The 72,089-nt window shown below is 39.1% G+C and overlaps 1 long non-coding RNA gene across 1 annotated transcript, besides 6 other annotated features; it reads right to left on the minus strand.

Annotated features, from left to right (window-relative positions):
• Positions 4,132 to 5,125: an enhancer, noted in NCBI's record as "NANOG-H3K27ac hESC enhancer chr13:80763580-80764573 (GRCh37/hg19 assembly coordinates)". NCBI's record gives its function as "activates a minimal SCP1, AML or CMV promoter by ChIP-STARR-seq in naive H9 embryonic stem cells {active_cell/tissue: H9 hESC(naive)}" and the evidence as "EXISTENCE:reporter gene assay evidence [ECO:0000049][PMID:30033119]".
• Positions 6,686 to 7,186: an enhancer, noted in NCBI's record as "H3K4me1 hESC enhancer chr13:80766134-80766634 (GRCh37/hg19 assembly coordinates)". NCBI's record gives its function as "activates a minimal SCP1, AML or CMV promoter by ChIP-STARR-seq in naive H9 embryonic stem cells {active_cell/tissue: H9 hESC(naive)}" and the evidence as "EXISTENCE:reporter gene assay evidence [ECO:0000049][PMID:30033119]".
• Positions 6,686 to 8,076: a biological region, named in NCBI's record as "MED14-independent group 3 enhancer GRCh37_chr13:80766325-80767524".
• Positions 6,877 to 8,076: an enhancer, noted in NCBI's record as "MED14-independent group 3 enhancer chr13:80766325-80767524 (GRCh37/hg19 assembly coordinates)". NCBI's record gives its function as "activates an origin of replication core promoter dependent on BRD2, BRD4, P300/CBP and CDK7 cofactors, and independent of MED14, by STARR-seq in HCT116 cells {active_cell/tissue: HCT116}" and the evidence as "EXISTENCE:reporter gene assay evidence [ECO:0000049][PMID:35650434]".
• Positions 7,187 to 7,687: an enhancer, noted in NCBI's record as "H3K4me1 hESC enhancer chr13:80766635-80767135 (GRCh37/hg19 assembly coordinates)". NCBI's record gives its function as "activates a minimal SCP1, AML or CMV promoter by ChIP-STARR-seq in naive H9 embryonic stem cells {active_cell/tissue: H9 hESC(naive)}" and the evidence as "EXISTENCE:reporter gene assay evidence [ECO:0000049][PMID:30033119]".
• LOC101927238 (uncharacterized) lies at positions 14,665 to 33,468 on the minus strand. The gene is made up of 5 exons (XR_245450.4): positions 33,142 to 33,468; positions 32,492 to 32,590; positions 25,949 to 26,045; positions 18,245 to 18,359; positions 14,665 to 15,002 (listed from the first exon to the last, which is right to left on the minus strand). It is a non-coding gene; the product is annotated as an uncharacterized LOC101927238 (long non-coding RNA).
• Positions 32,949 to 33,449: an enhancer, noted in NCBI's record as "NANOG-H3K27ac hESC enhancer chr13:80792397-80792897 (GRCh37/hg19 assembly coordinates)". NCBI's record gives its function as "activates a minimal SCP1, AML or CMV promoter by ChIP-STARR-seq in primed H9 embryonic stem cells {active_cell/tissue: H9 hESC(primed)}" and the evidence as "EXISTENCE:reporter gene assay evidence [ECO:0000049][PMID:30033119]".

Below are 72,089 nucleotides of genomic sequence, written 5' to 3' on the forward strand. Positions count from 1 at the left end.
GACCTCTCCCCTCCTCGCCAGGCCGAGCCAGGTCCCAATTCTTCCTCAGCCTCTGCTCCCCCACCCTATAATCCTTTTATCACCTCCCCTCCTCACATCCAGTCCAGCTTACAGTTTCATTCCACGACTAGCCTTCCCCCACCTGTCCAGCAATTTCCTCCTAAAAAGGTGGCTGGAGCTAAAGGCATAGTCAAGGTTAATGCTCCTTTTTCTTTATCTGACCTCTCCCAAAATCAGCTGGCGTTTAGGCTCTTTCTCATCAAATATAAAAACCCAGCCCAGTTCATGGCTCTTTTGGCAGCAACCCTGAGACGCTTTACAGCCCTAGACCCTGAAAGGTCAGAAGGCCATCTTATTCTCAATATGCATTTTATTTTATTACCCAATCTGCTCCTGACATGAAATAAAGCTCCAAAAATTAAATTCTGGCCCTCAAACCCCACAACGGGACTTAATTAACCTCACCGTCAAGGTGTACAATAATAGAGTAGAGGCAGCCAAGTAGCAATGTATTTCTGAGTTGCAATTCCTTGCCTCCACTGTGAGACACACCCCAGCCACATCTCCAGAACACAAGAACTCCAAACACCTGAACCGCAGCTGCCAGAGCCTCCTCCCCCAGGAGCTTGCTACAAGTGCCAGAAATCTGGCCACTGGGCCAAGGAATGCCCACAGCCCGGGATTCCTCCTAAGCCATGTCCCATCTGTGTGGGACCCCACTGAAAATCGGACTGTTCAACTCACCCGGCAGCCACTTCCAGAGCCCCTGGAACTCTGGCCCAAGGCTCTCTGACTGACTCCTTCCCAGATCTTCTCGGCTTAGCAGCTGAAGACTGACACTGCCCGATTGCCTCAGAAGCCTACAGGACCATCACAGATGCTCTAGATAACTCTCACAGTGGAGGGTAAGTCCTTCCCCTTCTTAGTCAATACGGAGGCTACCCACTCCACATTACCTTCTTTTCAAGGGCCTGTTTCTCTTGCCTCCATAACTGTTGTGGGTATTGACAGCCAGGCTTCTAAACCTCTTAAAACTCCCCAACTCTTGTGCCAATTTAGAAAACATTCTTTTATGCACTCTTTTTTAATTATCCCCACCTGCCTACTTCCCTTATTAGGCCAAGACATTTTAACTAAATTATCTGCTTCCCTGACTATTCCTGGACTACAGCTGCATCTCATTGCCACCCTTCTCCCCAACCCAAAGCCTCCTTTGTGTCTTCCTCTCGTATCCCCCCACCTTAACCCACAAGTATGGGACATCTCTACTCCTTCCCTGGCAACTGATCACATGCCCATTACCATCCCATTAAAAACTAATCACCCTTACCCCACTCAACACCAATATCCCATCCCAGCATACGATTTAAAAGGATTAAAGCCTGTTATCACTCGCCTGCTACAGCATGGGCTTCTAAAACCTATAAACTCCCCTTACAATCTCCCCATTTCACCTGTCCTGAAACCAGACAAGGCTTACAGGTTAGTTGAAGATCTGTGCCTTATCAACCAAATTGTTTTGCCTATCCACCCCTTGGTGCCAAACCCATATACTCTCCTATCCTCAATACCTCCCTCCACAATCCATTATTCTGTTCTAGATCTCAAACATGCTTTCTTTACTATTCCTTTGCACCCTTCATCCTCATCCCATTTGCACCCTCGCTTTCACTTGGACTGACCCTGACACCCATCAGGCTCAGCAAATTACCTGGGCTGTACTGCCGCAAGTTTTCACAGACAGCCCCCATTACTTCAGTCAAGCCCAAATTTCTTCCTCATCCGTTACCTATCTCAGCATAATTCTCATAAAAACACATGTGCTCTCCCTGCTGATTGTGTCCAGCTAATCTCTCAAACCCCAGTCCCTTCTACAAAACAACAACTCCTTTCCTTCCTAGGCATGGTTATTGCCGTCAGAATTCTTACACAAGAGCCAGGACCGCACCCTGTAGCCTTTCTGCCCAAACAACTTGACCTTACTGTTTTAGCCTAGCCCTCATGTCTACTTGCAGTGGCTGCCACTGCTTTAATACTTTTAGAGGCCCTCAAAATCACAAACTGTGCTCAACTCACTCTCTACAGTTCTCATAACTTCCAAAATCTATTTTCTTCCTCACACCTGACGCATATACTTTCTGCTCCCCAGCTCCTTCAGCTGTACTCACTGTTTGTTGAGTCTCCCACAATTACCATTGTTCCTGGCATGAACTTCAATCTAGCCTCCCACGTTATTCCGGATACCACACCTGACCCTCATGACTGCATCTCTCTGATCTACCTGACGTTCACCCCATTTCCCCACATTTCCTTCTTCCCTGTTTCTCACCCTGATCACACTTGGTTTATTGATGGCAGTTCCACCAGGCCTAATCGCCACTCACCAGCAAAGGCAGGCTATGCAATAGTATCTTCCACATCTGCTATTGAGGCTACCGCCCTGCCCCCCTCCACTACCTCTCAGCAAGCCGAACTAGTTGCCTTAACTCAGGCCCTCACTCTTGCAAAGGGACTACGCGTCAATATTTATACTGACTCTAAATATGCCTTTCATATTCTGCACCACCATGCTGTTATATAGGCTGAAAGAGGTTTCCTCACTATGCAAGGGTCCTCCATCGTTAATGCCTCTTTAATAAAAACTCTGCTCAAGGCCACTTTACTTCCAAAGGAAGCTGGAGTTATTCACTGCAAATGCCATCAAAAGGCATCAGATCCCATTGCTCTAGGCAACGCTTATGCTGATAAGGTGGCTAGACAAGCAGCTAGCTTTCCACCTTCTGTCCTTCATGGCCAGTTTGTCTCTTCACATCAGTCACTCCCACCTACTCCCCCGCTGAAACTTCCAACTATCAATCTCTTCCCACGAAAGGCAAATGGTTCTTAGACCAAGGAAAATATCTCCTTCCAGCCTCACAGGCCCATTCTATTCTGTCGTCATTTCATAACCTCTTCCATGTAGGTTACAAGCCGCTAGCCTGTCTCTTAGAACCTCTCATTTCCTTTCCATCCTGGAAATCTATCCTCAATGAAATCACTTCTCAGTGTTCCATTTGCTATTCTACTACCACTCAGGGATTGTTCAGGCCTCCTCCCTTTCCTACACATCAAGCTAGAGGATTTGCTCCTGCCCAAGACTGGCAAATTGACTTTACTCACATGGCCCGAGTCAGAAAACTAAAAGACCTCCTAGTCTAGGTAGGCACTTTCACTGGATAGGTAGAGGCCTTTCCTACAGGGTCTGAGAAGGCCACCGCTGTCATTTCTTCCCTTCTGTCAGACATAATTCCTCGGTTTGGCCTTCCCAACTCTGTACAGTCCGATAGTAGACCGGCCTTTATTAGTCAAATCAGCCAAGCGTTTTTTCAGGCTCTTAGTATCCAGTGAAACCTTTATATCCCTTATGGTCCTCCATCTTCAGGAAAAGTAGAACAGACTAATAGTCTTTTAAAAATACACCTCACCAAGCTCAGCCACCAACTTAAAAGGGACTAGACAATACTTTTACCACTTTCCCTTCTCAGAATTCAGGCCTGTCCTTGGAATGCTACAGGGTACAGCCCATTTGAGCTCCTGTATAGATGCTCCTTTTTATTAGGCCCCAGTCTCATTCCAGACACCAGACCAACTTGGACTGTGCTCCAAAAAACTTGTCATCCCTACTGTCTTCTGTCTAGTCATACTCCTATTCACCGTTCTTAACTACTCATACATGCCCTGCTTTTGTTTACACTGCCGGTTTACACTGTTTCTCCAAGCCATCACAGCTGATATTGGTGCTATCCCCAAACTGCCACTCTTAACTCTTAAAGGAAATAAATAATCTTTGCTGGCAGGACTATGCTGAATCTCCTTAGGCACTCTCTAATCAGATGTCCTAGGCCCTCCCAATTCTTAGACCTTTAATACCTGTTTTTCTCCTTCTCTTATTCCGTTTAGTTTTTCAATTCATACAAAACTGTATCCAGGCCATCACCAATAATTCTAAATGACGAATGTTTCTTCTAACAGTCCCACAATATCACCCCTTACCACAAAATCTTCCTTCAGCTTAATCTCTCCCACTCTAGGTTCCCACGCCGCCCCTAATCCCGCTTGAAGCAGCCCTGAGAAACATCGCCCATTCTCTCTCTCCATACCACCCCCAAAAATTTTCGCCGCCCCAACACTTCAACACTATTTTGTTTTATTTTTCTTATTAATATAAGAAGGCAGGAATGTCAGGTCTCTGAGCCCAAGCTAAGCCATCTCATCCCTGGGGACTTGCACATATACGCCCAGATGGCCTGAAGTAACTGAAGAATCACAAAAGAAGTGAAAATGCCCTGCCCCGCCTTAACTGATGACATTCCACCACAAAAGAAGTGAAAATGGCCGGTCTTTGCCTTAAGTGATGACACTACCTTGTAAAAGTCCTTTTCCTGGCTCATCCTGGCTCAAAAACTCCCCTACTGAGCACCTTGCAACCCCCACTCCTGCCCACCAGAGTACAACCCCCCTTTGACTGTAATTTTCCTTTACCTACCCAAATCCTATAAAACGGCCCCACCCCTATCTCCCTTCACTGACTCTCTTTTCAGACTCAGCCCACCTGCACCCAGGTGATTAAAAGCTTTATTGCTCGCACAAAGCCTGTTTGGTGGTCTCTTAATACGGGCGCGCGTGAAACCCAGGAGGCAGAGGTTGCAGCGAATTTATATTGCACCACTGCACTCCAGCCTGTGCAACAAGAGTGAAACTCCTTTGCCAAAAAAAAAAAAAAAAATTGCTGATGTGGCCTTTTCTAAGGCAATGCCACTGTGGGTAGAGAAGAAGCATTTTTCCAGGTAAAGTAGGATTTTATGTCCAATTAGATAAGGAGGAGTAAAGAATAATTGGGAGATTCAGGGAGCTTCAGGGCTCCACGCAAATTTGATACACTTGAAGTGATGATACAGATGTTAGGTCATATCATCCTTGGCCTACTGCTCTGTGCGTTTCCTGAGACCAGGTTTCCATCTTAGTGAAAGTCTTAAACCTTGTACAGTCATGCATCACTTAATGACAAGAATATAGTCTGAGAAAGGCATCCTTAGGTGATTCTGTCATTGTGCAAACATCAGAGTGTACTTACACAAAACTAGATGGGATAGCCTGCTACACACCTAGGCTACAAAACTGTATAGCACATGACTGTACTGAATACTGTGGGCAATTGTAATACAATGGTGTTGGTGTATCTAAACATATCTAAACGTCGAAAGGTTTAAATACAATATTATGATCTTACGTGACCACTGTCACATATGCAGTCCATTGCTGACTGAAATGCTATGTGGTGCCATCACTGTACATGATTATGTCAACTCACTGCTGATCCACCTTGTTCTTGTACCACTGCCTACCCTCTGCACAGGACAAGGCACCTCTATCTTTGGAGAGGGAAATGTCATTAAGAATAATAGGGAGTAAGAGAGAAGGATTTGAGAGGCAAGGTGTAGTGAGGAGAAGGGAGACAGATGCTCTTTGTTTTAGCTATGCCCTGTCTCTAAAGTCAAGCACCAGTTCAAATGGAGACGGGGCTGACTTACCAGTGACTCTATGGACAATGTGATTGTATGTCTCTGAGTCTCACCTCCAATCTGAGCCTAACCTTTGTGCTGATTAGCAATTGATATATTGGAGTCTCGGACTTTGAAAGACCAAAGTGTATGTTCAAATAGCAAGTGCAAATTCAGTTTTGGCCATTTCATATAATTTATGTTACTATAATGACATAAATCTAAACGGAATATTCACAGAACCATTTATTTGTTTTGTTTTTTGCTTTTTTGTTTTTGTTTTTTTTTTTTTTTTGAGATGGAGTCTCACTCTGTAGCCCAGGCTAGAGTGCAGTGGTGCAATCTCGGCTCACTGCAACCTCCGCCTCCCGGGTTAAAAGGATTCTCCTGCCTCAGTCTCCTGAGTAGCTGGGATTACAGGCATGCACCACCACACCCAGCTAATTTTTGTATTTTTAGTAGATATGGGGTTTCACCATGTCGGCCAGACTGGTCTCAAGCTCCTGACCTCAAGTGATTCACTCGCCTTGGCCTCCCAAAGTGCTGGGATTACAGGGGTGAGCCACTGCACCTGGCCTGAACCATTTATTTGTTACATTGATATTTGAATAATAAAGTGACAACTCTTCTCTTTTATTTTCAGTCTCCCTCCCAAGCAGCTCTGAGGGTACATGGATAACACTTATAATCTTACAATCTGTGATTAAGTCAATAAATAGTCAGTGTTTTTAGCAGTCTATCTCATTTTTAAACAAAATGGTAATTTCTTACACATATTTATTTTGGATAGTGAAGTATATAACTCACAATTGATGGAGTAGAAAGTAGAGAAATTTCTCAATGTTATTATTTCTTTTGTATGCACAAAGTGACTATTTTATTTCCCTCCTGCTGAGGCATACTTCTTCCTTCCCCAAAGGAGAAATGATCATAATATATTACTTTCCCTCTTTGGACTTACTCTTAAGTATTATTTGATTCAGTTCCCATGCTAATCCTGTGATAGATGGAACAATGCTATTATTCCCATTTGAAATAAGAGAGAGTAAGAATTTTATCTAGAAGCAAGTGATTGGGGAAAAATTGGAACCAACACAAATATTTAAACTTAAGGTAGCAGTCCACAAATGATGATGATCCATTTATTGGAATACTACACAGCCATTAAAGAATAGTTCATAGAAACATATTTGTCACTAATGTGTATTTGATATTGAGAGACAGGACTAGCTGGATTTCCTAGGCCGACTAAGAATATCTAAGCCTAGCTGGGAAGGTGACCACATCCACCTTTAAACACAGGGCATGCAACTTAGCTCACACCCGACCAATCAGGTAGTAAAGAGAGCTCATTAAAATGCTAATTAGGCAAAAACAGGAGGTAAAGAAATAGCTAATCATCTATCGCCTGAGAGCACAGCTGGAGGGACAATGATCCGGATATAAACCTGGCAACGACTACCCTCTTTGGGTCCCCTCCCTTTGCATGGGAGCCTGTTTTCACTCTATTAAATCTTGCAACTGCACTCTCTTCTGGTCCGTGTTTGCTATGGCTAGAGCTGAGCCTTCGCTCGCCATCCACCACTGCTGGTTGCCATTGTCGCTGACCCACCGCTGACTTCCATCCCTCCGGATCTGGCAGGGTGTCTGCTGTGCTCCTGATCCAGCGAGACGCCCATTGCCACTCCGGATCTGGCTAAAGGCTTGCCATTGTTCCTGCACGGCTAAGTGCCAGGGTTCGTCCTAATCGAGCTGAACACTAGTCACTGGGTTCCACAGTTCTCTTCTGTGACCCATGACTTCTAATAGAGCTATAACACTCACCGCATGCCCCAAGATTCCATTCCTTGGAATCCCTGAGGCCAAGAACCCCAGGTCAGAGAACACGAGGCTTGCCACCATCTTAGAAGCAGACTGCCTCCATCTTGGGAGCTCTGGAAGCAAGGATCCCTGGTAACAATATGGAAAAATGTTTTCAATATATTGCTTAGTAAAAGCACAGATTATAAAATTATATGTCCAGAATGCCCTATCTTGAAAATATTCACTTATGTATAGGTATATATGCCTAGAAATAAATACCTGGAAAGGTGTATTGGGAAATGAGACAATAGAGCAAATAGATTAAGAACATGAGTTTGCCATAAAACAGATTAAACTATAATATCCAACTTCACTACATAATAATTTACTGCTTAATTTTAAATTAGTTACTTCTTCACCCTAAGCCTATGTTCTACCTTGTAAAATAGAGATAAAAGTATGATCCCCTTACAACAAGGTAATACAGTGAGGATCTAGTGAGATAATGCATGTAAAACCTTAAGACTAGTTTTCAGCACGTAGCAATCTTTTAATAAACTTTGCAATGTTAACATATATCCCTGGGTCACTGGTTATGAATGATTTTAACATTGCTTTCCTTCTATGCATTTTCTTATTCCTTAATATGGCTTTGAAACTTTTATCTTGTTTTGACATTGAAGAACACAATCAGAATGAGAACTGTGCATCTTGGCTCTGAGTGTAGTTTTATTTCCATATCATCCTGTATTGTTCAAGTGCAAATATGACTAGGGGCCTGGGCAGTGATTAAGAGCTTGGCTTGGGGAGACAGCTTGCCTGGGTTTTAATGATGACTCCACCATTCTATCTGTGCAACATTAGGCATGTTACCTTACTCCTATAAGCCTCAGTTTGCTCATCTTTAAAATGGAGATAATAGTAATCCTATTATACAATTATTAAGAGAATGGAATGAGATAAGACATGTATAGTGCTTAGTTGAGTGTTTGGCATATAGTAAATATTCAATCGAGGTTACTATTATAGTATTTATCTGCGTCTGTGGATGAACCATGGGAATCTGTGCACCTTCTGAAAGTCTAGGCAGAATTTAGTGTGCATATGATTACAGTTTTATATTTGCATATTCAGATGTCAAGGTGAATATTCAATGATTTTTCTTTTTCTTTTCTGTTTTTTTTTTTTTTCTTTTTGAGACAGAGTCTCACTTTGTCGCCTAGGCTGGAATGCAATGGCGTGATCTCGGCTCACTGAAACCTCTGCCTCCTGGGTACAAGCGATTCTTCTGCTTCAGCCTCCTGAGAAAATGGGACTACAGGCATGAGCCACCATGCCTGGCTAATTTTTGTATTTTTAGCAGAGACAGGGTTTCACCATATTGACCAAGCTGGTCTCAAACTCCTGACCTCGTGATCCGTCTGCCTCGGTCTCCCAAAGTGCTGGGATTACAGGCGTGAGCCACCACGCCCAGTCATTAATGATTTTTCAAAATGTTTTGTGCACCCAGAAAAAGCTAAAAGCCATCGTTCTTAACAGTGGTATCCACAGGGGAATGGACATAATTTTCTCTTCATTTTAGGATAGTCAAGTGTCACTACATTAGGTTGTGCTTAAAAACACAGAGTCCTGGCCGGGCGCAGTGGCTCATGCCTGTAATCCCAGCACTTTGGAAGGCCGAGGCCAGCAGATCACAAGGTCAGGAGATTGAGCCCATCCTGGCTAACACGGCGAAACCCCGTCTCTACTAAAAATACAAAAAAATTAGCTGGGCGTGGTGGTGGGTGCCTGTAGTCCCAGCTAATGAGGAGGCTGAGCCAGGAGAATGGTGTGAACCTGGGAGGTGGAATTTGCAGTAAGCCGAGACTGCACCCCTGCACTCCAGCCTGGGCAACAGAGCAAGACTCTGTCTCAAAAAAAAAAAAAAAAAAAAAAAAAAAAAAAAACACACAGAGTCCTGTGAAAATCTAATAAAAAGCAAAAATTAAATGTATTAATCTTTGCATCATCCCAGTTACTTGTAGGCCCTGGGCAGATGTGTCTGTGCAAACTTGCACGTCTCCTTCCAGGGATCCTCATTTCCTGGACCTTGTGGCCTCGTTCCCTTTAATCAGAGAGTTTCTTTTGGCAGAAATGGCTGAAGCATGCTGCACAGAGGTCTTAAGGGTTTCCAGAACCCCGGCCTGGGGAATTTTTACGTAATTTCAAATATTATATAATTCAGGGTTTAAATAGCTTACGTTTTGATTCCAAAAGATGTCTAAAGTCTGTTGAGTCTCAATTTGAATATTGTAACATTATTTTACCCACTGGTAGAAAAAACAAATTTTAGAAACTGGCTTATATAGCTTTTTGTCTATGAACTGGATGCTTCCTCATGTCCTGCTGCTAAGTTAGTCTTAGTTTTCATAAGGATGCACTTAAACGGAGGGTAAGCAGCATCCCGGATATTTAAGTAACCTAGACATAATTAAATGTATGTATTCATGAGCTTCTCTATTTTCACTTTTCTTAGGATAAAGCCCAAACCCCATAGCATTTATTAGAACACCTTTCTACCTTATCCCCCACCACTATGCCACATGCAGATCACCACTCCCCCAGCCACCTCCAAAGCTCCAACTCTGAGATTCTTCAATATGCTCTATGCTCCTTCTTGCTTCTGGGTTTCTATACATATTCCCTCTGCCACGAACACCTTTTATTCCTTTGTCTCACCCCACATTCAACACAAAGCAGTGACTCCTATTCATGCACAGGTCTCCACTTAGATATCACTTCCTCAGGAAAGTCTTCCTAACCCCAAGTATGACCTCTCTCCTTGTCTGGATCTACACTAACCTATAAATAATGATGGCAGGGTCTGTGTCTAGGCCACAGTTGCACATGCACCTATTATAGCACTTCATGTCATTTTAGGAATCCAAGGAATGAATAGTTATTGGATGAGTTATTTTTAGCTACTTATTTTCCATTGGTTCTTTGCTGGTTAACAACATTTCTGGTGGGAAAGAAAGAAAGAAAGAGAGACGGAGAGGGAGGGAAGAAGGAAGGAGAAAGAGAGAGAGAGAGAGAAAGAGAGAGGAAGGAAAGAAAGAAAGAGAAAGAAAGAAAAAGAAAGAAAGGGAGAGAAAAGAAAAAGATGGTGAGAAGGAAAAAAGGGAAGGAGGGAGGGAGGATGGGAGGGAGGGCAGAAGGAAGGAAAGAGGGGTAAAGAAAGACAAGTAAAGAAAAAGAAAAGAGGAAGGAAGGAAAGAAGGGAGAAAGGAGAAAGAGAGAGGGTGGGATGGAGAAAGGTCAGTTATGTACGAGATTGTTTGGTAAGCAGGACAATTCCTTTTTGAAATATTAGGCATGAATTCCATTAAATTGTACACAATTCTTTCAATGAAAGAATCAAGTACCATTAATTCATCTTTGCTTCTCATATATAGAATCACAATTCTATAACTAGCTATACTGGTTATATTGAATGTAACAGACTTCCAAGTAAAAATGATCAAATAAATAAATTTTATATTTTATTTATGTACCTCAGAACTATTGTATAAAGTCTTTGAAGAATAGATTGATATTTCTTCTCCATTGAGGACTATTTTTGAAGAGTCTGTACCATACATAAATGTGTTCATATATATAATTTTTTACAGCTGTCTCATATTTGAAAGTGAACCATTTCCTTTCAAAATTAGACATCTATTCAAGACAGAAAACTATTTTTAGTGGTAACAGATTTTGGAGTTATTCTAAAGCACTATTAATGCATTATTGATGCATGACTTGTGAGAAACTATACAAGATTGTTGAAAACGCCAAATATCCATTTCCAAGTATAGGCTTTCACAGAACACAGCCTTGCTTTTATTACTAATGACACTTACATTCATCACTGAGACTTTTAAGAAAGTGCCTTTTGAGGAGATCTATGGGGCTTGGGAGAGTATTTCTTTATTGGGAGTTTAAAAATGGAGGGCTTAGTAAGTCCATTAATATAGTTCTAGGACTAGGGACATATTTTAGGTAAAATTGTGAAAAATTGTAAATTGACTTTGGTGCTCTTGCACTTCTCTTCTGCAGATTTAGTGTCTCTCCCAAGCGCTCAGGGCTTCTGGATTCCACTCCAACCCTGCCCCTGGGACCACCTCCCCCAGCCGTGATCACATACTTCCCCTCTCCACAGCTAGTCCCTCAGAGTCAAAGCTGATGCCCAAAAAAGAGCTACCACTCCTTATCTCCCACCCCTGTAAAGACAGTAAAATTGTACCAGTGACACTAGTAGTGTCCAAGTGAGTCATACTCTCATCAGTTCCTGCCACCGCAGCAAGCACAAAGACTATGAGAATGAGACAGAAACTGGCCTCAGTTACAGGGATCTTTCCAGGTTCTGGCACCTCAAATTTGTTCTCTGAAGACCTTTTTCCTACTTCAGTCCTATATTTTTCTCTAGGTTCCTTACTGCTCCCTTGGACTTCAAGTCACCAGTGTTTGGGTCTATTTCTTTCTATCTGCTTCCCGTGACTCTGACGATACTAGATATTGTCATTTGCCCCTTCTGTGCATGTCTCTCTGTTCCTGTCCCATGGCCTTAATCAAACATCTGGACTTTATTTCTCAACCCTTGAATTACACCTTGGCTATCAATACTTCCATTTTTATCCTATTTTCCTTATTAGTAACAGAATTAAGATTGATTCCTTGCCCTATAAGCCACACTGATTACATTAGGCCAGCTAATTTGATGACCTAAGTTTTCTTTTTCTTTTTTTTTAAAGAGATGGGGTCTTGTTTTGTAACCCAGGCTGAAGTGCAGTGGGGCTCACTGCACTTCATGGCTCACTGCAGCCTCAAACTTCTGGGCTCAAGTGACCCTTCCACCTCAGCCTTCCAAGTAGTTGAGACTACAGGCACATGTTACAGCATCAGCTAATTTTTTTTTTTTTTTTTAATTTTTCAGGCTGGGTGTGGTGGCTCACGCCTGTAATCCCAGCACTTTGGGAGGCCAAGGCAGGTGGATCACTTGAGGGCAGGAGTTCGAGACCGGCCTGGACATCATGGTGAAACCCCATCTCTTCTAAAAATAGAAGAATTAGCTGGGCATAGTGGCACACGCCTGTGGTCCCAGCTACTAGGGAGGCTGAGGCAGGAGAATCGCTTGAACCCAGGAGATGGAGGTTGCAGTGAGTCGAGATTGCACCACTGCACTCCAGCCTGGGTGACACAGCGACACTCTGTCAAAAACAAAAACAAAAACAAAAAATTTATAAAGATGACATCTTGCCATCTTGCCCAGGCTGGTCTCAAAGTCCTGGGCTCAAGCACTCCTCCTGCCTTGGCTTCCCAAAGTGTTGGAATTACAGGCATGAGCCACGGTGCCCCACTAGCCTGACTTTAATATTTTCATGAGGCAATGCTTCAATGCTAACCTCCAATATAATTTCATGCATATTTTCAGGAAATACATGATGTTTTGCTATAAATAAGTCATTGGTGTTATCTGTTTCTACTTTGCATATAGGGATGAAGAGCCAGCCATTGTTAGAAAGGCAATGTGACTCAGAGGCAAGACAAAGATAAGATCCTTCGTCTCTGGTATTCAGAGCAGGTCCTCAATTTATGGAAATAGTGACATTGTTCCATTTTCCCCGCATCCCAGTGAAAGTATTCAAGTGACTGTTTACACACAACTGGTGATGTTCACAGTTGTAGCACTTTTGCCCTCAATGTGTTATATCTATAGGAATTCATAAGTTGAAAGTTAGTAAGTGGAGATGCTTTTGTATTGAAATCCGATTTCTATTAACCAAGCGAAGAGGAAACTGAAGGTCTATTTATTCTAGTTTTAGACACACTTCTAAAAAGTTTGGCTATCTATTGTGCTCACAACACTAAAAATTAACAAATAAGTAGAAATAGTGCCTTAGAGGGAAATAGTGCCTTGGGGGAAAGATCCAGAAAAAAAATGAATAGAAGTTTAGGGTCGTTTTGTATAAAGACAAAAAGTCTATTACGTCTCTCAAAAGACAATTACAACTTTCAAGTGTAATTCCAGGGCATGGAAGCATTGCAGGACAATTCAATAACTGGGAGTAAATTAGGTTCATACTCTGAGGAGACAGGCAAATTTTCAATATATTTGAGACTGTTTCCAGCCTTTCTTCTTCCAAGTCCCTCCTCCACTTTGAAACCAGAGTACTATTTCTAAGACACAAATGTCACCCTGTCATTTCCCTGACTAAAACCCTTCAATGATTCCTTCTCCTTTGTCTACAGGGTAAAAATCTAAACTTCTTGGCTTGATGTACAAAGCTCTTCCAAGCCAGACTGTAATTTATATTATTTGTTAGCTGAACTCCTACCACCTCTCCACATGGCTTAGCCTACTATGTATCATGTTTAAGACCTACAGAAAGCCCTAGAATAATAATCATACTTACATCCATTGACTGTTTGCTGTGTTCCAAGTATGAGGCTAAGAATTCTTTGAACACCATCTGATTTATAGAATATTTAAATGATAAATGTTTATTGATTGTTTTACAGATAAGGAAACTGCTGCTCAAGTTAAGGTCAAAGTTAACTGACACGTGTACGATTTTACAGCTAGTAAGCAGCTAAGTTCAACATTACAACCAGCCAGTCTGATTCCTAGTAGGTAGACCTCAGGCTTTTGCCTGAGAGCCCCACGGACACCTGCAATCATTCTCTTATTAAAGGATGGCTCCCACCTTGCCATGTGTACATCAGGATTTCAAAAAACAAAATTCAGTAGGAGAGATTAAGACGATTTCTGCATACTTCTCAGTACAATTTAAAATTCATAAAGGCATTAGATAAATGTGTAACAATGTGTGATGTCTTTTTGATGGGATAGACAGAAAACAGAGGTCTTGATTCACTTGGGGTAATTAAAGAGTCTGTGACACATCTTAAAAGTGAAGAGGTATATGAATTCCGGGGCCCTGGCCAAATTCCAAACCACATAATTATATCTTCTCCTTATACCTAAAATTTTTCTCAGAGTTTCAGCTGAAAAATAAATTCTTTACTTCCCCTAGTAAATGTTACCACTCAAGCAGAAGCTTGTAAGATATCCTTAGGCCCCTTTAAGCAGGCCCTTCCTACATTTCACTGAGGAGTCAAGTTTCCTGTGCAAAGTGGCCCAGAAGAAAAGACACTGTTTTACATAACTTTCCATATTTTGTTGGATAAATATGGTAAGCATAACCAATATATTTTAGGAAGGAGGTATAGGTTGACAGACAGATATAGACATTAGAAATATACTAAAATCAAAGTAACAGAATAATAAATATTGAACTTATTTGAATGATTGTTTGAATGCTTTATTTAAACTACAACTCACCTCTTGCAAAAATGGTGGTTCTGACTCCCAGGGATGTTTGTCGACATGATGAAATAAAAGCAATGTTTTAACTTTAACTTAACAAAATAAAGCTCAAGGGTCACTTCCATGTGTCTCTCTGAACTGGATTATGCTTTGGATTTCAACTATAATTGAAATTTGTCACAAGTGATACTGGAAGTGTTGTAACAAATAGTAATTGAAGTGGGTGTCTCTTTATTAAAACTGATGGCATACTTTTTATTACTGCAAACGTTCAGTAGAAATCCTTGCTAAATATTCATAGAGATGAAGTACTGAAACAGAAAAAAAGGAATCAGTGTTGATCAGACTTTCATTTCAAATGAACCACTAATCAAATTTATTATAATTACATACTTTATTGAATTAGTGAACTGCTTACATTTATTGAATAATCTCCTCATCACTATGCTGAGTATTTTACATTCATCATTCCAGGAAGAACACTGTGAGCTTCTCTGAACTACCAAAGTGAAGAAACTGCCTAGAGCACCCACCTATTTTGCTCTCGAGGAGAAGACTCAAGTTATTCCAACATTATTTTTTGAACTAACTGTTAAACATAGTGTATAAAGGAATGACTTCAAGTTTTAAATTAATTTTTGGATAAAACACAACGTTTCAGAGGAATTCTGCACTTGTAATGAGACTTAGTAGATAAAGAAGAGAAACAGATGGTCAAAATAACCACAAGCTGAATGAGTGGTCTGTGCACCTGAACCCCTGGCATATTGCGTTTTCTTAACTGTTATGTGTTGAGTGGATAGATGATCCAAGACAGGGTCTGCCTTCACAGTTTAGGTCACTATTTTTATTTCTCTCATTCTGGTCTAAAGCAGGCATATTTGGCTACAAACAACTGCTGAGATGAAGAAGAGAAGCCTGGAGCAAAATGAAATCTCTACAGAGGCTAGGGCTGGACATAGAGCTCTTGGTGAGTTTTGCCAAAAGAGAGCCAATCAGCTGGGCTTAGTGCTGCATGCCTGTAGTCCTAGCTGCTTGGGAGGCTGAGGTGAGAGGATCACTTGAAGCCAGAAATTCGAGGCCAGCCTGAGCCACAGAGCAAGATGCTGTCTCTAACAAAATAAAGTAAAACAAATAAATAAACATTTTTTATAAAAAGGTCTACTCAGCTCCAGCTCATTATAAACATATGGCAACGCCAGATCTGACTTTTTTTTTTTTTTTTTGTATTTTTTAGTAGAGATGGGGTTTCGCCAAGTTGACCAGGTTGGTCTTGAACTCCTGACCTCAGGTGATCCACCTGCCTCAGCCTCCCAAAGTGCTGGGATTATAGGCTTGAGCCACCACACCTGGCCACCAGATCTGACTTTTTAAAGAGAAGCCAGGATTTGTATTTTTTCTTAAAGTAACCAGGTTGGCAACGTTTTCTGATATTATAAATACACTTTAAGCCAACAGAATATGCCTACTACCCATTTTTGGTGCATAAATTGCACATTTGCAATCTCTCATTTATGTCTTCTGTTCTTCCCTCATTTATACATTTGTAAAGAAATTTTTCCTGATAATTACTACTTCCATTGGCTAAGACAGCTAGTGTTCATATTAAAATCAAGGTTATAACCAACTGTTTTTCTATATTCCTTTCTTGTTTTTTGGTTCAATTTTAACTTCTGTCTCCTCTCATTTCTCCTCCATCCATGGGGTTCATTTGGCAAGAAATTTTGCTATCATTCAGCCCCAAATGGGATCATACTTTAAATGTCTTCACCTGATTTGAGATCATCCTGAAACACCTACTTCCTGTCACCCTGGGTCACACTAAAGGTGATCAAAGGCAGGCACCAACCTGATACAACACCTTCCTCCCCAAGGTTAAGATATTCTCTATCATCCTATGAGTCATATCAGTAAAATAATGTTTAATTTTCACAAAAGCCACATCATGCTCTCATTTCACCCCCATCACTCAATTTCAAGGCAATTCATGTGGACTTAAAATGATTTCTATTTTACCTTTTGAACCTTCGTTCTCTTCCTTTGGAGGGAAAAATCTGTGACTAATTCTAATCAATTTTGTCCTAACTCATGTTTGCATTCAAAAGCAATGATTTTCTTCCTTTCGTAGATTCTTCACAATTGCCATCAGCTATGAACTCAAGGTCCTAAGCCTAATTTCTATTAGGTATCACTCTAAAATAATGACCACATCTCTGCCTGAGCGGTATCCCCTGCTAACCCCACAAAGCGTGTCTCTGCTTTTTAGTCCTGGCCCTGAAGACAAAAATGGCCTCTTCAGTGAGTCATGTGCCCCTACTGACCGCAGGTAAAGCAGTTACTGTCAGCATTGTTCATTCACTAGTCCCCTTAAACGTTGGCTGAGTTTATATCTTCTTTTCCCCAGCCCTTTATTTCTTTTCTGAGACAAGTCATATGATACACTTTTTGTCACTTATAAGCCAGGCTTCCTTTATTCCATTGTAAATCGGTTAGCTTTACTGTTGATTGCCTGAAAAATATTTGTGGATTTTGATTATCTAGTCCCTGATACCCAAAGATGTCTGTGATGATAATGTTGTTGCCTGCACAGGACTTTCAGTGTTAAAACTGGGTAGTCCCAGGCAGATGGGGAGAGTTGGTCACCTAACTGTCAGGGAGTTAATTGAGAGAACAGACTAGCAGAGAATGCTGGGAAAGCTTAATAAGGCCTCAGAAAAAAAACACCACCAAGTCAGTTTTATGGCCCAGCTTCCTGATCCTCTCTGTGTCTTTCTTTCATGGTGTTTTTCTTTTCTTTTCTTTTCTTTTCTTTCTTTTTCGAGTTGGAGCCTCACTTTGTCACCCAAGCTGGAGTGCAGTGGTGCAATCTTGACTCACTGCAACATCCACCTCCCAGGTTCAAGCGATTCTTCTGCCTGAGCCTCCCGAGTAACTAGGACTACAGGTGAACGCCACCATGCCTGGCTAATTTTTGTATTTTTAGTAGAGACAGAGTTTCACCATATTGGCAGGCTGGTCTCGAACTCCTGACCTCATGATCCACCCACCTCAGCCTCCCAGAGTACTGAGATTATAGGCGTGAGCCACCACGCCCTGCCTTTGGTGTTTTTCTTCTTCATATATCAACTCCATTCCCCTCTGCCCACCAACCAGTTTTCCTTGCTTAATCTTTGTTTCTGTTCCTGTGCAACTTCATGCTAAAAGCCTGTCTTTAGAGGGAGGATACAGTTTTGAATTCCAGGTGAGCCATGTACAAGCTATTCTTAGATCTGAATTAGCCATAGCCAAAGGTGGACAGAGAAGTAAGGTCGTGTGTGATCAAATACTGGAATTTTGGAGAGCACAGCCTGTTAGTTTGGACATATTCCTTAGATGAAGGTGTGAGTAGGACAAGCTTTTTCAATCTGTATCTGACATACCATTCTCACTACTACTCACCCTTTCCTCCATCAGTTCAAGTTTATTCTCAGATGCAAGTTCACGTACAAGTGTGAAATGCAAGTATAGAAATTCTCACTCTGTAGCCAAATGCCCTTGATAGACCTTAACTTACCACAACATAGCATATTCCTCCAGTAGACAAGTTCAAAGCATCTACAGCCTTCCTCGTGTCTCCTGGCATCTGGTTCCAAACTTCATAATCTTCTCTTAGAGGCTTTCAAACTGCCCTTTTAGGGAAGAAACGTAACATCAGAGTCTGTCCCAAGTTTCGTAATTCATTCATAAGACTTACTCCTTTACCAATAGAGTGATATCATCTGATTTGTTTGTACATCTTAAACTTCTGATTTTATCAAGCAGAAGGGTATCATTTCCAAAAACTTTGAAAAAAGAAAAGCAACATAGCTTTCAACAGCTAAGCTTAAAACCTTGCATTTCTCAAATTATCTATGTAAAATGTATGATTCATAACTTAAATACTTAAAGGTAAGTGGGTGGCGGTGGAGGGTGGGGGGGACACAACTAGAACACCACAGCAGAAACTTCTGACTTGGTAGCTCTTTCTGTATTTGAACTATGCAATTAAACCATACAACAATTTCTCTTTTTGCTGAAGTCTCTTTCTTACTTCTTTCTTTGAATAATGGGATTCCCTATCTTTTTCTGCCTCTCATCCTAGGGTTTTAATTGCTTTTATTATTACATGGATCGATATAGTAGAATCAAATTTTAGAAAATACTATTTTAATAGAAATTTATTTCCTTTACATATAAGAGACTGTCTGTAAAAAGAAAAGCATTCTCTGAGCTGGGCACAGTGGCTCATGCCTGTAATCCCCAGACTTTCAGAGGCGGAGGTGGGTGGATCACTTGAGCTCAGGTGTTCGAGACCAGCCTGGGCAACATGGCAAAACCCTGTCTCTACTAAAAATACAAGAAAAATTAGCTGGGCTTGGAGGCACATGCCTGTAATCCCAGCTACTACGGAGGCTGAGGCAGGAGAATCACTTGAACCTGGGAGGTGGAGGTTGCAGTGAGCTGAGATTGAGCCACTGCACTCCATCCTGGGTGACAGAATGATACTCTGTCTCCAGAAAAAAAAAAAAAGAGAGAGAGAAAAGTGTTCTCTGTAATTATATAATCGACATATTTTATCTTTTATAAATATAAAAATTAATAACACCTTTCTTCCAAAAGGAATCCTTTAAATACATTTAAGTTTCCATTTATCAAGAAAATCCACCCCTATAGAATAAGCTGGATCCTTGTGCATTTGTGTAAATTATAATTTACTGGATTTCTACTGCTTTTCTTAAATAGCCATTGAAACCTTAATAAACGTATGACTTATATTCTAGCCTCCACTTAGACCATATTAAACTAAAAGAGCTGATGTGACTCATTGATTCACAGAAGATACCTTCGGAAATATTTATTTTATAATCAGCTTGATACATTCAACCTTTGCATGTACTCATCATTAATCACTCAAAAGGGGATATAATTTTTTAAAAAACCTTTATTTATGATGAATATGAACATTCATCCATGTGTTTGTGATGCAGTTTTGTAAGCTCAAATTCACAATTTAAAATCAAAAATTTTAAATTGTCCTATTGAAATTTGGCTTCGCTTTATAATTAATATGTGTATGTTTCTTATTTTTTTTCTTCTTCACAGTTCTTACAGCTTTTCTGATACAGTCCCTCATGACTCTCAATTAGATTATTTCCCTCCTAAGTAGTAAAATTCTTTAGCATTCCTTGCTTCTACAATTCACATAGTATATTCTGCCATGTTGTTCTTAAAACTGTGTTTTTAATCTGTAATTCCTCTACCAATGGTCTCTAATTTTATGTCAAAAAATCATCTTGAAATAGCAAAATTATAAACATCTTGGATTAGAAAATACCTTAGCAATATGTAGTCCAGCCTCCCAAATCATTCATAGTATGTGATTTGTTCATCTATTCCACAAATTTTTATTGTATACCTACTGTATTTCAAACATGGGAACAGGCTCTAAAAATAATGACAGTGAAGATAAAAATAATACAGTTGCTCTCTTAAAATTCTAAGTGACAGACTGTTTTACATTCTAAGTGAGAGAGAAAAAAATAAACAAGAAAATAGACAAAAGAATCAAGTAGCATGTGTCATGAAGAAAATAAAATGGTGATGGTAACTGCATGGCTACTTTAGATTGGATGGCCAGGGAAGGTGTGTTAGTTTCCTAGGACTACCACAAAAAAATTATCACATACGTGGTAACCTAAAACAACATAAAAATATCCTTTCACAGTCCTGGAGGCCAGACATCCACAATCAAGATGTAAGCAGGCTTGTGCTCCCTCCAAATGCTCCGGGGGAGACCCCTTTCTTGTCTCTTCCAGTTTCTGGTTGCTTGATGCATTTCTCAATTTGTGGCTGCCTAACTTCAATCTCTGCCTCTATCTTCACATGGCCTTCTCCTCAATCCATGTCTCTTCTCTATGTGTCTCATAAAGACACTTGTTACAGGATTTAAAGCCCACCTGTGTAATCTAGGGTCATCTTAAGATTCTGAATTACATTAGCAAAGACTCCTTTTGAAAATAAGGTCACATTCACAGGTTCCAGGCATTAGGACATGGACGTATCTTTTTGAGGACCACCATTTCAACCCACTACAGAAGGATTCTCTGAAGAGGTGACATTTCAGTTGCAACCTAACTTTGAGGGTTTCAGTTGACATGTGAAAAAGACCACAGGAAGCCCTGGTGCGGTGGCTCATGACTGTAATCCCATCACTTTGGGAGGCCGAAGTGGGCGGATGACCTGAGGTCAGGAGTTCGAGACCAGCCTGGCCAACATGGAGAAACCCCGTCTCAACTAAAAACACAAAATTAGCCAGGTGTGGTGGCACATGCATGTAATTCCAGCTACTCGGGAGGCTGAGGCAGGAGAATCGCTTGAACCCGAGAGGCGGAGTTTCCGGTGAGCCGAGATAGCACCATTGTACTCCAGCCTGGGTGACGAGCGAAACTCTGTCTCAAAAAACAAACCAACAACAACAACAACAACAACAAAACAGGAAGAGAGACCAGCCAGTACAAAGGCCCCAGAGCAAAACAAGGCTGGACTCTTTGAGGAAGCAAAAGAAAATTAGCATGGCTGAAGATTCATTGTGAAAAAGAGTCTCGCAAAATGGGTACAGAGTGTGAGGCTGATTGTGGATGTTATGATAAATATTTAAAGGGGTCCCTTAACTTAGTGCCAAGCTTGGGAGTATGAATTGTATGTGTTAGTAAAAAGGAAGTGACTGAAGAGTTGTAAGCAGGACAATGGTAAGATGCAATTTATGTTTCGAAAATTTTATTCTGGTTCCTATGTAGAGAACAGTTTCTAAGGAAGCAGGTGGAAAAGAAAGAAGACACGTTAGGCCAGGCGTGATGGTTTAAGCCTGTAATCCCAGCATTTTGGGAGTCCAAGGCAGGCGGATCACGAGGTCAAGAGATCGAGACCATCCTGACCAACATGGTGAAACTCCGTCCCTACTAAAAAATACAAAAATTATCCGGGCGTGGTGGCAGGCCCCTGTAATCCTAGCTGCTCAGGAGGCTGAGGCAGGAGAATCGCTTGAACCCAGGAGGTGGAGGTTGCAGTGAGCCAAGATCACGCCACTGCACTCCATCCTGGTGACAGAGCAAGACTCCATCTCAAAAATAAATAAATAAATAAATAATAAGAAAGAAGACAAGTTAAAAAGCTGTTCAGCCGGGCACGGTGGCTCACACCTGTAATCCCAGCACTTTGGGAGGCCAAAGAGGGCCGATCATGAAGTTAGGTGTTCGAGACCAGCCTGGCCAACATGGTGAAACCCTGTCTCTACTAAAAATACAAAAATTAGTCAGGTGTGGTGGCAGGCCCTGTAATCCCAGCTACTCAGGAAGCTGAGGCAGGAGAATCGCTTGAACCCGGGAGGCAGAGGTTGCAGTGAGCCAAGATTGCGTCACTGCACTCCAGCCTGGGTGACAGAGCAAGACTCCGTCTCAAACAAACAAAACAAAACAAACAAACAAACAAAAAAGCTGTTCATGTAAATAGTTTAGGCAAGAGACACAAATGGCCACAGGTAGCTTTAGTTAGGGAGAATAGCGTACAGATCCAGAATATATGTTACAGACATAGTTGATAGGATTTGCTGGTTGATTTCAACTAGAAAGATGAGGAAAGCCAGGCGCAGAGGCTCACGCCTGTAATCCCAGCACTTTGGGAGGCTGAGGCGGGCGGATCACCTGAGGTCAGGAGTTCATGACCAGCCTGGCCAACATGGGGAAACTCCGTCTCTACTAAAAATACAAAAATTAGCTGGGCATGGTGGCGGGTGCCTGTAATCCCAACTACTTGGGAGGCTGAGGCAGGAGAATCACTTGAACCCAGGAGGTGGAGGTTGCAGTGAGCCGAGATTGCACCACTGCACTCCAGCCTGGGCAACAAGAGCAAGACTTCATCTCAAAAAGAAAAGAAAAAGAAAAAAAAAATGAGGAAAAGAGATGAATCATGGTTGACCTCCGGGTCTTTGGTAGAAAGTGTTACAATTTCCTGAGATGAGAAAGATGGTGAGAGAAATTTGAGGTGGAAAAATCAAGGGTTTGGTTTTGGCCATCTTCCATGTGGAGATGTCAAATAATTGGATATAGGAACCCAGCAATGGAGCAAAATGTCAGAACTGCAGACATAACTCTGGTAGTTCTCTTACTTCTACTTGGATACTATTGATGACAATTTAATCTTTAGGAAGTCAATTGTATTGTTAGACTTGTAATTTAGAGCCAGTTGATAAGTCATGAACACTCATTGCTCTCCTTAATGACTGCACACCCCCTGTGCCATGCTGTCCCCAAACAACAAGCACCACCAAAAGAGTATTATGCTAATTAGCCTAATTTATTCACTTTGTATATTAATCTTGTTTTCACTGAAATTACAAGGGTTCTGAAAGAAATCCCAAAAGAGGAAGTCTAAATAGTGGGAATTACAGTGTTATAGTCATAATGACTTATGCGGCTTCCCAAGATATCGAACTCCTCTGTAGAGAGCAGCAGTCATTTGAATATTTAGTAAGTTTTAGAGTATTTTTTTAAATATTCTTTTTTTTCTTTTTTTCTTTTTTTTTTTTGTGGCAGGGTCTCACTCTGTCACCCAGACTGGAGTGCAATGTTGTGATCTCAGCTCACTGCAACCTCTGCCTCCAAGGTTCAGGCGATTCTCCTGCCTCAGCCTCCTGAGTAGCTTGGATTACAGGAGTGTGCCACCTTGCCCAGCTAATTTGTTAATTTTTGGTAGAGATGGGGTTTCATCACGTTGGCCAGGCTGGTCTTGAACTCCTGACTTCAAGTGATTCTCCCGCTTCGGCCTCCCGAAGTGCTGGGATTACAGGCATGAGCCACTGTGTCCAGCATAAAATATATATATATATATTTTTTGGAGACAGAGTTTCACTCTTTTTGCCCCGGCTGGAGTGCAATGGTGTGATCTCGGCTCACCGCAACCTCCACCTCCTAGTTCAAGCGATTCTCCTCCTGCCTCAGCCTCCCGAGTAGCTGGGATTACAGGCATGTGCCACCACCCCAGCTAATTTTGTGTTTTTAGTAGACACGGGGGTTTCTCCATGTTGGTCAGGCTAGTCTTGAACTCTTGACCTCAGGTGATCCACCCACCTCGGCCTCCCAAAGTGCTGGGATTACAGGTGTGAGCCACTGCGCCCAGCCCAAAATATTCTTTACATTCGTATCTTACATAGATTTATATCTATGTATACTATGTATCTGTGGTAATTCTACATATGTAAACACACATATACATGTATACGTAAGGTATTATGTAAATGTGCATGTGACAGATAATAGATACAGGTGGAAGAGAAGAAACACATCACTGCTTTGAATGAGAACACCATAGTCAGCAATGTGAAAAGCCTATAGTCTTGCTGCAAGAGTGACAAATGGCCCTGAAGATTTTCTAATAACTAGAAAATCTAACAAACACAAAAAACTCACAGTGCAAATTATGTGTTCTGTTACACGCTCCCGTAACTGCTACTCATTTTTGCCCAGCTTAACCATCCAGAAAACAGTTAAAAGTTCTATTCTAGGCCAGGCGCAGTGGCTCATGCCTATAATCCCAGTATTTTGGGAGGCCAAGGCGGGTGGATCACCTGAGGTCAGTAGTTCGAGACTAGCATGACCAACATGGTGAAACCCCGTCCCTACTGAAAATTCAAAAAGTAGCCAGGCGTGGTGGAGGGCGCCTGTAATCCCAGCTACCCTGGAGGCTGAGGCAGGAGAATTGCTTGAACCTGGGAGGTAAAGAGTGCAGTAAGCTGAGATCGCACCATTGCACTGCAGCCTGGGCAACAAGAGCAAAACTCTGTCTCAAAACAAACAAACAAACAAAAAAGTGTAGCAATGTATTATAGCTCTTGGTGCTAGAGTGCTAAACCTCCCCTCCCCACCACTCCCCACCACCAACACACACACATTTTATTTTTCACTCTCCCCAGGTAAAAAGCAGTTAGCCTCAGGGCAAAGCCATGACTTGAAGTTGAGGATAAAATTAAGTTTAGTGATTAAGCAGTCTCAGTTACCTGATTTCATCTGAGACCCTTCATTTCCTTATTTCTCAGAAACCACGGTAAGTGTTGTTTCTAGGATGGACAAACTGATAACCTAAAACTGCACAGAAGACTCTGAAGTACTGAAGCAGAGAATACTCTGTTATAGAAACAAATAACCCTGTGTAATTTTGCTGTCCTAGAATGATGACTGGGGTGGGGGGAGCGGCAATTGCAACCTTCAGACCTACTTTGTCTCTCTGAGACACCCTGTGATATTTGGACTTGTAACCAAAACACCTGGGTTTGAATCTGACTCTACTACTTAGTCATGTGTGACTTTATAAATCTGTTTACATCTCTGAATCTTAATTTCTTTTCATCTGTAGAATTTTAACAATGCCACCTCATAGGAGGTTGGCAAAAGTGATTTAAAGTTTATTTGTATTGAATTTTTCTTAATTACCTTCAATATTAAAACCAACTTTTTTAAGTCCTTAGAGGATTTGAATACACTGACATCAGTTTTAGGAATATTGGTTAAAAATAACTCTGGGAAGTTTCAGTTGTGTTGGCATCACCCAGTCCTTGCTCTGAGCTCATGCAACATAAAGTCAGTACACCCCAGAGCCACCTCAGCTGCTCCAACTCTTGCTGATGTTTTTTTTTTTTAAAAGTTGAAAATTATATACATTTTCCTTTCAGCTAGCATTTTTAGTGAAATAATTCCAGTTTATATTTAAGCTTTTTGATTTTACATGCAAAATATATCATTACAACCATTAAAAAATATTTCATGTAAAAAAATAAATAAATAAAATGACTGAGAGGAATTATCTAGGAAAAGGTGTTAGATCACAAAGGAAGATTAAAAGCCCTCCATGGGGAAGGAAGACATGAGAACTGTTTGGGACCTTCAGAAGATAAAAAATGCGAACCTTGAGAAGAGAAAGAAAAAATAAAGAGTTTTAGTGTTAGTGTTAACTACCCTTATGTGAGGGTAGTAGCCCTAGAGTGAAGTGGGCCACTAGAAAAACAATATATTAGAAGTATGTAAATGAAAAGTAAAGTAGCACAAAAAAATAGTAATATCAAAGGTGAGTTTGGAAAATGAGAAGATGTGGACTTCTCTAAATTGATCAATGTTTTTGACATCATCAATTTATTTGCATAAGTTGAGATGTGTACTTTACACCTACTTCAAGTATTTCTGATACTTACCACAAGAATTTTTCTCCACTAGATAGACTAGTTATGAGTTTTTCACTGGCTAATTGTGTGTTCTATAAGATAAGAACACTGTGGGCCAAAGGTACTGCTGAAAAAAGAAACGGAAAAAATGGTGCAAATTAAAGATTATCATGGAGATGACATTGTCCTGATTCTTCATAGCAAGGGATCAACCAAACAGCCATGGAACCTAATTTAACTGTCTTCTGTTTGAAAGACTACCCAAAGGAAGAGTGAGGAAGGCATTTTTACTCACAGGAAGGAAAATAAAGAAGTTGCTTGAATAGGGCAACACATTTTTGGCTCCCAAATATTTCATTGATCTATTATAGCTTTGCTATCTAGCATGCACAATACCATCAGCTAAATTCAGTGTGAATGGGGGAAGTAGTATTGTGTGTGTTTAAAATTTTAGTGCGCCAGTGCTCCACATCCACTCAATTGAAGTGGAGCCAGTCCTGTCCCAGAAACAGTTCAGCAGTTTGAGAAAGGCCAGATGAAGTTTCATGTGAAATGATGTTCGCAGAGGAAGAAGGATGAAACAGATTGTGGCCTGCAGACATACAGATGGGGGTTATTTTAAAAACATCACCAATGAATTCTGGATGCTTATATATCTGAATTGTACATCAGTTACTTACTTACAGTTAATACTCTCTAAACCATTAAAGAAGGAATGAAAGTAATAAAATTAATTGTTCATTCATTAGCCCAAGAGCTTTTACATTGTACAAAATGGCTATAGAATATCAGCCTGATTGTATCAGCAATGGGTTATGCCTTTGGTACCAGGGAGTGCAATCTTCATACTCCCTAGATAGAGCATGCCTTCCCTAGAATGGCTTCTGGGAACCTAACTTTTCTTCTTTCTTACCTGAGTTGCTCTCCTCTTGAGGGAAGGCATCCATCTCTTCCTGGGGTATTGTTCAGTATCCTGATTCATGCTCTCACCTGGTGCCACATCCCAAAGTAACCTGAATGTTACTGTTTTTGTCATCTTTATTAATTATCATTTAACTTCGATTATGTAGAAAAACATGGCTATAGAGTATTTTCTAACTGGACTAGAATTCTATTTCTGTGCCCTACTACCTATGTGGCTTAGATTGAATCATTTCTCCTTCTCTAGGTCTAAATGGACCTTTTATAGGTGGGCTTTGCTGCTTTTATCCCCAAGGTGCTCTGTTAATGATTGTTTCTTTGCTGTGTGGCAAGAACATTACTACAAATGGAGAAATTAGAAATAAGATGAACATTGTCTCTGAGGGGAAATCATGAGTTAAGGTTTGGATATGCTGAGATTGAATCAATATGAATTTAACCCATTGGTGTTCACTCATGGCTGGTGCTTAAGGAGCTAAAGCTAAATATCCCTGGACTGGTGTGTACATAACCTGAGCTTGTTCAATGCAGAGTGCTTTAAAACCTTCCATGACTCCCTGCTTTCTTCAGGCTGACATCCAAATATGACAAATTTTTTTAATTTATTTTTATTTTTATTTTTCTTAGATGGAGTCTTGCTCTGTCACTAGGCTGGAGTGCAGTGGCACGATCTCGCCTCACTGCAACCTCCGCCTTCTGGGTTCGAGCAATTCTCCTGCCTCAGCCTCCTGAGTAGCTGGGACTATAGGCATGTGCCACCTTGCCCAGCTAATTTTTGTTCCCTTAGATTGTGTTAGTAATGTAAGATTTTAACAACTTTTTAGTGGAGGTATTTCTTTTTATCTGAATCTTCCATCAAGTGCCAAATGCTTTATGGGGAATCTAAAAAAGTCAAACTCATAGAAACAGAGAATAGAAGGGTGGTTACTAGGAGTTGAGGGATTCAGGAAATGGGAAAATGTTGGTCAAAGTGTACAAAATTGCAGTTATAAGATAAATAAGTTTGGGAGACTTAATATACAGCATGGTGACTCTATTTAATAATAATGTACACAAGGCTGGGCGCAGTGGGTCATGTCTGTAATCCCAGCACTTTGGGAGGTGGAAGCAGAAGGATTGCTTGAGCCCAGGTGTTGGAGACATGCCAGGGCAATATAATGAGACCCCATCTCCACAAAAAATCAAAAATATAGCCAGACGTGATGATGCATGCTTGTGGTCCCAGCTACTTGGAAGGCTGAGGCAGGAGGGTCCCTTGAGCCTGGGAAGAGGAGGCTGTAGTGAGCCATGATAACACCACTGCACTCCAGCCTGGGTGACAGACAAAGACCCTGTCTCAAATAAATAAATAAATAAAATTATAATAATGTATACAGAATACTTGAAATTCCTTAAGTGAGTAAATCTTAACCATTCTTACTACACACACACAAAAAGGCAACCCTGTGAGGTGATGGATATGTTAATTAACTTGATTATGGAAATCATTTCACAATGTCTACACATATCAAAACATCACATTGTACGCTTTGAATATATACAATTTTTGACAATTATAATTTAATAAAGCTGGAGGAGAAAAGTCAAGTTCTATTTTATCACAAAGAGGCATTACCTATTATATGGGCAAAAAAAGATGTGAAAACATGCCTTTGTTTAACAGAATGGCCACATTCTGTTAAACAAAACAATATTCTACAGGATATTTATGATCTATGTAGAGTTAGTATTTCTATTCTTTGTAGAACCCTGTTGCAGTTCTACATCTATTTCAATCCTGCCTTTCAATAAAATGCTAAACTATCATATTTGTCTTTTAACCTAATCGTCATACCTTTTAAGAAAGCATCAGCTAACTTTATCTTAAAATCTTGATCTTTGCAGCATTCAAATATTGGTACAGACGACATATGGGTTCTATAATAATCTTATTGTGGTTATCTTTATTATTTAAAACCAAATTACATTTAAATGCATTCTGAAATCTTTGAGTACAGGCTGAGAAATAAAAAATAATCTTGTCTGGGAGAGACCATTGTGATTTCACCCACAAATGATAGAAACCTCAAGTATTTGTTCAGGTCATTTAGGTATGCGTGTGTGTGTGTGTGTGTGTGTGTGTGTGTGTTTCATAATTCCACTTGACATTGCAGAAGTCTTTTCTGTTTTAAAATATTAACTCTACATTTGTCTTGAACTGCCTTATATTTACAACACTCCCATTAATATTTTTGACCTGGTCTAGTATTTCAGATAAATTCTTTACCCTGACACAAATCAATAATGAAGTGCAGTTTAGTTAAGGCTTCTATTAGGCCTGATTTTCTCAGGGATAATATGTGATATAGTAAACATCTTGCTTTTGCTTATGTGGTACTTCTGGGAGCGGAACAGTCTGCCCTCGGGCAAATGAATCCCAAGCCAAGGAGGGATGCACCCTTCATATTCTGTTAATTGATTGAAAGGGCAAATGATCTATAGGGAAAGTTGCATCATTAACTTAATTGAGGGCAAAGCCTAATTAGAGGGGAAATGGAGTAGACAGAGCCAGAGACACAGCAGGCCTTCATCTGTGATGTCAACAAACAGACCTTGTAACTAGAACCAGACAGAGACTGCAGGCCTTCATTTACATCTTCAGTTTCAATGTGAAAACATTCACTGTGTGACTGTATGTGTGAGTGTGTGTGTGTGTGTGTGTTTGGCCAGGGGAAAAGCAAAAGTTTACATACTTAGATAGAAATCAGTTCCTCCCAGGTGGAAATGCCTAGTGGGAATCAATATGTTTTAAACAAGTTAACTGAATTGTATATTTGAGAGGTTAATCTGAAACACATTTGAGCTCTAAAACCGGGCGGAAGTGGGGGAGGTCCTATTCTCACTTATAGAGCGGACGTAGAAGTAAATCAACCAAACATAAAGATTTTTTTTTCCAACTTGAGTATGGACAGATTACAGTGGGGATTTATTTTGAACACGACTATATTACTGTACGAACACATACAAAGTATTTGAACAACATAGGTCAACACCAATTTATCCTACAATAAGTAGCCATTCCGAAATAGGTATAAAATTATACTGCATTACAAAAGATAGGAGATATTGATTCCATTACAATGCATGTTGCAAGTGAAGATACCCAGGTTCCCCTATATTTTGTAAGTGAACTGCTTTCTAGCAACTCCTGGCTCCTTGATTGTCTTCTTAAAATCAGAAGCCACTGTATCATAAACAACAGTAATAAACTTAGATGCTTCTTAAGTGCTTTAAACTTTGGGTTCAAATTTGAGCTGAGACTAAGACAGGTGGTGATGGTCAGAACATGTGCTTTTTATTCTTTCAGAAAATTCCCTGTCCAACTCGCCGATGAGTGCATTTTTCTCTGAGTATAGCAAAACAAACAAAACCTTTCACAAGAAATTCCACTTATGAGAAATAAAGAATGTAAGCAGACATGTTTTGGCTACAGCACTAGTTGTTAAAATACATGGGTATTCTTTCAACTGTAGTCATTCATTGACTTTACAAAAGCTGGGCCCCATTTCTTACTTCTTACGCATACACAGATTTGTATATCTAAATTTTTTAAAGTATAGCAATCTTAATAAATAGAATGAATGGCTACTGAAATATTTCAGCTAAGAGAGAGAAAATCACACGTTAATTAACTAGAATTTTATTTGTTTAAGCATACCAAGTAGGTGCTATATCTGAGAAATAAAATAAGCCCTTTTGTATATAAGAAAAAATTCCAGTGACTTTGGGCAGGAAACTAGTATTAACATTGTATTAATAGGTTGTCTTATTAGAGATCTGGATCAATTCATCATATTTTCAGATTTAGTTAGGAATTTTTTTCTTCTATCATTTATTTCCCTGAATATTTATATCTCTGCTTCTCAAGTTTGATTTATCTGCAAACTCCTGAAGATTTTCTTTTTTCTTTTTTTTTTTTTTTTGAAACAGAGTCTCTCTCTGTCACAAGGTTGGAGCACAGTGGCACAATGTCAGCTCACTGCAACCTCTGCCTCCCAGGTTCAATCGATTCTCCTGCCTCAGCCTCCCGAGTAGCTGGGACTACAGGCATGAGCCACCATGCCCAGCTAATTTTTGTATTTTTAGTAGAGACGGTGCTTCACCATGTTGACCAGGATGGTCTCGAGCTCTTGACCTTGTGATCCACCCGCCTCGGCCTCCCAAAGTGCTGGGATTACAGGCATGAGACACTGCACCCAGCCAAGATTTTCAAGTTGCTAAGTCATATTGTCAAAACCGTATATTTTTCTTGATAACTAATCACAGACAAAGTTTGATCTTAACGGCAATGTGGTCATGAGGAAGAAGTCCAGCTGCAGCCACCAGTCTCAGAAGAAACACGCATGCTCTATCTTCCAGCAAAGTTCTATTTGTAAATGCTAAACTTACAAATTTCATCCAAAAAGTAACAAGGAATCAGTACCCTATAGTTTGATGACTTTCCTCAACCACAGGACTCAGGGCAACTAGGCTCAATTGAACAGTTGAATATTGCATTTTTGGTTAAATACAGAGATAATTTCCTTTCCATCTCAGATTGCATTTACTGAGAGATTGTTGTGAGTTGCAGTAAAACATAACTTTTGGTGTACTAATAACAGCATATCCATTTTTTCAAATCTAAATCCAAGGAGTTATTGGATTATGTTTAGCAGTATTTTCACCATACATCCATACTCCCTTCAGACTTTTTAACATTTTTCTCATCATGTTTTAGAAAGAGAAAAGATAACTCTTTGTTTTTTGTTGTTGATGGTTTTTTTTTTTTTTTTTTTCAGACAGAGTTTCACTCTTGTTACCCAGGCTGGAGTGCAATGGCGTGATCTCGGCTAACTGCAACCTCCACCTCCTAGGTTCAAACTATTCTCCTGCCTCAGCCTCAGCCTCCCGGGTAACTGGGATTACAGGTGCCTGCCACCACGCCTGGCTAAGTTTTGTGTTTTTAGTAGATACAGGTTTCCCCATATTGGCCAGGCTGGTCTTGTCCTGACCTCAGGTGATCCACCCGCCTCAGCCTCCCAAAGTGCTAGGATTACAGGCATGAGCCACCGTGACCGAGAAAAGGTGACTCTTATTGAAATTATAATTCAGACCTCTGCTAGAGTGGTGGTTTTGAATTAACTGACTGGTTCTACATCTATACTGCGTTTGCTTCTGGGGAACATGGCTGAAGGCCTTTGCCACCTAAAGGGCCTTGGAGCAGAATAAAAAGTCCAGGTCTCTTTGTGGCAGATATGCTTATATCTGAACTGATAATAAACACTGCCTGGAACGGGTAAAGGAAGAGAACATGCCACAGGTGTTCCAGTCTTAAGACTCAAAATCCTCCCTGTCATGGGTTCCATAACTATAGAATCCCAACACCATTACCAGCAATGCATAAAGAAATCCATGCCCTAAATTTTTTAAAAAACTCAGATAATAATCTTAGTAATTTGTCCATATAGTGTTAAAATCTGTATAACTAATATTTTGATTTTCTTCTAAATGCTTAATATTAAGTACTTATCATGTTTATCCTCATATTGAGTCCCTATTCTTGGATCTTAGAGGAAAAAATTTGTGATTTTTTATTAGAAAGATCTGAATTTGAGTCCAGGTGTCATCACTTACCAGTCACGTGATCCAGAGTAACACTAAAGCTTTTCTTCATTTTCATATGAAGAACTGGAATAGTAATATTTCCTTTGCAGGATAATTGTAAAACTTAATCTAAAATTAAAAGAGACAGGAGGAGTAGGGGGATTGAGGGATCAACATTTTATTCTGAGCACAAAGTATGTCTCTCTTGAGTCACAAACCTTGCCCCCAGATCACATTAAAATGACTCAAAGGAAGTGGGAAAAAGAATAAACTGATAACAATAAAGGGAAGGTAGGGAGTAGGCGTATTCACTAGCAGACAAGAGACGTCAACAAATTCCGGGTAGATATGAGCAGCTGAAAGCTGCAGAGAAACAAAGGGGAAGAACGCGCATTCCAGAGAATGCCCACAAGGAAGCTTAGTGGGCCATTCTCTTGGTAGTAGCACTATGGGCTCAGAGTTGACAACTAGGAGAGCAGGAGTGAGAAACGAAGCAAAAACAAGGGGCTTAGGTCAACTTTCACCTACAGTCCCCTCCACCCCTCCTGCAGGCAGAAAAACTGACACCACAGCCCAGCATTTACCTCCAGGCTAATCACTGTAGGGCTTTATCTTCAAAGAGTGAGCAAGCTTCCTGTTTAAAGCTAACCATTCAGTATGGACCAGGAGGATAAACTCACCTCCCTCTGCAGTGGAGGGCCAAGCTGCTTTCTGGTCCTCTGCAGGTGAAGTCCGCCACTGGAGCTGATATACCTCCTTTGCATCCCGAGCCGCTTTGGGGAGTGGAGGGAGGTGGAGAGAAATCACTGTGGAAGCTGACTTATTTACAGTACAGCTACCCATATCCATGCTGACCACCTGTGATATAGGAGGCCTTCATTTTTCACTAAGAGCAGTTAATCACGAATCACTAGATCAATGTGGAAAACCGTTAATTATAGCTATGATTTCTTAGTACTTCCTATATAGTAGATTTCATTCAATGTCTTGATTTATTTATTTTTTATTATTTTTTTATTTTTGAAACAATCTCGCTTTGTTGCCCAGGCTGGAGTGCAGTGGTGCGATCTCGGCTCACTGCAACCTCCGCTTCCTGGGTTCAAGCTATTCTCCTGTCTCAGCCTCCCAAGTAGCTAGGACTATAGGCACACGCCACCACACCTGGCTAATTTTGTATTTTTAGTAGAGAGAGGGTTTCACCATGTTGGGCAGGCTGGTCTTGAACCCCTGACCTCAGGTGATCTGCCTGCCTCCCAAAGTGCTGGGATTACAGGTGTGAGCCACCACACCTGGCCAATGTCTTGATATTTTTAATTCATTTAATCCTACTAGGATTAAAGTATGTTAAGCAGGTACTATAATTATCAATGTTTTATAATTGAGGAAACTAAACCACATAGAAGTTGAATTACTTGTCCAAAACTACCTAATTAATAAATGATAGAGCTGAAATTGAAATCCAGAAATCTGAGTCTCAGACTCTACATTCTTGAAAGCTATGCCATACTACCTTATATTTATCACTTCAAAAAAAAATCTTTTAGTTTCAGGAGTACATATGCAGGTTTGTTATATATAAACTCGTGTCATGGAGGTTTGTTGTATAGATTATTTTGTCACCCAAGTACTAAGCCTAGTAGTCATTAGTTATTTTTCCTGATCCCTTCTGTCCTCCCACCCTGCACCCTCCAAAAGGCCTCAGTATGTGTTGTTTCCCTCTTTGTGTCCATGATTTCTCATTATTTAGCTCCCACTTGTAGTAAGAACATACAGTACTTGGTTTTCTGTTCTTATGTTAGTTTAGGAGGGACAATGGCCTCCAGCTCCATCCATGTCCCTGCAAAGGACATGATCTCATTCTTTTTATGGCTGCATAGTATTCCATGGTGTACATGTTCCACATTTTCTTTATCTAATCTGCCATTGATGGGCATTTAGGTTGATTCCATGTCTTTGTATAGTGCTGCAATAAACACATGTGTGCATGTGCGTTTATGGTAGAACAATTTGTATTCCTTTGGGTGTATACCCAGCAATGGGGTTGCTGGGTCAAATGATAGGTCTGTTTTTAGCAATTTGGGGAATGGCCATACTGCTTTCCACAATAGTTGAACTAATTTACATTCCCACCAACAGTGTATAAGTGTTCCTTTTCTCCGCAACCTCACCAGCATCTGTTATTTTTTGACTTTAATAATAGCTATTCTGACTGGTGTGAGATGGTATCTTATTGTCATTTTGATTTTCCTTTCTTTCATATGCTTGTTGTCCGCAGATATGTTTTCTTTAGAAAACTGTCTGTTGATGTCCTTTGACCACTTTTTAATGGGATTGTTTGTTTGTTTTTTCTTGTACATTTGTTTAAGTTCCTTATAGATGTTAGATATTAGACCTTTGTTAAATGCATAGTTTGCAAATATTTTCTCCCATTCTTGTACTACCTTGTATTTTAAAAAAGAAAGCCTTTTTTAAAAAGAGTAAGATAAAGAAATAAACATAATTCAGAGAACAGGAAAAAAAGTGTTTTAATTACTATGCTCAAAGAAATTTGAGAGCTTATGTCATGAGCGTCATGAAAATAGAAGCAGAAAAAAGAATGAGCTCTTAGAAATTAAAAACAAAATTGCCAAACTTAAAAGAAAAATCAATAGAATGAGTGGAAGATAAAGTTATAGAAGACTTGCAATGTTTTATGAAGTAAAACATTGAAAGAAAAAGATATGCAACATAGAGAATCATTCCAAAAAGTCTAAAATTCAATTAATAGAAGTTCCAAAAAGATAGGAAATAGAAAATGGGTAAGAGGAAATTATATAAGATATATTAGAACACTTGAAGTCTTGGTATTTGGTATTAAAGAGAAAAGGAAAAAAAAAAAAGATATATTAGAACAAAATGTCCCAGTACTGAATGTACAACTTTAGGTTGAAAAAGTCTGACATGTTTTGAGAAACATGAATTTTAAAATCCATATTCAAAATATATCTTCATGAAATTTTCAGCACATTAAGTCTAAATAGAGGTGTTGAAAACGTCTAGGGAGAAGGGGAAAATGCCTATAAGGATGAAGGACCACACTGCAGACTGACGAGATTTTCCATCAGCTATCCTGGATGCTAAGGAAACTTTGGGTCCAGGCTTTTCAAATGCCGAGAAGTAATTTTCTCAAAGGTGAAATACAGTGCGAATTCAACTATTAAGTCAAGGATGGGGGCAAAAGGGAGGCATTTTCACACTGAAATTGATCAAACAAGGTATAATGGTATAAGCATATTATTTGTATTTACGTATATAACCACCAGAAAAACTAAACATATCAATAGTTGAAAGTGTAGGCCTGGGAAACATAGCAAAACCCCATCTCTACGAAAAATAGAAAAATTAGCTGACCGTGGTGGTGCAAGCCTGTGCTCCCAGCTATTCAGGAGGCTGAGGTGGGAGGATCAACTGAGCCCAGGGAGGTCAAGGCTGCAGTCAGCTGTGGACTGTGGTCACACCACTGCACTCCAGCCTGAGCAGGAGAGTAAGACCCTGTCTCCAAAAAAAAAAAAAAAAAAAAAGGTGTAATTCTAAGAAGTAAATATGGGAATGAGAAAAAAGCATGAGTCAGGAAATTATTAATTTTTATTGCATGTCATTTTGTACTCTGATTTTTTAAAAATAATTTTCAAGTGTTAACTTGTATTTCTTTATTAAAATTGAAAAAAAATAGTATCTAAGGCACATAGTCATTAAATGTTGGTAACCCATTCTATATCAAGGTTCCATGTACTAACTCTTGCTCCACCACATTTTCTGTATAAGAGCTTGAATGAATTATTTAACTTTCCTCTGCCTCCACTGTGTCTTCTGTAAATCTGGAGAAAAGTAGTGAGCCTCGAACTTAGGTGTGCTTAGAACCTACCCACCATTCAATGTACAATAGGAATTATTAATGTTATCTTAGATAATATTAATGTACTAACTGGCTCTGTCCTTTATGATTTTATAGAAATTTTACATTAGTTCATTTCTTCACAACTGAATTTAGAAAAATCCTTACCAGATATGCAATGAGGTCTAAACTAAGATGTTCAAATATTAAATATAAACTACTTATAATTTCAAACAATTTGAAACCATTTAATTTAAAATGTGAGTGTACTCTGATTATTCAAAATTTTATATTTATACTAATATAGAGATTCCATATTTGTTTTATAGTAGTCCATTATTAAAAACTTTTGAAATCAAAACCACTGTATTTGCTTTGTAATTTTCCTAAAGATTGTCCCACAGATGTGACTTTTTTTTTTTTTTTTTTTTTTTGAGATAGAGTCTCACTCTGTCACACCCAGGCTGGAAGGCAGTGGCACGATCTTGGCTCACTGCAACCTCCGTCTCCTGGGTTCAAGCAATTCTCCTGCCTCAGCCTCCTGAATAGCTGGGCTTACAGGCACATGCCACCACACCAGGCTAATTTTTGTATTTTTAGTAGAGACAGGGTTTCACCATGTTGACCAGGCTGGTCTCGAACTCCTGAGCTCAGGTAATCTGCCTGCCTTGGCCTCTCAAAGTGCTGAGATTATAGGCGTGAGCCACCCCTCCTGGCCAGGATGTGACTATTTCTTACATAAAGGTTGGCACTCTGTGGTTTTAAAGTTGTGTTCAGGGGTATATGTCAACCTTGGAAGAAGTTTCATCACGGGAAACACTTAACTTGGGTCTGCTATATCACTGCTTCAAGGATGATGGTTGAAATATAATGCAGAAGACATGCATGATCTGAAAAAATGACAAACCACTTGTCTCCTACAAAGTAGTGGTAATTAGGAGAATTAGATGCTGTTACTTCCTGAAGTTTCTATTTGAAATATGACTCCAAAATTCATCGAAGTCATTACCAAAAACACATCATTTTGTCTGAGACAACAGCATACTAGCTACAATGTTTTGGTGCAATATTGCTCGGTCTCAGTGAAATTTGCTTGTAAGAGGATACGGTAAATGTATTAGCTTGGTACTTATCCTACCAAGTACCATACATATGAATGGTAAATGTATTAGCTACTGTAACAGATTACTACAAACTTTGTAGCTGAAAACATTAATTTATTATTTTATAGTTCTGGAGATCAGGAATCTGAAGTGGGTGTCACTGGGCCCAAATTAAGGTGTTGGCAGTGCTGATCTCCCCTGAAGGTTCTAGGAGAGAATTTGTTTCTTCACCTTTCCAGCTTCCACAGGCCACCCTCATTCCTTGGCTAGCAGCCCCTCCCTCTACATGCAAATTTCATCACTTCGACTTCCACTTCCATTGATTGCCACACCTCTTATCTGCCTCTCATCTTCCTGCCTCCCTCTTATAAGTTCCCTTGTGATGACATTGGGCCCAACCAGATCATTTAGGATTATCTCCCCATTTCAAGATCTTGAATTTGATCACATCTACAAAGGGCATCTTCCTGTGTAAGGTAATGATGAGTGCAGGAAATGCTACCCCAAAATATGGCACTTTGGCATACTGAGTATTTTAAGCGGAAAGAAATTGAGAAAACTGCAGAAGCAGAAAGGTCATTCTCTGACCTTCTCTGCCTTTCTTCCCTGAGGCCATAGAAAGAATTTGTTTTACCTACCTCTCCTGATAGTAGGTTATAAGATCCTCATTCCAGAGGGGTCCTGCCCTATACCTGGAGGCCAAGGAGAATCTGAGCAAAGAAGCCTTGCTAAATTTCCCTCAGTTTATTACCATTAGGTCAACCCCCCGTTTTGTCCAGTCATACTTCTACAAGACTTCTCTTTCTTTTTTTTTTTTTTTTTTTTGAGATGGAGTCTCACTATTGTCACCTAGGCTGGAGTGCAGTGGTGCAATCTCAGCTCACTGCAACTTCCACCTCCCAGGTTCAAATGATTCTCCTGCCTCAGCCTCCCAAGTAGCTGGGATTGCAGGTGCCCTCCACCACCCCCGGCTAATTTTTGTATTTTGCGTAGAGATGGGGTTTCACCATGTTGGCCAGCCTGCTCTTAAACTCCTGACCTCAAGTGATCCACCCACCTCAGCCTCCCAAAGTACCTGACTTTTCAATCTTCATCAAACCTAAGCATACAAATATACAGTTTTCCCTGAGTTTGGGGGTCTTTTCTGAAGGCTCCCGTTCCCATAATTTTTTTTTTTTTTTTGTCATCCAGGCCGGAGTGCAATGGCACAATCTCTGCTCACTGCAACCTCCGCCTCCCAGGTTCAAGTGATTCTCCTGCCTCAGCCTCTTGAGTAGGTGGGATTATAGGGGTGTACCACCATGCCTGGCTAATTTTTGTATTTTTAGTAGAGATGGGGTTTGACCATGTTGGCGAGGCTAGTCTCGAACTCCTGACCTCAGGTGATCCGCCCGCCTCAGCCTCCCAAAGTGCTGGGATTACAGGCACCCAGCCCCATAAAACTTTTGTTAAGTAAATTTCTTGTACTTTTCTCTTGTTAATTTGTCTTTCATTTTAGGGATGTCGGCCATGAACCTTGTGATGAGTGAGAAGAATTTTTAAATTTTTCTCTCCTACAAAAACGTATTCAAAACTTTTAGAGATTAAGATGTGGCTATATTTTGGGAAACCATTATTCTTTCTACCACATTGAAGTATGAAATTAATCTCAATAATATAGTAATCTAAGCACAAAAAAAGTCTTGAAAGAAACCAATAAACTTAATCAAAATGAATAAACCAATGATGTGCATTGAACCAGGCTTATTCTATTACCAACACTAAGAAAAGAAAACTCTATTTGACATATAGCTATTATATTTGATTGGCATAGTGACTCAGGAGTTCATATTGTTAAAACTACTTTTACCTTCATGAATGCAATGCATTAATGAATATGTGGGAGGTAGGAGGAGGATGAGGAAGTTGGAGGAGGAGGGAATAAAGCATGAGGCATTTATCATTTCATGAGTCATCTTGACATAAAAGGATAAATGCCTCATGCTTTATTATCCAATGGAAACTTTATTATCAAATGGAAACTTTGTTAATAAATAATAAACAAACATTTTTATTTTGTTGATAATAAAAAATGCTTTGTTATCAAATGGAAACTTTGTTATCCAATGAAGTCCATAAAATGGAAACTCTGTTATCCAATGAAATAACTGAATTTTATACACACAAACCAAAATAAAGGTGAAGCAAAAAAATTTTTTTTTGTTTTTTTGTTTTTTTTTTTTTGTTTTTAGAGACAGAGTCTCACTCTGTGGCCCGGGCTGGAGAGCAGTGAGCAATCTCAGCTCAGCTCCTGAATAGCTGGGACTACAGGCACACGCTGCCACACCCGGCTAATTTTTTGTATTTTAGTAGAGACGGGGTTTCACCTTGTTGCCCAGGCTGGTCTCAAACTCCTGAGCTCAGGCAATCCGCCCGCCTCGGCCTCCCAAAGTGCTAGGATTACAGGCATGAGCCACCATGCCCGGCAAGAAAGGAAATTTTTAAATAACAGATAGCGGAAAGAGAAGTTTTGGATCCAAGCCCAATCTCTTACCACATGAACTTGATCAAGTCACCTAACCTCTCTAAGCTTTAGATGTGTTTCTGTGAAATGGAGCAATAATAGCTGCCTTGTAGGTAGACTGTTAGAGTTTGGAATACTCCCATCAGTCTCGTAATGAACAATGAGTTATCTACAGTCTCCCCAAATCACAAACAACGCATTCACCTTCAATGTGTTATATACAGTTTAAATCTCATAAATTATGTCTCCAGATAACTACATCAGATACTCTTCTAGTTCAGGAGACAGTAAACTGAAGCGCCATCTTTATTATTTTGTATGGTGTTGTTGATTCTCAACAGACATGTCTCAGGTTAATTCTACCCAACCACCTAAGATTAATGTGACAGCGTGTTGACTGATTTGACACATATGTAACTTTATTATATTTCTGTTTGCACTGGTTGTGTCCAAATTTAGGACGAAGTGATTTTAAATATCTGAATGGCATCATCTTTTCTTCTGTGAAGTACTTTTTATCATCATTTCCAGGACTCCTCTCCAGTCCTCTAATGTATCCTAATAGTTACTTCACTATGATACAATACCTACTACATGTAATGTAATCCAAAGTACATATTGTCTACCTTTTTTTCTCTTTAAATTTTTGAGACAAGTATTTACTTTCTATATCCCACATATCATTGGTTTTGGCCCCAGAATCTCAACCAGATATTCAAGAAAAATAAATCCACATGAAATCATAGAATCTCAGTATTGGAAGTGCCCCTGGCAATCACTTAGTTTCACCTTTTAGCAATGTTTAAACTCGCCATGTGTTAATGGCACAGAGTATCCTTTTTTTTTTTTTTTTTTTTTTTTTTGAGACGGAGTCTGGCTCTGTCGCCAGGCTGGAGTGCAGTGGCGCCATCTCGGTTCACTGCAATCTCCACCTCCCAGGTTCAAGTGACTCTCCTGCCTCAGCCTCCCAAGTAGCTGGGACTACAGGCTTGCACCACCACGCCCAGCTAATTTTTTTGTATTTTTAGTAGAGACGGGGTTTCACCATGTTTTCCAGAGTGGGTCTCTATCTCTTGACCTCGTGATCTGCCCGCCTCAGCCTCCCAAAGTACTGGGATTACAGGCGTGAGCCACCGCACCCGGCCTGAGTATCCATTTTTTAATAAAATGCATGATGATTAATGCTTGTTGGAGACAAGAGCTTCCAACTTTGTCATCTAACACACAGAAAATGTGGCATTTTTGAACTTGTCAAATCATGCTCAACAGATGACATAGCATCTACGTGCATATTTCAAAACTCTAAACTGGGGATTGGCAAATTGTGGCCCCAGGATCAAATTCAGCCTGCCACCTGCCTTTATATGGCCTGTGAAACAAGAATGGGTTTTACATTTTTAAATAATTTTTTAAAAGTCAAAAGAAGAATGATATTTTGTGTCACATAAAAATTATGCAAAAGTCAAATTTTAGTGTCCATAAATGAAATTTCTCGAAACACAACCACACTCATTAATTTCCATATTGTCTATGGCTGCCTTCCCATTACAATGGCAGAGCTGAGTAGCTGTGACAGAATCTGTAGGTGGTGCCCCATTCACTTCACATTGCTGTTAAGTACAGTACTAATAACAATGTCATAGTCATAACTCAACTGATTTTCAAGTGTCATATATGTTACTGTCCTGTGACATTTTATTTTAAAGTCCAGTTAAATATGACCAGTGCAAATCATGTCAAAACAAGAAAACAAAGCAAAAGTAGACTTTGAGTGTTACACGTTTAAGGAACAGTTGAGTGAAATTAGATGGCAAAGCATCATGTTTATTATGCAAAGACTTTTAGCTGTGCTAAAATAATACAACATACTTCAACATTACTGGAGCTAGCACTCGTCACAGTATCTCCAGCTTGTGGGAGAGCAGCAATGAGGAAAATCAGAAAAGTTAAGACAAAATATATAGCAGAATTTCTTCACAAAAATAAACAAACTGAAAACCAAAAAGGTTTTATTTGTTAGCCATGCAAGGAAACCTGTTTACTAGTGGTGATGTAATTAAATTGTGTTTGACACAATTGCAAAGAAATGTGTCCAGAGAAAATAAATTTACTTAAGACTATTAGCCTCTGGGTGAGAACACTTGCTCAAAAAGTTGAGGACATTAAGAGCAGCATCAATGGTCAATTAAAATAAAAGGCAAATGATTTTGAATAGTTTTCCTTGGCTCTTCATGAACTGATGGATGTCAGAGATACCACTTGGTTGTTATTTATTCAAGGACACAATGCTGAGTTTAAAGTGATGGAAGAATTAGCCTCTATGAATAGTCTGCATGTAGTAACTACAGACAAGAATATTTTCAAAGAGCATGAGAGAACACTAATTCAATAAAATCTGGAAGGAAATTTGCTAAGATATGTTAAAACTGATAGTGTTAAAAATACATATGGGGAAGAAAAACATTTAGTTGAACAAATTTAGAAAGTTTGTGAAAATACAGTGTTTACAGCTGGTGATTATTTATTATATTATTCACCAACAGGTGCTTTGCAGAAAATAAATTAATCTACCATGTGCTTTTGAACTAGTAGTATAAATTTCACGTGCTCTTTTGAGCTAACCATGATCAGTTCCATGATTTTATTTGGTCAAAAATAGAAGCTAAATATTCCGACTTGCCCTACCACCCAGGAATTTGATGGTTTAGCAGTAAGAAAGTTTAACTGTGATTTTTTTTTAAGCCCAGGACCAAGATTGATTTTTTTCTGCAAGAAGGATTCTCAATCACTATTATGAAAAACCGAATGGCTTTGGAAGTTAGCCTTTGCTGCAGACTTGAAAATGTTTCTTCATAAACTCACCCTAACATTGCAAGGTCAAATAGCACTACATGAGAAATTTATACTTCAGTGAAGACATTTTGACAAAAACTAACATTGTTTAAATCACCAGTAATGTTAAGCTGCTTTATACATGTCCCATTCTGTCAAAGGTTAAAATAAAGAGCAAGATCTTCATTCCTACAAAAATACATAGTGCATGTATCTTTTGACCCCCTACTACAGTTCAAGTAACATTTTCCAAACATGGTACAAGTATGAAGGAAATTTCTATGTTTCAAAAAATCCATTTAAATATATAATTCAGGAGCTTCTGCCTAGTACTCAACTTGAAGTTAATAATCTGAGATGTAATCACATCCTAAAATGCAAATATCAGGAAAAAACATAATAGAATTCTTATATAAATTATTTCCAAGTGATAAATAAGCTCAGTTAAAGTCAGATGCTAAAAATAAACACGTGTCTGTCTAAAAGCACATTTTCCAAGATGAAATAGATAAAATATCATACACATTTTACAAATCAACATTAACAGATAAACATGTGCAATCAATTTTGATCATAGGAAACACTAATTTTGAACCCCAATTAAATAAAATATTATCCCCACAAAAGAATTGTATTCTCATTAGTAGACGTATGTTACACAAAAGTTATACTCAATTATTACTATATTTTAAATTTGATCAATAAAAATTTCATTAAAAATTTACTTTTTTATTATTCAAGAGCAATTGTTCCCTCAGTATCCATAGGGGATTGTTCCAGGACACTCATGGGTACCAAAGTCACTGGATACTCAAGTTCTTGATATAAAGGGATACAACATTTACATATAATCTACCCACATCTTCCCATACGCTTTAAATCCTCTCTAGATTACTTCAAATACCTAATACAATGTAAATGCTATGTATTGTAGTCTGTTTTGTGTAGCTATAAAGGAATACCTGAGCCTGGGTAATTTATAAAGAAAGAAAGGTTTACTTGGCTCACAATTCTGATGTCTGGAAAAGTTCAAGATTGGACATTTGCATCTGGTTAGGGCCTCAGGCTGTTTCTACTCATGGTAGAAGGTGAAAGGGAGACGGTGTCTGCAAAGATCACGTGGCGAGAGGCACAGTGGAGGTACGAGGCTCTTTTTAACAATCAGGTCAATGGATTGGTAACCAATGGATAAGAATGGTCTTGTAATTATACAGAGCTTTGCAATGAGTTGAGAGAGAACTTTTGATTGTTATGATGATGATACTTCTTATAATTTTGTTATAGTGTTATGAATAAATTACTCTCTTAAATACTCTTGGAAATAAACTCAATATAAATAAATAATAAAAGTAATTACAAACAATTTCTAAAAAATTAATTCTGCCAACTTTTCCATTAAGAGTTCATAGATACAAAGAACATATGGATGCTAGAACATGCTTGTTTGTTTGCTTATTTGTTTCATGCAATAATAAATTGTTTTCATCAAGCCTAATTTTAACACTGCATTTTAAATAAGCTTATTTTCTGATATATGTTTATATTTCTAATGGAAAATTGTATTCTAAAAAATCGAAGTAAAATTAAATCATATTGTTAAGAATAATGTCATTTCCTGCATTATATTTACATAATAGATTAAGCACAATTAGGCCATTTGAAGTACTTGCAAATTATCTCTTTCTCTTGTCTATTTTATACCTATCCATCTCTCTATTTTGTAACTGCCTCTCTCTCCATCCCTGCTTCCACTGTTTTTTTCTTTAAAATCTTATTATTTTTCCTTGGAAATGGTCTCTGAATCACTCTGATTGTATTCAATAAATTTTTATTAAATGTTCAATGACTAAATCAGAACTGGGTCACTGTTGGAAGCACAATTATCAGGCTGGCTTCCCTCACTCCATTAACTGAACTCCCATCCATCCAAATACACAAAACGACCTTTCTAAAATCCTAAACAAATCTTGTCACTCCCTGGTATAATAATCTATTTTCAATGCCTTCCATTTAAAACCCTGGGTGCTTAACATGACACATAAGACCCTTTGTAATAATACCCAAGCCTACTTCAGCCTCATTTCCTGCAACTCCTGCATGTTTCCCCTGTAGCCATTCTCAGTGTCCCCAAAGCATCAGGATTCTTTTTTTGTTTTTTCATTTGGTGTCTTTGCTCATATGGTTCACTCTCGTTTTATTCAGACCCTCTATTTTTCTCTTTCACTTTTTGAATAACTCTTCCTTATTTTTAAAGGCCTTGTCATCTGGATAAATTTCTCTCTGTCTATGCTCTCTGCCCCCAATTTAAGTGATTTCTCATGGCTCATATTATACTGATGCATAAGCATGTATTAACTCATCTGGCGCCTTTACCAGTTCATAGGCTACTAGAAGGCATCCAGTCACTCCTTCGTCCATCCATTTATAAGTATTATGTTCCTACAGTTATTATAGTGCCTGGAATATAATTAGTTCTCAAGTAAATATTTTCTCAGTAAAAGCCAGGCCATTGTAGTGAGTGAGGCATTGGGTTCAGTGGGCCAAAAAAATAACTAATATTTACCCCAAACCTTCTCTGCTTAAAAAAGTCTTTTCACAGTTTATCTTCACGGCAATGCCATTAGACAGGTCTCATTGCTCCCATTTTACCAAATGAAGTACTGAAGTTAAATGGTGGACTCAAGGTTACTTAGCAAGGGAGTATTAGAACCAGGTCCAAAGACAGGTCTGTCAATCATACCTTTCTGCTCCCACAAATCCTCCCACTTGAGCTTTGACAAACCTGTTACTTTTTGCCTTGGTTCCCAACTTCCTAAATCTGGTTAATTTCATGAACTCACCTGGACCATGATGTTCATGAGTTTATCCGCTGCTACTCATTACCATTTTCCAGAGAAAATGTTTTATCCCCAAGGAAGTATTCTAGGGTAACTATTTTGAGGCAAATTGGGGAGATATTTGGGAGTCATCATACTCTTTCAAGGCTCTAGGAATTAGGAAAGAAGCTGTCTGGTTCAGTTAGTGGGAGTCAGGTGTGTGATCTTACATAAAAATTAACTCTAAGATTATACATTGGCAGGGCGTGGTGGCTCATGTCTCTAATCCCAGTACTTTGGGAGGTGGAGGCAGAAGAATTACTTGAGCCCAGGAGTTTGAGACCAGCCTGAACAACATAGTGAGATCTTATCTCTACAAAAAATAATAAAGTAGCTGGAATAGTGGCACATGCATGTACTCCCAGCTACTGGGGAGGCTGAGGTGGGAGACTCACTTGTGCCTAGGAGTTGGAGGCTGCTGTGAGCCATGACTGCACCACTGTACTCCAGCCTGGACAACAGAGTGAGATTCTGTCTCAAAGAAAAGAAAAGAAAGATTATATATTGACATCCTTACTAATAAATTGATGACAACCCTGAGGAATAGTATGCAGTCTATATAGCAGGCCCAGAATAAAGACAAGGACCACATCCTCAGACCTTTTTGCTAACGCTTCCCCCAGAAATAAATAGAAATATTTTACAGGAAAAAAAATTATGGTAACTGCCATTTGTAATATTAATGTCTATCTCATCCCTTATTTATTGAGCACTATGTGCTAGGTAATGTGGTAGGCATTTATTTTTTACATAAACCTCTACAGGAGGTACTATTTTCCAAATTACTTTGAACCCTGGAGTTGGCAAGTTTCAATTTTAAAATGTGTAAAATTTGTATAATAATACCTCTACCAGGCCAGGCACTGTGGTTCACGCCTGTAATCCCAGCACTTTGGGAGGCTGAGGTAGGCGGATCACGAGGTCAGGAGATCAAGACCATCCTGGCTAACACGGTGAAACCCGTCTCTACTAAAAATACAAAAATTTAGCTGGGTGGCAGGTGCCTGTAGTCCCAGCTATTCGGTAGGCTGAGGAAGGAGAATGGCGTGAACCCGGAAGGCGGAGGTTGCGGTGAGTGGAGGTAGCACCACTGCACTCTAGCCTGGGCAACAGAGCGAGGCTCTGTCTCAAAAAAGAAATAATAATAATATCTCTACTAGAGGATTGCGTGGAAAAGAAAGTGCCAAGCTTCAGAGTCGATGCCTGAGTTGTTTCCACTATTCCATGTTATAGGGTCTTAGCCTTCTTAGAAAATGAAGCACCATTGATTAGAAACTTTGCACCATGGGAAGAGAAATGGAAGGGAAATATGTATATGTGTGTGCATGCATGTGTATATGTTTATGTGATGTGTGTGTGTGTGTGTGTGTGTATGTAGGGGTGAAAGACTACATCACAGTCAGGAGCTCTGGAAGTAATGGAATGTCTGATGATGGCCATGAGATGGGGCAGATTTACCTCTGTTTATCCTGCCTTCCTCTAGACCACCATCGTGAATGTGGAAGAGACATTCACATACCCTCAGGGGGCTCCTTGCTGTGGTGGGATGCAGCCAATGCTCTCAGTACCTCTTTCTACTTTTTATTAGAGAGAAATAAGAAGTTAGGTCATTGAAGGCGGGGCACAGTGGCTCAAGCCTGTAATCCCAGCACTTTGGGAGGCCAAAGTGGGTGGATCACGAGGTCGAGAGATCAAGACCATCCTGGCCAACAGGGTGAAACCCTGTCTCTAATAAAAATACAAAAATTAGCTGGGCATGGTGGCGGGCACCTGTAGTCCTAGCTACTCGGGTGGCTGAGGCAGGAGAATCACTTGAACCAGGGAGGCGGAGGTTGCAGTGAGCTGAGATTGCGCCACTGCACTCCAGCCTGGCAACAGACTGAGACTCCGTCTCAAAAAAAAAAAAAAAAAGAAAAGAAAAAGAAGTTAGGTCATTGTAGACCAGTTGCTACAGACTACCTCAGAGAGATACAGTGCCCTCAGAAAGCACATTCTTTTGGGTTTCTAATACAATAGAATCAATGTATTATTTTTTTTTTGTTTTTAGTTTTTAGATACAAGATTTTGCTACATTGCCCAGGCTGGACTCAAAGTCCTGGGCTCAAGGGATCCTCCAGCCTTCCCCATACCTGGGACTACAGGTGCACACCACCAAGTAGTGGCACACCGTTTGGTGCCCGACCAAGAACCAATATATTATTGAAGAAATAAAGGATTCGTTGACATGCATCACAGACACACATCAAAAATTTGTACACTTAGATCATTTTTTTAAAATCTTTTTGTCGTACTCCTCTGCCTTTAACTATAATTTTTAAAAATACTAAATAAATGATATGCTTGGGAAGAAAAGCAAATACTACCAAACTATGTAAGGCAAATGATGAAAATGGCTCCATCACCTTCCTTGTTCCTGTCTCCTCACCTACCACATCCTCATGCTCATGAGCTGGCCCATAGCTCTCCAGCACACCTCTGTGTGTAAATGAGCTTGCATAGATTTTTTTTAAATGATACTATTCTATACATATTATTTGCTGCTTGCTCTTTTCATTCAAAAATGATCACAATTATCTTTCCTCGCATATAGATCCACCCAATCTTTTTCTCTTTCCTTTTTCCTTTTTCTTAATGTAGTGCAATTTATTTAACTCTCCCTACTGATGTTTGTTTTATTTGTCTACAGCAGTGGTCCCCCACCTTTTTGGCAACAGGGACTGATTTTGTGGAAGACAATTTTTCCATGAATGGGGGCAGGAGCAGGGGATAGTTTCGGGATGATTCAAGCACATTACATTTGTTGTGTATTTTATTACTATTATTATTACATTGTAAGATATAATGAAATAATTCTGCAACTCACCATAATGTAGAGTCAGTGGGAGCCCTGAACTTGTCTTCCTGCAAATAGATGGTCCCATCTGGGGGTGATGAGAGACACCGACAGATCATCAGGCATTAGATTATCATAAGGAGTGCATAATCTAGATCCCTCACATGCGCAGTTCACAATAGGATTCAGTCTCCTATGAGAATCTAATGCCACCACTGATCTGACAGGAGACAGAGTTCAGACGCTAATGCAAGAGATGAGGACCAGCTGTAAATACAGATGAAGCTTCGCTCGCTAGCCCACCACTCACCTCCAGCTGTGCAGCCCAGTTACTAACAGGCCACAGATCACCACCAGTACGTGGCCTGGTTTTGGGGACCCCTGGTCTGCAGTATTTTATAATTTAAAAAAATCTGAGCAGAACCTATTTGAGCTCTGGATTTGTCTTTGGATTAACGTTTCTAACAGGATTTATTGCTAAAAACAAAATTTCATGGACAAAGGATACTTGCAGTTGAGATAAGATTTTCAAAGGTTTTATACAAATCTACATAAATGTTAGAAAAGGATCTCTGAGAAAATTTTTAAGTCCACAAGGATTATTTCTGTGAATGTTTACGAATATAATTTTGATAAATATAAGAAATGTGAATAACAAAGATGTGCATGTAACCATTAGAAACAGAAAAAATGGAATATATATAAACAGAAAAATTAGCCCTTGTTATTACCCTAATTTTTTCATTGTCACAATCTACTTTGCTTTTATAAACCAATAGTTTTTATAAACCTTTAAAATTTGATATATAAATCTAAGACTATCTTTAAATATAGTGGCTATATTCTTGAATCTAGTATCACAAATAAAGAATATTAGATTTGAATTTTAGAGACTTAGAATAGTATAAGCTATATTTAAGAAGACATTTAAGACAGTTAACAGTATTTATAATTTTGTCTGGAGGAAACATTATTCTTAAGGTATTTATTACCAAATTTACTTAAAATGCCCCCAACATAAAATATTCTAGAAAAACCTAGTCAGGTTTCTGCAGAAAGTATTTAGTTTATACTGTAGCTACTATGACGGTTTGCACATTACATTTATTTAGGATCACATGCTTACTGAGATGTAAATTACTTTCACAATTTTTTTGGTCTTATTTATTTTTGCCTCTCCCAGCTTCCATCACTGAATGAAATCGAGGCATCAAACATTGGTTTCATGTATTTTTTTTGTAGCAACAACTGTAGAAATTGTGTATGATGAAAAGGTCTTAACTACTGCTTAAAGAGAAAAAGAAATTGTGTGGTTTATTTTTAAAGGGTGCACTCACACACTCACAAAGTAGTGGGGTTGAAAGGAGAGAAAAAAGAGTAAAAGTTCATTGGAACCCAATGATTTATTGGGAAAGGCTCAGCGAGCTCACATAAAAACCAAAGGGGGGAAGTGGTCGGACATTGGGTCAAATCTCCATTCACATGTTGTGTAATAAAAGGCTGACTGTAGCCTTTCAGCCTTGCTTCTAGTCATAGACAATGGCAATTGCAGAGCAAGACTAATAACAGGATTTAGCATAAATCCACCACAGGAAGTGAACAGTTGTACTGGCAAATAATTAGCCAGGAAACATTTTATAGCAGCATCAGGATGCGTCCGTGAGCTTTCAAACTCTCAATGCATTTGTGATCATGAAAACATAATTAGTTCTCAGCGATTGTAATTTTTGTGTGTGTTTGTTGTAAGATGGTTCCTTTCCCCTCCTTTCTTTTCACAAACAGGCCTTATTTTTCCTATCCTAATTTAGCAGCCCCAGTGAGGGTTTTGAAGTCTCAAGGGAGGGGTTTAGAATGTTCTCTTTTTTCTCCTGCTGATGCTTTTTTATTGCAAGGTGGATGGTGTTTATTTTGCACAGCTAACAAGTGAGTTCAAAGCAATACGTTGCTCTTGAACTTTTGCCAGATTCCCAAAGCTGAAAGCTCCCCTGCGTGGTAGAACCGACCTGTACTATCAAAGCCTGACTAATTTGCAAAGGAATGTCAAAATGACTGGTGCACTGCATTTTCCACCACCCGCTTCATTTGACACTTAAAGGAAAGCTAAGTGGGAGTGTAAAAGGAAGGAAATTCATTCAAGGAAGCGTACCTTATAATGTGTGAATTAATTTCAGAAGAGAATGAGAGCTCATTGCCGAGTACTTGCATTTTCATCTTCTGTGCTCTTTGTTGTAGTTACTGTTTTTGTAAGGGTTGCTAATAAACATTATGCTTCTGTTCTCACATCATCCATATTAGGAGGAAATGCTGTCATTAGACTTGGCTTTGAAATCCTTTGTGTCAAAGTGTCTACATGAAGCTGCTTCATCTGATTTAGTCACACCAGTCAAAGAGCGGCCTCATGAAGACAAACACTTGGTCCAGGGCGATATTTTTTTCGCCTTTCAACACTCTAAAAAATCATTTCCTCAGAACCAAGAGAATTACATATATGAACAAATATAAATTGTTTTTAGAGGAGACAAGACTGATAAATAAAGTCCTACACTTCACATTTAAAAGCATAATTCAGGGATGATATTTGAAAATGGAATTCAGCTCACCTAAAAATTACGCTGAAACAAAGGTCACAGAGAATCAGATCAAATAGGAGACTTTGATTTAATTTAGTCTAATTCTAATCTCTGTGTTCCAATTGCATTTTATAACCTCGAATTTTATTTAAAACTTATATTGAAAATATGACATTGACATATTCACCCAAATAAGTTCATCTGCAAATCATTTCTTTAAGCATTGACCCTAAAATTTCATTACTATTTCTGATTGTTTTCCCGGGGAGTTTGCTGTGATTTATATAAATTGCCATTGTCATCAGCCAGGTGAACAGAAACCTTACCTTCAAAATTGTTTTCCTTGCTTGAGTTTTGACCATGAATTTCTTAATGTTCCCTTCTACCTAAAACTGAACTCCATATCTCAGCATGGTTTTGACCACTAAATGTGTACCTTATCTCTGTTACCAAAATCTGAGGTAATCTGGCAATGCGTCAGTTACTTGGAAGTGAGCTACTAAGGTACAGTCATGTAGTAGTTGTCTAAAAAGTGAGTGAACGTCAAACTGAAGGCCATGCTGCTAAAGGATGAAGGCCAGAGTCACATGGATCCAGGTTTGCATTACAGCTTTAGCACTTACCAGTTCTATGGCCACTGCTAATTAATTACCTTTCAAAGGCTTAGCTTCCTCATGTGTAAAATGAGGCTAATTTTACCACCTAACCTGTGGTTTATTGTCCTCCGTACTGTGAATGTCAAACAATAAACACTTAATAAATGTTATCTATTACAAAATCAAAGCAGTTTGGAAATAATATGCTGCAAGAATCAGGAATTCCTTCAAGTGGGCTTAAAATATAGGAAATATGGCCAAGCGCGGTGGCTCTCGCCTGTAATCCTAGCACTTTGGGAGGGTGAGTCCGGTGGATCACCTGAGGTCAGGAGTTCGAGACCAGCCTGGCCAACATAGTGAAACCCCGTCTCTATGAAAATACAAAATTCGCCACATGTGGTGGCATGCTCCTGTAACCCCAGCTATTTGGGAGGCTGAGGCAGGAGAATCACTTGAACCAGGGAGGCAGAGGTTGCAGTGAGCTGAGATCACGCCATTGCACTCCAGCCTGGGCAACAGGAGCGAAACTCTGTCTAAAAAAAAAATAAAATTATATACATATATATATATACACATATATATGTATATATATATGTGTATATATACACTTATATATATACATATATATATACACATATATATGTATATATATACATACATACATGAAATATATTATGGAACAAAAAATCTGGAGGTAAGGAAAACTTCAAGTTTGGTATCATCAAATTTCCAGCTTTGTCTTGCAATGTTCTTGGTCTTTCCTGAGTTAGTTGTCTTCAGGATAGTGCCTCTCATAGTTGCAAAATAGCTGCCAGCAACAACCAGGACAACCCATGTCTTTGTTGAAATCTACCAGAAGAGAGAGGGGAGGAAAGTGCTCTTCAACCATAAAACTCTGTGCAGTATGACTGAGAAAAACTTAAGCTCCATACCCATCATATGTGTCATGATGGCAGACACCAGAGAAATATTTTGCCCTGATTGTCTTAAGCTTGGTTGTCAGAGCTAGTTTCTAGCATGGGAGAAGAAATTTCTTTTTTCTTTTTTCTTTTTTTTTTGGTTTGTTTGTTTGTTTTGAGACAGAGTCTTGCTCTGTTGCCAGGTTGGAGTGCAGTGGCACCATCTTGGCTCACTGTAACTTCTGCCTCCCAGGTTCAAGCTATTCTCCTGCCTCAACCTCCCAAGTCGCTGGAACTATAGATGCCCGCCACCATGCCCAGCTAATTTTTTTTTTTTTTTTTTTTTTTTGAATTTTAGTAGAGACAGGGTTTCACCATGTTGCCCAGCTTGGTTGTCTAACTGAGCTCAGGCAATCTGCCCGCCTCGGCCCCGCAAAGTGCTAGGATTACAGGCATGAGCCACTGTGCCTAGCCGGGAGAAGAGATTTCTTTTTTTTCTTTTACTTTCTTTTCTTTTCTTTTCTTTCTTTCTTTTTTTCTTCTTTTCTTTCTTTGTTTTCTTTTTTTTCTTTTCTTTTCCTTTCTTCTTTTCTTTTCTTTTTCTTTTTTTTTTGAGACAGAGTTTCACTATTGTTGCCCAGGTTGGAGTGCAGTGGTGCAATCTTGGCTCACGGTGACCTCTGCCTCCTGGGTTCAAGCGATTCTCCTGTCTCAGCCTCCCGAGTAGCCAGGATTACAGGTGCATGCCACCATGCCCTGCTAATTTTTGTATTTTTTAGTAGAGACGGGGTTTCATCATATTGGTCAGGCTGGTCTTGAACTCCCGACCTGAGGTGATCCGCCCTCCTTGGCCCCCCAAAGTGCTGGGATTACAGGCGTGAGCCACTGCGCCCAGCCAGGGAGAAGAGATTTCTATGTTTGATCTATACCATTGAGGATCTCACCGTAGAGCTGAATTGAAAGTCATCTTCCCCTGAGTCATATGGGCTAGATGCAGAAGGATGGATGCATAGACAGAGTTGGGGTATTGTTAGGAAGGTTGAAAAAAGTTGTGGGGGTCTATTAGTCAGGGTCGCAGAAGAAAAGAAATGGCGCATTCAAACTGAATAGTTAGAGTTCTAATCACAAAGGTAAGGGCAGAGTTACTTCTATTAGTTACAACAACCAGGAATTGTTACCAAGCCTAAACCTGAAGGGGTAGGGGAAGAAGTAGTTAGCACAACCCAGGAATAAAATGACTGTGAATGAGGACACCTGATAGGATTGTGACCTTTATCAGGGGACTCAACCAGTCCCCCAGCCATCTTAAACAACTTTACTGGGGATATTTCAAGGATTGTTGGGGTATCACTCTCCTTCCACCCCCTAATTTCTTCCTGGTGCCTCCTGTTGGTGGAACACAGCCAGAAGCCAGAGGGCATGAAAGTCTGCTGGTGGAGTTCAGGGAGGTCAGCATCCCAGGCACAGAGTGAGATGGGGGAAGAAAGGAAAGATAGCCAGAACAAGAACCTAGGACAGGCCACTTCTGGGTAAGCAAACAACAGAGTGTAAAAGTATTCTCTAAGACATCACAGAAATACAAAAGAGAGAAAGAGGGGGAAAACAAAAAAATAGAAATATTAAAGAAGGGTGGAAGAAAAAAAGTTTTTTGGCAAACAGAAATAGGTTGGAAACTCAAGATTTAAGTGTGACTGCAAATGTGCAAAGATTGCACATTTTGCTAAGGAGAAGCGGATTAATATTTTCAGAAGCTGGAGAAAGCAATCAAAGACAACCTGCCTGGAAAGTAATACATTAATTCATCTTGCAAATATTTTTAAGTGCCTACTCAGAAAGGCAATATGAAGGGAAAGAGTACTTAAAAACTGGAATTTGGGGCTAGTTTTTCTGGTTTTGCATTGTGAAGTCACCACCACTTACTAGCAACCTCAGGCAACTTACTTCAACTCCCTGTATCTCCACTTCCTCATCTGTCAAGAGTGATATTAATGATACATTTCTGTTGGGATTCTTTGAGAATTAGATGGTCTGAAATAAAACATATAAAACACTTTGAACCACCAGGTACATACTAAATGTAAAATAGATGTTAGTTTTTCTTATTACATTGTACTGGACACTGTGCTAGGTGTTATTTTAATCTTACCACCACAAAGCTTACTTTCTAGTAGCGACATATAATCCCTGTAAATAAGCATCATGACATGCTATAGATGGTATGATAAAAATGTGGCCATGTACAGATGGGTCAAAGAGAAAAAAGTGGTCAAGGAGTTTGGATCGGAGGTTTATTTAGGGGGTAGCCTCTAACTTGAGTCTTGAATGAAGATTAAGAATTTGCTAGGCAGGTTAGACTGGAGAAAAAAGCACTGTAATCAGAGGACATTACATGAACAAAGACATAAAGACTTGAAATAACATGGACTATTGGAGCAACTGAGTACTGAAGTTGGAGGAAGAAGGGAGAATTCTTTTTTTTTTTTTGAGACAAGAGTCTCACTCTGTCGCCCAGGCTGGAGTGCAGTAGCATGATCTCAGCTCACTGCAGCCTCTGCCTCCCGGGTTCAAGCCTGCCTCAGTCTCCCGAGTAGCTGGGATTACAGGCGTGCACCACCAAACCCAGCTAATTTTTGTATTTGTATTGTGTATTTCAAAGTAACTACAAAAGAAGAATTTTAATGTTCTCAACACAAAGAAAAAAATGAATGTTTGTGGTAATAGATACCCTAATTAACCTCATTTGATCATCACACATTGTATACATGTATCCAAATTTCACGTGTACCCCAAACTATGTACAACTATTAATATGTCAATTAAAACTTTTTAATTCCAGGAAATAAAGATGATGAGTGGCTTAAAAACAAATAAATAAATATATTTCGAGAGGACAGCATGTTTAAATATTTCACAGCTATTAAAATTGGGTGTCTGTAAGAATATTTACTGATATCACATACATTGTAATAGCTAATTTTAAAAGTAAAATACAAAATTACATATATGATGGGATCCTTGTTATTAAAAATACATAAACATGTCCATGTAAAGTTAATTCCAAGATATGTTTATAATTGTCACTTACCCTAGTTGGCAAAATTTGGGGTTGTTTTCATTTTCTTTAAACATATACAGTCATGTGTCACATAACATTTTGGTCAACAATGTATCCCATATATGGTAGTAGTTCCATAATGTCACAGGATCCTAGAGGTGTCACTTTTCCAGCCGGAAACCTCCTTGGCCAGTGGCTCCTTTGCCTGAGTTTTGCTAGGGCCCGCTGGGCCCGTTTCATCCACTCAGCCTGACAGGCCGAACTGGGCTCACACTACTGGCCTAGAAACCACACCTGCCAAGGGTGAGCCAGGTGCGGAGTGGTGAGGGACTTGTGAGTGAGTGAGCATGGGGTCCAGCCACTGAGCACAGCCAGGCAGCTCCAGGCGCTGGTATGGGCACCTGCTCTCTGCAACGCTGTGGCTGGACCAGGCGTACCACAAGCAGCTTCCACGGCTGGCATAGGGAAACGCAGTGGCGCCTGGAAGCCTGGAGAAGCCAGGAGCTACAGAGCCCCAAAGAGGGTGTCACAGCCCTGGGTAAGAGAGCTTCTAGGTCTGGGATCCCTGAGGGGCCGCAGCTCTTCTCTCCTTCTCTTCTCTCCTTCCCATGGCTCGCAACATGGTAGCACAACATTGTGTTAATGCTGGTATAGGCCGAGTGATGTGGCTCACGCTTGTAATCCCAGCACTTTGGGAGGCCGAGGCGGGCAGATCACGAGGTCAGGAGACCGACACCATCCTGGCTAACACGGTGAAACCCCGTCTCTACTAAAAATACAAAAAATTAGCCAGGCGTGGTGGTGGGTGCCTGTAGTTCCAGCTACTCGGGAGGCTGAGGCAGGAGAATGGCGTGAACCCAGGAGGCGGAGCTTGCAGTGAGCCGAGATTGCGCCACTGCACTCCAGCCTGGGCAACAGAGAGACTCTGTCTCAAAAACAAAATAAAATAAAATAGTGCTGGTATAAACAAACCCATCGCACTCCCAGTAGTATAAAAGTATAGCTCATATAACTATGTACAATACATAATACTTGAAATGATAATAAATGACTGTTTCTAGTCTATGTATTTGCTATACTATACTGTTAATCATTATTATTATTATTATTATTATTATTATTCTTTTGAGACGGAGTTTTGCTTTTGTGCCCAGGCTGGAGTGCAATGGTGCCATCTCAGCTCACTGAAACCTCCACCTCCCGGGTTCAAGCGATTCTCCCTTCTCAGCCTCCCGAGTAGTTGGGATTACAGGCATGTGCCACCACGCCTGGCTAATTTTGTATTTTTAGTAGAGACGGGGTTTCTCCATGTTGGTCAGGCTGGTCTCAAACTTCCAACCTCAGGTGATCTGCCCGCCTCAGCCTCCCAAAGTGCTGGGATTACAGGCATGAGCCACCATGCCCAGCCTAATCATTATTTTAGAGTGTTCTCCTTCTACCTATAAAATAATTAACTGTAAAATAGCCTCAGGCAGGTCCCGCAGGAGATATTCCAGAAGAAGTCTTCATCATCACAAGAGATGACAGTTACATGTATGTTATTGCCCCTGAAGATCCTCCAGTGGATCAAGATGTGAAGGTGGAAGACAGTGATATTGATGATCCTGACCCTGTGTAGCCTAGGCTAAGGCATGTTTGTGTCTTAGTTTTTAACACAAATGTTTAAAAAATAAAATAAAATAATTTAAAAATAGAAAAAAGCCTATAGCATAAGTATATAAAGACTAAAACTATTTTTGTACAGCTGTGCAATGTGTGTGTTTTAATCTAAGTGTTAGCATCAAAGAGTTAAAAAGTTAAAAAATTTAACTGTATAAACTTTACAAACTTTTACTTTATAAAGTTTATAAAGTAAAAATATTACAGTATGATAAAGTTAATTTATTATTGAAGAAAGGAAAATATTTTTAAATAAATTTAGTGTAGCCTGAGTGTACAGTGTTTATAAAATCTACAATAGTGTACATAATGTCCTAGACCCTCACAGTCACTCACTACTCACTCACTCACCCAGAACAAGTGCCAGTCCTTCAAATTCCATTCATGGTAAGTGCCCTACACAGGTGTAGCAGTTTTTATCTTTTATAGCATATTTTATGGTATCTTTTCCATCTTTAGATACACAAATACTTACCATTGCATTACAATTGCCTATACCCTTCAGTACAATAACATGCTGTACAGGTTTATACCCTAGGAGCAATAGGCTATAGCACACAGCCTGGGTGTCTTGCAGGCTATGCCATATAGGTTTGTGTAGGGACACTCTATGATGTTCCCACAATGATTAAATCACCTAACAAAGGATTTATCAAAACATATTCTCATTGTTAAGTGATGCATGACTGTGCATAATTTCTAATTTTTCTACAGTGAATATGTACAATTTATAACCACAGAAATGATGAAAGTAACTTTGTAAAGATTAAGTTTCTGTTCTTCTATTTGGTTTTCATTTTCTGTAAAATTATGTGTGTATGTAAGTACACATATATGTAAACTTATATTAAGTTTCATCCTTATGATGTTTCTAAATTAATAAGAAAAAATTTTTCTTCTATCCAGTTTATAAAAAAATTAAAAATGGCTGATGCTGTTTAAGAGATATTTCAAGAAATGGTTAATATTATAAATCACCAGTTACAACTTCAGTTTCAATTACGTTTAAAATTCATGTAGGTGCAATGGCTCATCTTTATGGTGAGTGATGAAGTGTGATGTAACTGTGGATAACAAACAGATGAAGTATAATTTCACAGTCTCACATCAATTAATTTCACTTGGCCCAACTTCACTCAGTAATAAAGGTGTTTTTAACTGGCCTCCTTTCTAGTTTACCTCCTTTTTCTTTAGACCATTGCAGGGGCTATTTCTCTCATGATTCTTGGTACTTGGGAAAGGATTAACATTTCCGTATGGACCTCTAATAATCAGACCTTGTCTAAATTGTTCTCCTCATAGCTATCAAATAGCTAATTTAGCATTTATTTTCATACCCCCATCCACAGAATTTTACTGAGTTGGTTTCTGCCATATTCAATTGAATAAGTAATTATTAGATGTTTTTTATGTATCAGCCATGGAATAAAGGGATACACATAACAATGTAATTATTTTTAAAGGGTTCACAAACATGTGAACAAATGTGAACACGTAAGTAGATGTGTGTGTACACACACACACACACAGTGTTGAATTGAGACTGGGATGAGAATTCAGGAGTCAGAGAATGTTTCAGAACACAGATGGCATCAGAGTGGTATTTGAAGTCTGAGTAGTAGCTCATCCTACAAACAAGGTGGAGAGGGATATTTTAGTGAATGCCAACAGCTTGAACAAAGATGTAGAAGCATTAAAAGACATGACGTGTGTAGGAGATAGTGGTAAATTTGGTAAGGACTTGGGCACACGGGAAGGTGTAATTTGAGATGACTCCCATTGTATTTGATGTTACAAAGTCAGCTATCTACATGGTAAGCAGTGAAGAGGCATTATCTGTCTTTAATCACCAAATCAGATGATTATTTATGGGTCAGATTTTTCTCACAGAAAGAAAATTTTGGTGGTGCTAGAGGAGGAAACTGGGGGCAGATACAATTGTCTGGAGGCTCTCGGGAAGAGGGAGATAAGAACCTGAATCAGGATCTTGGCATGGAATTATGTAATAAATAAGACATATTTGAAAATGGTTGTTGGTGAACAGACTTATGAGAAAAGACAAAGGAGAAGTTAAGGGAAACACTGCTTTGTCACTGGATCCGTGCTTTCTAAGACATGTCCTCCACTCCTGAGGTCAGCAGTCATATATCTGTTTATATCTCCCAGACTTATGTCTGCAGGACAGACACACATTATCTAGTTATAACCACCTAGTTATTACCTGTTATAACCACCTAGACCTGGATAGCCCATAAGCATTTCAAAGTCAACAAATTGAATTAAAACAAACATTATAAACTTCTCCTCTAAATAACATTTCTCGGCTATGCTCCGTTGCTCAAAAGGTGGCATCTTCCTGGAGTAATTCATGAGTTCTTTTACTCACCTCCACCCATCCACTTAATTACCAAGTCTGGTTGATTTTTATCCTTGGAATTTTTTTTTATTTATTTCAAATACGCCCTTGCCTTTCTCTCAATACTTTTCTCTACCTCTGAGTCATCAATTTCCTTGAAAACTACTCCTACATTTACTCCATCCAATTCAACAAAAACCCCTGCCAATTTTACCTCCTAAAGATTTATGTTAACTCCACCTTTTTTTGGGCTATCACCATTTCTCCGTTTTATTAGTCAATTGCTTTACAACTGTAACCAGTTCAGTTCCTCAGAAATATTCGCATGACCTATTAGTGCCCCTTTAACTGGCTTCTCCACTTCCCATTCAGTTCATCTTCCACCCCTTCCTCCAAGCACGTAGTCAAACACAGATCTGCCCACTTCACACCTCTGCTTACAAACTTTCATTGCCTCTCTGTCACCAACAGGATGAAGGCTAAGATCATCAGCAGGGCTGACAATAAACGTCCTCTTAGCCCCCATTCCCTCCCCCCACCATCAATTCCCACCACTCCAGGTTTCACTAAGTAGTTTCTAATTACATACATTAGAATAACCATAAATACAAGTTACCAAAATCAAGGCTATTTAGTCATTTCCTGTTCTTTTATGAGCAGCCCATGGTTCTTCAATACCTCTAATTATTGAATTAGAATATATTACAACATTCTCCAAAGGACACACAGTAGTCAAGTAGTCTCAGATAATAATTATAAATGTAGTTCCAGAGCTCTGCATTAAGATATTGAAACTTTAATAGTATTTCCGCAATTGAATTACAAAACAATTACTCCAACTCAGACTAATCTGGTTTATTTTTAACCCTAGCAAATAAAAATAACAATAATAACGATGATGATAATGATAGCTACCATGTATTGAAGACCAGCAATGTCCCAGATGTTGATAAATGCTTCGTCTGCATTAGAGGTTGAGTATCCCATATCCAAAACGCTTGGGATCAGAATTGTTTCAGATTTTGGATTTTTTAAGATTTTGGGATATTTGCATACATATCATGAGACATCTTGGGGATGGGACCCAAATCTAAATATGAAACTTATTTATGTTTGACATATGCCTTATAGGAGGAAAGTAACTTTATACGATTTCTTTTTTTTTTTTTAGATGGAGTTTCGCTCTTGTCGCCCAGGCTGGACTGCAATGATGTGATCTCGGCTCACTGCAACCTCCGCCTCCTGGGTTCAAGTGATTCTCCTACCTCAGCCTCCCGAGTAGCTGGGACTAGAGGCATGTGTCACCACAGCCAGCTAATTTTTGTATTTTTAGTAGAGACGGGGTTTCACCATGTTGGCCAGGATGGTCTCGATCTCTTGGCCTGGTAATCCACCCGCCTCAGCCTCCCAAAGTGCTGGGATTGCAGGCGTGAGCCACCGCACCTGGCCGCTTTATACGATATTTTTGAATAATTATGTGCATGAAATGAAGTTTTGATTGCATTTGGCTGTGACTCATCACAAGAAGTCATGTGGGGGATCTTCCACATGTGGCATCATGTAGGACTTTGGAGCATTTTGGATTTCAGATTTTCAGATTAGGGATGCTCAATCTGTATCTCAATAGCTCTCAAACTATGTATCACTGTCCCTATTTTACAGATGAATATACTAAGTCTCAATAAGACTCAGGGTCTTTCCCAAAATGTTAATGCCATAGCAGAGAGTAGACCCAAATCTTTCTGATTCCAAGGCTCATTCCCTTGTTACCATGACACACTGCTTAATAAAAGTTTGTTAAATGTATGAATATGTACATTAATGTTAAAAAGCATACAAAGTTATCTTTCATTCTATGCTTAATTTCATGCTTCATGTTCACTTATTTTGTAAAAGCTTATAACATTTACAATCATGTTCAAAGGTAGCAACATAGTATCTTTAACCCTGCACTTGACTATAGAAATTCCCCCTTGAATTAACTGCATATCATAAAATATCTTTTTTCTTTTCTTTTTTTTTTTTTTTTGAGACAGAGTCTCGCTCTGTCGCCCAGGCTGGAGTGTAGTGGCGCCATCTCGGCTCACTGCAAGCTCCGCCTCCCGGGTTCACACCATTCTCCTGCCTCAGCCTCCCGAGTAGCTGGGACTACAGGTGCCTGCCACCATGCCCGGCTAATTTTTTTCTATTTTTAGTAGAGGCGGGGTTTCACCGTGTTAGCCAGAATGGTCTCGATCTCCTGACCTCGTGATCTGCCTGCCTCGGCCTCCCAAAGTGCTGGGATTACAAGCGTGAGCCACCACGCCCGGCCAAAAATATCTTAAACATACTTGTGCATCTAACTATGCCAAGCCTCATGTAAGTCTGAAACAATTAAAACCCTCTCAGGGAAGACTTGGTTAACTTTCCTCTTCCCACACACATAAGATGAGAACCCCCTTCTATATAATATTGCAACACTCGATCTTCCTCTTTCATACCATTTTTAGCAATTGTAAATTTAATAAGTTTTTTTCTTTTACAATTATTTCTTTAGGAACTTCTTCCACAGAGAAACTAAGAAGCCCACTGGAGGCAAAAACTTGTTTACCCTCTTCACATTTTCTCCTATCATCTAGCCCTATGCTTGGCATATTATTTTTGCTTTGCATCTATCTGATGAGTAAATGCATGCATCAAAGAAGCAAGAAATACAGATATGTACAAATACTCTCAATGTTAGGAATCATCGAATCTGGATTACAGGTATTGAGGAATGGGAGTTATTGAGAGAGGTAAAAATTCAATTCCAGAAAACCATGGATGACATGAATAAGAGTTATAAACACTAATTAGTAGGCAGTACAATGAATAAAACAGTTTATTGAGTCCTACGATATAAAATAATAGATGATTAGTTTGATTAAGTTCCTATTTATGTGAGTCTTTTTAAAATAGCTTGACAACAATTTGAAAATTTTCCTGAATAATTATCAGATATTTTTTCATCTACTGGTTTGTCAATTAAAACCTTAACCAAATGTAAGCTCTAACACAACATTCACATGGCTCTCTCATATAACTTTTCTAAATTTCTACACCCATGAAATGAAAGGGCTGTGCAATCACAACTCTTCATCTCATAATTCCTGGTTTGGCTGATATATAAGACAAGACTGGGGAACATACAGACATCATGCGGGAGGTACCACATTCTTTAAATAATGCCATAGTTCAATGTACAGTTGGCAGGAATGGTACATTTGCAGTGGGCCTCCTTTTCTTCACCTGAAAAACTAGCCAGTCATAAATTTCAAAAAAACAAAACAAAAACAAAAAACAAAACAAACAAAAAAAACCTCATGAAATTCAGTAGCTTACCTTTTTAAAACTTATACACTTTTATCATAATGTAGGAAGCAATGATTATAGAAAAAACTTGTGAAGAGCAAGAGATTCTGGTATAGTGGAAAATTTACTGCCACAATTAAAGCTACAAAAGTGTGGCTAAGATCTATAGCAAGTCAGTTGTTTTCCAAGTTCTCAGTTATCTTTATAATGTCTGATCATTTATTGTGGTGGCCTCCCAGATGGTTCCAGTGATTTTTACCATTTGGTATTCACATCCTTATATAGTCCTCTCTCACACTGCACCAGGTTGGCCCATGTATTCAATAGCATACAGTAGAAGTAATAATATGTCACTTCTGACATTAGGTTATAAAAAAGACTGTGACTTTTTTCTGAGACTCCTCTCCTCTCTCTCTCTCTTTCATACACACACACACACACACACACACACACACACACACACACACACAGAGCTGGGGCCACCCAGTTGACAATGACATTGAATCAGTCAATAGGGAAGCCATATGGCAAGAAATGGAAGTCTCTGGCCAACAGACAATGAAGTGAAGTCTGTCAGTAACGCTAGTGAACTTGGAAGCAGATCCTTCTGCCCAGTCAAGTCTTGAGATGACTGCAACCCTAGCTGATATTTTGACTGCTACCCCGACCCTAACTCAGAACCAACTGGGTAAGCTACTTCCAGATTTTTGACTCTCAGAAATTGGGTGATAATAAATGTTTTAATGTGCTAAGGTTAGGAATAATTCTATTATTTATTTATTTATTTTTGAGACAGAGTTTCTCTCTTGTTGCCCAGGCTGGAGTGCAATGATGCAATCTCGGCTCACTGCAACCTCTGCCTCCCAGGTTCAAGCAATTCTCATGCCTCAGCCTCCCGAGTAGCTGGGACTACAGGTGCCCGCCACCATGCCGGACTAATTTTTGTATTTTTAGTAGAGATACGGTTTCACCCTGTTGGCCAGGCTGGTCTCAAACCCCTGACCTAGATGATCTGTCCACCTCGGCCTCCCAAAGTGCTGAGATTACAAGCGTGAGCCACTGCGCCCGGCTGGAATAATTCTTACACAGCACCTACTTCACAAAATTGTTATGAGGGTAAAATAAAAGAAAATGCTCAGAAAACTGATGTTTTAAAAAGTACTGTCCAAAGGTCAACATATCATCATGTGTAATTTCATCTCCTGCTAGCTCTGATAGTGGGCGTCTAAAGAAAGACTTCAGCATAATGAATTCAGCTATAAAAATGTTCTCCTCAAATTTCAGTAAAATAAAAGAACTCTGAAATATCACAAGCTGTGTTCATGATTATGGATAACCTCCAATTCACTTTGTCCTACCTCACAATGAAAATTGAACTACAGTAATTTGCTTTCATAAGAAATTTTTTAAAATAAATATTTAGTTTTCCTTATGGAGATATTACTGTTTAACAGTAAGAAGATAATTATCTTGTTGGGATAAAAAATGTCAATGTTACATTCATAATTTCAGCACTAGGTTTAAAATAGATTCAATGTGTGACCATCACATATGCATAGCCAGAAATATTTCCAAGAGATATCTGTCTTTTAAAGTAGCTAACATTTTGGCATGATTCTTCCAAACTGAAACTGGTAATATCTTTAACAGTCACTCTGTAGGGAAAAAAAATACTGTCATTCTCTAAGGTAACTTTGAGATGAAAAATTATAACAGCAGTTAATGCTTTATAGCTTTAAATTCCAGGATTAATATACTTCAGAAATGATTTAACCTTCAGGATTAATGTAATTCTAAAAGTAGTTAAAAGAAAACCATTACTGGCAATAGATGGTCTACAATAATATATGCCTCATTTATGACTCATTTTCCACATAAAAAATGTTTTGACAAATAGATTTAGATGAAGCAAAACGTAATAAATAAATCAAAGAAATGAAAGTCCTTTATGAAACTGTAAAACACCATATAAATAACAAGTATTATAATATTGGCAATGTTATTATGAAAGTAAATCATAAAATGGCATGTGGGGGAAAACGTGGACAGTGAGAAAATGAAAGCTAGACGAAAGAATGAGAGAGGAAATTTAGACTGTCATGTCAAGAGCAATGTCCTTCTTAACCGCTGGAAAAAAAACATTTCCATTAGACGGATAGACTTAAGTGGTTTCACATTGGAAGACCATCATATTCTGAAGAATGGAAATCCATGAAAGGATCTATGAATAATAAAGGAATTGAAAATAGAATAAAGGGCGGAGAGAGGACAAGGAAAAAAAACTGAGATAAAGGATGCTTCTTAACAATATGATTTGAATTTAAACCCAGAACATCTGCTTTTTGTAAAAATCTGTGTATTAGGTCATAATGAAGGAACTTGTTGACTTGCATCTTCAATTGCAAGAAAGAAATAAAAAGATTATTTTAAAAAAACTCGCCATCTCGAGGGCAATAAAATTTCTCTGAAAGGGAAGCTTCTTACAGGCCAATAGCAGCTGTATGTGCATCTTTCAAAGGACACTCTTGTGAAAGAATTTAAATCAGATTTAGTCCATTCATTTTTAGTAATAAAAAATTGTATCCGTAAAGTGATGTCTGTTCTTATTTTTCAATCCTACCATAATTTAAGAACCCAGCATGGCAAAAAAAAAAAAAAGAATTCTTACTTTTAAAAAGTTAATTTTTGAATTAGCCTCTCCAAATGGGCATTAAGAAATATTTAATTCTTCTTAGCTGAAAATCACAAATCTAGATTCCAAAGTTTGTGAACTTCAGTTTTCTTCTTCACTCAAGGCAATGAATTCTCTTGGTAATAGTTGCTAATAGAGTATTTTATTTCTATAAAGGCAACTTTTAAACCATATTTTCTGGGAATTGTATAATTTAGTTTCATTAATTTCTGGGAATGAAACACATTACTATAAACTTCTTAAAGTTCTGGGAAAAAATACCTGAAATAATGTTTACTTCCCGAGAAAACAATTTTTCCCCTCAGAAAATTCTATTAGCCTCAGATACTTACTGGTTTTCTACATCTGGTTATATTTATCTTTGATCTTGCATCTAGAAAAATTATTATTTTCAAACTTGGTTTTACAAATTACTATTTATATGTTTGAATCCCCTTCCATGTTTCAAATGATTTAGAAAAACAATAATCTTTCCTAGCATTTGAATATCCTGTGACCACATTACATCTCACGTGCATCAGGTTAGCACACCCTGGGATAAAGAATCTCACTAGAAGGATAGCACAGAATAGGCACAAGGTGGAGCAATCCAACTCATCAGTTGCAGGTGCATTGAAGTTTTGCAGTTCTTCACTGGCATCATTCCAGCCAGGCCTACAAATTTCCAGCTAGCCTAAGCACTGTAATGGCTTCGATTGTCTACTTTACTGTCCAAATGATTGGCTACTTGCCAAACCACAACTTTGCTTTAGAAAGAGCTCCTCAAGTGAAGAGGAAAGTTAAGACAATCATTGAGATAATTCAGTCCAAAAGAAATGCATTGTGAAAAACCTGCCTTTTTTGACTTTATCAAGATTGGTATTGTCGACATGGATGAAACTCATTGCACAAGTGTATTTTGCCTCCAAAGATGCTTTCTTTGTGTAGAGGACTTCATCCCGCCATCTAATACTGAGCAGTTCTTAATTTAATTGTCTCTTTAAAAAGTTTTTCAGAGGTATATCTGTGTTAACACACAAAAGAGATGGCTTTTTTGCTATCTACATAATTCATTGTGAAGTATTTGATGGAGTGGTTTTTCAAAAGCCAAAGTAGCTTGGTTGACTACAACAAAGTACAGTTATTTTGTTTATATTGTATAAATATTATTTATTTGTTTATTTGTTTATTTATTTTTTGAGATGGAGTCTCACTCTGTCGCCCAGGCTGGAGTGCAGTGGCGTGATCTCGGCTCACTGCAAGCTCTGCCTCCCAGGTTCACACCATTCTCCTGCCTCAGCCTCCCCAGCAGCTGGGACTACAGGTGCCCGCCACCACACCCGGCTAATTTTTTTGTATTTTTAGTAGAGATGGGGCTTCACCGTGTTAGCCAGGATGGTCTCGATCTCCTGACCTCGTGATCCGCCCACCTCAGCCTCCCAAAGTGCTGGGATTACAGGCATGAGCCACCGCGCCCAGCCACCTATTTATTTATTTATTTATTTTTGAGATGGAGTTTTGCTCTTGTTGCCCAGGCCAGAGTGCAATGGCGTGATCTCAGCTCACTGCAACCTCCGCCTCCCAGGTTCAAGCAATTCTCCTGCCTCAGCCTCCTGAGTAGCTGAGATTACAGTCATGTACCACCACACCCGGCTAATTTTGTATTTTTAGTAGAGACAGGGTTTCACTATGTTGGCCAAGCTGGACTTGAACTCCTAACCTCAGGTGATCCACCTGCCTCGGCCTCCCAAAGTGCTGGGATTACAGGCATGAGCCACTGTACCCAGCTTTATTTATGGTCTTTTACAAGAAGAGTTAACATTCCATCTACAAAATATTTGGCTCTCTCTCTCTCTCTCTCTCTCTCTATATATATATATATAATTTTATATTTATTTTATATGTTTTATATATAAATATATATTATATATAATTTATATAAACATTTTGAATTTGTATGTGTGTGTGTTCTCAGAATGGCAGAATTGATATTTCTTCTCCAAGCTCTATTTTCATCAAAGAAAGGAAGGCAATGATTTCTTAAATTTGAAAATGGAATAGAGATAGCAACAATTTTATAAATATGGATATAAGCTGGAAATAGAATGACATAAATAAAATATGAAAATTTTACATAAGCCTTCCAGAGGCTATATTAGCCGAACATTGTCTCCATATAAGTTATTAGTTCTCTAAAAATAATTATCATATAAATTGATTATTTTTTTAATTTTAATTCATATAATAGAGCTTACTGTAGGCTTAAGTGTTATACAAATTTTCACAATAATCTATGAGGTAAGGGCTTTTATTATTTCTTGTTCCTTCCTCAAACATTAATGGTAGTCACTAGAGATGTCCACAAATATTCTGATGCTTCTCCCTCTAGGCACATGGTAAGCTGGGAACAAACAAGTTACCTGTTTGGCCACAGAAATATGTGGAGAAGTGGTGTCTGTCATTTCCTTGAAAAAAACTGACATATTTCTGTGTGATTCTCAACATCCCCTTCCCAATGCCTTGATGATTGTGGAAAGACTTATCAAGATGGCATTTTCATGATCCTAAGTACCAGAATAACCAACAGTAAAGCCCACATGTGAAACAACTAGAGTAAATTTGGGGAAAAAAAAAGTGTTGAGTCACTGAGATTTTGGAGTTGTTTGTTGCTGCAACATAACTGAGCTTTTCCTGACTGATGCACCAATTATTTCTTCCAACTTGCTCTTCTTAGTCTGGAATAGCATAACCCTAATTTGTCTGTTTATTTTAAAAAATGAATGAAAGGAGGTGATGAGCTAAGGAAGGGAGAAAAAGAGAGAGAGAGATACCTTTGGCTGATGTTGTTAATGCTTTTTACCTTTTTCTTCTTTGATTTTTCCATCTTCCTTTGATAAACATTGAGCCCCAAAATGGAATTTTACAGAATCAGGGTCAAGAATTGGGGCAGGTCATCTCTCAATACAGAAAGTAAACATGGAAGCTTCCCATTTCGAGCTCAATATAAGTATTCTTATTGGCTATGGTGGGAAAACTCAGTTGATTCTAGGATATCAAGTATCTTCTCTTGCTTACTATTAAAAACTCTGAAGATTTAGCCTGCATTCTATGAAATTATCATTTTTATGAGTCAAAATAGGTGAATAATTATAAAACACTTTCAAGATAGTCACCTTTGGCCCCTTCATATAACATTGGAAAGAATATTAATCTCATAAGATACACTCATGAGTTACTTAGACTGAGAAGCTGCATCAAGGGCATACTATTTCTGTATACATTTCCTGTTTCTATAATACTGACATCTTCATAGAGGCCTGTTATCTCACTCCATTGTCACACAACCCTGTGCTCCATGTAGGACAGGGATCAGTTTCTCCCTCTCTTAGTACAGAAACTGAGAAAGGTCCTTGAGGAATTGCCACACTGTCTTCCACAATGGTTGAACTAGTTTACACTCCCACCAACAGTGTAAAAGTGTTCCTATTTCTCCACATCCTCTCCAGCACCTGTTGTTTCCTGACTTTTTAATGATCGCCATTGAACTGGTGTGAGATGGCATCTCATTGTGGTTTTGATTTGCATTTCTCTGATGGCCAGTGATGATCATTTTTTCATGTGTCTGTTGGATGCATAAATGTCTTCTTTTGAGAAGTGTCTGTTCATATCCTTTGCCCACTTTTTGATGGGGTTGTTTGATTTTTTCTTGTAAATTTGTTTAAGTTCTTTGTAGATTCTGGATATTAGCCCTTTGTCAGATGGGTAGATTGTAAAAATTTTCTCCCATTTTGTAGGTTGCCTGTTCACTCTGATGGTAGTTTCTAGAAATACCATTTGACCCAGCCATCCCATTACTGGGTATATACCCAAAGGATTATAAATCATGCTGCTATAAAGACACATGCACACATATGTTTATTGTGACACTATTCACAATAGCAAAGACTTGGAACCAACCCAAATGTCCATCAATGATAGACTGGATTAAGAAAATGTGGCACATATACACCATGAAATACTATGCAGGCATAAAAAGGGTGAGTTCATGTCCTTTGTAGGGACATGGATGAAGCTGGAAACCATCATTCTAAGCAAACTATCGCAAGGACAGGAAACCAAACACCACATGTTCTCACTCACAGGTGGGAATTGAACAGTGAGAACACCTGGACACAGGGTGGGGAACATCACACACCAGGGACTGTCTTGGGGTGGTGGGAGGGGGGAGGTATAGCATTAGGAGATATACCTAATGTAAATGACGAGTTAATGGGTGCAGCACACCAACATGGCACATGTATACATATGTAACAAACCTGCACATTGTGCACATGTACCCTAGAACTTAAAGTATAATTAAAAAATAAATTAATTAAAAAAAAGAAAGTGCGAAAGGTGACTAGATGAAGATCAGAGAGTAGAAAGCAAGAGAGAACTGAGGTCATCAGTACTAACACACACGTGACACCTGTAATAAAAGGTTGCATGCTTTCTGATGCAACGATGTGTTTTATTTTAAACTATACATGATGCCAAAGTAACTATTTAATGTAAGCAGTCTCTTCAAGAATAAGAAAATAAATCAATTATTTAAAGTCTAGCTGTTTCAGTGAATTAACTAATTCAGTGCTAGTGATACAGCCACTTAGATACCATGTCAAATTTATAAAATACCTCTCCTTCCTGAACACTTCCAAACTCTCCCTGAAACTGCTTCATAATTCAATATTTCCATTTTAATTTTGAAGTCTCCACATTAACTTGAAGTTTATGAGGGCAACCTAGATCAGAATCTGATAATTTGATATTTGTTAGTTTCATCTTTGTTTTACTAATCTCACTTTCTTTACTGACGTCCAGGAGACATGCTGTCTTGATTCTCCTCTTAATTCAAGGCTCGTATTCTTTGCTAGTTCATCTTTCTGACCTCTAAATGTTGAACAAACCCAAAGCTCAGTCCTAGAATCTCTTTTTTTTTTCTATCTGCACTCCCTCTCTAACTAATCTGATACGTTCTCATCGCTTCAGATATTACATACAGACTTACAAATTTTAGCTGCCACTTCAACCACTCCCCTGAACACCAAACATATGTATCTAGTCACCTACTCATCTTTAAAATTTTCACAGTTAAGAAGTATCTCAAAATTAAGATGTCAAAAAATCAACTTTCTGATTTCCCACCAAAACCTGCTCCTCCTACATGCTTCCCTATGCCTCCAGTTGCTCAAGCCAAAAGCCTCAGAATGTGCCTTGACTTGCCTCCCCCATCTTATATCCAAGCCATCAAGGAATTCTGTCAGTTACACTGAAAAAATTAATCCAGCATCCTGCCATTTTAACAATCCCTCTAGTTTTCCATCACTGACACTCTGAGCCACATCAGCTATTATTTGGATGTCTGTAATAGTTTCTTAAGTCCTTGCCAAACAAGGTTTGGTATGTATAGCAGGGGCCTGGGCATTACCTGGGAGCTTATTAGAAATGCAGAATCAGTCCTCATCTTAGGCCTATGAAAATAGAACCTTTATTTAACAAGATTCTCTGTGATTTGTGTGCACAGTAGAATGTGAAAAACTTTATCCTAACTGGTCTTTCTCTTCCTTCTCTAGAACATATACATTTCGGTTTCAACATAGCGGCAGCCAGAGCGGTCCTCTTAAAGTGGAAGTGATATTCTGCTTCTCTCCTGCTTAAAACCTTCAGATCTCCCTATCTCCCTAAAAGCAACAACCAAAGTCCTTCCAGGGGCTACATGAACACCTGCATCGTCTGGAGTCTGCTATGACTCAGCCCTCAATGCCTACAATACTCATGCATTAAGAACATATTGAGTGGGTATGGAAAGTCTCTAAATCTTCTGGTCCACGCTTTAGCAAACACGTCTCAATATATTCTACTTCTACAGATGAGTAACTTCATTCTTGATGTTTTGTTTGTACTGATTTCGGTTTTTCACTGAGAAATTGAACTCTACTTTTTCTTGTCTTTAATTTCTGGAAAGCACCTACAAAATTTCCCAAACACTGACTACATTCCCCTAAATGCTTTAAAATCGGTAATTTTTTTAGAGACCTTAACTTTTACAGAGTTAATACTAGAATACTTACAAATGTCACTATATTATGGCCAGGATTTGTATCAAAATAATGGAGGTAGAGGTTCAGGAGTAGACATGAGAAAAGATGAAACAAGATTGGCCATAGGGAAGCTGGTTGTTAAGTACAGGAAGATTGCTTATGTTTTCCTATCAATTTTTGTGTATGTTAGAAATTTGTTATAACAAAATATATTTTTTAATTTTTTACAAATTTGTTAAAATAATTTTCTTCTTTCTTTTGATATCTGAATAAAATTATATGATGTTTACATTTCACTTTGGTGGTAAAAATGAACAACTAAGCTGAAATAATACCTTTTTTTTTGTTTTTGGAGACGGAGTTTTGCTCTTGTTACCTAGGCTGGAGTGCA

This window comes from Homo sapiens, chromosome 13 (genome assembly GCF_000001405.40).
Source record: "Homo sapiens chromosome 13, GRCh38.p14 Primary Assembly".
Lineage (NCBI taxonomy): Eukaryota > Metazoa > Chordata > Mammalia > Primates > Hominidae > Homo > Homo sapiens.